The 72,089-nt window shown below is 35.7% G+C and overlaps 1 protein-coding gene across 2 annotated transcripts; it reads left to right on the top strand.

The window, feature by feature from the left end:
• The first annotated feature begins 22,423 nt into the window (after positions 1–22,423).
• LOC129217712 (uncharacterized) lies at positions 22,424–49,695 on the top strand. 2 transcript variants are annotated; one of them, XR_008580247.1, is made up of 2 exons: positions 22,424–22,527; positions 49,303–49,436. XR_008580247.1 is itself a non-coding variant. In XM_054852047.1 (2 exons), the coding sequence occupies exons 1-2, from the start codon at positions 43,344–43,346 to the stop codon at positions 49,690–49,692; spliced, it is 507 nt and encodes a 168-aa protein (XP_054708022.1). In that variant the 3' UTR covers positions 49,693–49,695. The 2 variants fall into 2 exon arrangements, 1 of the variants encoding a protein (XP_054708022.1); XM_054852047.1 differs by lacking the exon at positions 22,424–22,527 and adding an exon at positions 43,344–43,460 and having other exon boundaries at positions 49,303–49,695.
• The last annotated feature ends 22,394 nt before the right edge of the window (positions 49,696–72,089 follow it).

Raw genomic sequence — 72,089 nt, forward strand, 5'->3', positions numbered from 1 at the left:
TCCAATTAGCTGAAGAACGAAGATGGAATGAGGAAGTGTGAAAACAATGTTGTATACTGCAGAGAATTTTCAGTTGCTCATTTTGAAGCCATTTTAAAACTACTGAGAAGAAAGTTGTGGCAAGTGACAAGTGAAAAAAGTCATAATGTAGTGGAAGTAATCCTTGCAGCAAATCTTTTGCAGCACACCTTTGCGTTGAGTTAACTCAGAAACTTCTCTTTGAAAACCAGATATTGAATCACTTACGCGTTAGATAATAAATAACTCCCTCTAGCCTGTTAAATTTCCCGTAGAAGACATTTTTGCATATGTGATTATCTGTACATCAGTATTAGTACCTACTAGTGGTACTCGCACGGCTTTGCCCGTAATAGAAAAATTAAAAGGTCTTTTGGTTCGCCTGTATATTTACAAATAATGTGTGGTGAATTTTCTCGCCAGTTGGCTTGTACCCATGTTACGGTTCCACGTTATGATAATTTCGTATCTCACCAATTGGCTTGTACCCATGTTACGGTTCCACGTTATGATAATTTCGTATCTCACCAATTGGCTTGTGCCCATGTTACGGTTCCACGTTATGATAATTTGGTAATTTAATTGTATCTGTGAATTAAGTTGAATAAAGGTTCTTAACTAAAAATCTGCGATGCAACTCTGACTATGCAAAATGCAATGCTTCTAATATTTAAGAAAGGAAAAAAAGAAAGAAAAAAAAATTACAACGTAAATTTCTTTTCGGGTATAGGGGACATACACTACATGAAAAGAAGTATTGGGACACTTTCAAAAATTCACATTTTTACAGATTTCCCGAGAAATAAAAGACAATTTGCTTTTTTTTTCCCATAAAAGGTATACTCCAGCTGCCATTTTCCAACAAGAATTAAGTCTACAATTCATTTAGGGGACGAGCAATAAATTGAGGAAACAAAAACCAAAAAAAAAAAAAAAAGGTTTTTGATCATTTTTCATTGCAAATACCTGGGAATAAGCTATGAATTTTAGAAATAAGTCAAAAAACTATCAAGAGTTTATTTTCATATTTTTTGAAAGTATCTCTTATACTCATGGAGATATCAGCATTTCTTTCAAAAATGCTAAGTTTATTTTGAAGCTTTTTGGCTCATATCACGCAGAGTTTTCTATCAAGAATATTTGACAGCATATTAGAGAAACATAATAATAAAATTTGAAGTTAAAATATTGAAAATTTAGTGAAATATGAACGTTTAAAGCAATTAGTTTTTCACTGCGCATGCGCGATAGATAGCAATTTATATTTTTCATAATTCAAAACTCAGATATATCCTACAACTCATAAAAAAATTCCATTTCAATATCTCTAAAACGTAAAAAGTTAGCGATCTAATGAGCCGAATTTAATAATTCTAGGCTAGACGACGTTAGGGATCGTTCGCAAATAATCCGTTCTTATCATGAATTAGTCTGCAACGATAACAGAAAAGTGTTGCCAATTTGCGAACGGCCCCTTACCATTCGTCGCTTATCCAAGAATTATAGAAATTCAGCTTAGTAAATCGCTGATAACTTTTAAAATTTTAAAGATATTGAAGTGGAATTTTGTTGTAAGATGTAGGATATATATGAGCTTTCGATTATGAAAGTTATAAATTGCTATGTTTCGCGCATGCGCAATGAAAAATTAATTGCTTTAAACGTTCATATTTCATTAAATTTTGAATATTTTTACTTCAAATTTCGTTATTATGTTTCTCTAATTTGCTGTCAAATGTTCTGAAAGTTTAGTAACGTTTGATGGAACACTCTGCGTCATATGAGCCGAAAACCTTCAAAAAAATTTTACATTTTTGAAAGAAATGCCTATATATCCGTGGGTATAAGAGATACTTTCACGAAAACATAAAAATAAATTCTTGATGGTTTTTTAACTTATTACTGAAATTTACAGCATATTCCCAGCTATTTACAATGAAAAATAATCAAAAACGGTTTTTTGTTTCTTCAATTTGTTGCTGCTCCTCTAAATAAATAGTAGACTTAATTCTGATTGGAAAATGACTACCGGAGTATACCTTTTATGTGAAAAAATTTACAGACCAATTGGTTTTTACTTATCGAGAAATTCGTAAAAATGTGAATAATTGAAAGTGTCCCAATACTTTTTGTCATAAAGTTTAGGAGTGAGTAATATGCTCTGGTTTTGTGCCGAAAAATCAGAGAAAATTTGTAAAACAATCTCCTATGATAAAAAAGATCGGTTTTGATGATTTAAAAATTATTTTAGGGAGGAATGTCCCCCTGAGTTCCCAAACTAGCTCTAGATGTTCACGACTTTGAATTTTGCACCTTTCTAACCCCCCCCCCCCCCAGACGAGTGTTAACGCTCCATTCCCCTCAAAATAAAAAAATGGCTCTGAAATTGTCGAAAACGGGGGAAAAAAATGGAAGAAGCTCTTTTAAAATAGTGGAATGTATAGGGGAAACTGTGAGGGGAGGGGGCTTATTTTACATAAGAATCAGAAAGAATTATTTCAGAAGCATTTAAGGTTTTCTTTTTTTTGCCGCACAGTATTATTTACCGCATTAACATTTTGGCTAACAATCGACTGCGTATGTACACATATTTTTTTATAAATATAACAAATATATGTTCATAACGTTTTAAAATAGTTCATGTAAATCCGTCGAAATTCGAAACTGTTCACTTATCCAATAAAAACCGAAAAAAATATATTGTTTTGTTATTTAAACACATTGTTGCTTTAAACGTTTGTTAGTATTGTTGGTAGAAACATTGAAAGGGCACTGTTGGAAAGACAACCTATTGTTATATACTTTCAACAATGTGGCACTCGATCATTTACAATCAAACTTCTGAAAGTGTAGGAGTTAAAAAGTTATCACTGCGAGGGAAGAAGTTAAAATCAGAGGAAACTATCAAAATGGGTGAGTTGGAGAACCAGTGTGATTCATATGACGAAGATGATGGATGGGTAACTACAGAAGACGAAGCTTCCGATTTTTCAGACGAGGACAGAGAAATACTCCAAGAGATCATGGCGCTCAAAAAAGAAAGAAGTCGCCGCCTTGAAGAAAATAAAGAACACTGGTTTAAAGAATGGAAACAGTTACCCACCACCTCAAAATATAAACCCAAGGTAGAAACTTTTCCAGGACGAAAGCAATCAAGTACAACTCCAAAATATAAACCCAAACTTAAAACCATTCAAGAAGACAACGAAGAAGATGATTTGTCGAACGATCGCACAATTGATTTAAAACCTCGGAACGAAGATTGTTCATCCCGAAAACGAAAACTTGAAAACGAAGCCGATGAATACTTCGACGAACCAGATTGGGCTCATGAAATTTGGTTCCCAATGACTGATAACAAAGCAACTCCTGATGTAAAAAACAAAAAGAATGAAGATTTTTTCAATTCAATGCCTCCTACGTATTTGTCGAAAATGGGAAATATGTTTATGGAAGAATATACAAACAAAATGTTTCAAAACGACGTACAAGAACCTGACACATCCACATATTCATCCAACGAAAATGTTACATTTAACATAAAATACGCTGACCACATTTTTGAACCTGAGATCGCTTCAGAAATACAATCGCACGAATCACTAGAATCTCTTAGTCAAGAAAAAGGGTCGAAAAAACCTAAATGCACTAAAATCAAGAGAATTTTGTGTGCTGTGGCAAAAATATTAAAATGTACATGCTGTATTAAGAGTTCTGAAGAGCATTAAATCTGATGTTTTGATTGAAAAAATTATTTAGAACAAAAGTTCATCTTTTACATGTATAGTAGACTTATTTCCGAAGAGCAGTTTAATTTGAACGTGAAAATGTATAGTTTGCTTTTTTACGTGCATAGCTGATTGTTTTCGAAGAACAGTTCGATTTGAACGTGAGCATGTACAAGGTGCTTTTCACGTGCACAGCTGATTGATTTCGAAGAACAGTTCGATTTGAACGTGAGCATGTACAAGGTGCTTTTCACGTGCACAGCTGATTGATTTCGAAGAACAGTTCGATTTGAACGTGAGCATGTACAGATTGCTTTTCACGTGCATAGCTGACTGATTTCGAAGAACAGTTCGATTTGAACGTGAGCATGTTCAGATTGCTTTTCACGTGCACAGCTGACTGATTTCGAAGAACAGTTCGATTTGAACGTGAGCATGTACAGATTGCTCTTCACGTGCACAGCTGACTGATTTCGAAGAACAGTTCGATTTGAAAGTGAGTATGTACAAGGTCCTTTTCACGTGCATAGCTGACTGATTTCGAAGAACAGATTTGAACGTGAGCATGTACAGATTGCTTTTCACGTGTACAGCTGACTAATTTCGAAGAACAGTTCGATTTGAACGTGAGCATGTACAAGGTGCTTTTCACGTGCACAGCTGATTGATTTCGAAGAACAGTTCGATTTGAACGTGAGCATGTACAAGGTGCTTTTCACGTGCACAGCTGATTGATTTCGAAGAACAGTTCGATTTGAACGTGAGCATGTACAGATTGCTTTTCACGTGCATAGCTGACTGATTTCGAAGAACAGTTCGATTTGAACGTGAGCATGTTCAGATTGCTTTTCACATGCACAGCTGACTGATTTCGAAGAACAGTTCGATTTGAACGTGAGCATGTACAGATTGCTCTTCACGTGCACAGCTGACTGATTTCGAAGAACAGTTCGATTTGAAAGTGAGTATGTACAAGGTCCTTTTCACGTGCATAGCTGACTGATTTCGAAGAACAGATTTGAACGTGAGCATGTACAGATTGCTTTTCACGTGTACAGCTGACTAATTTCGAAGAACAGTTCGATTTGAACGTGAGCATGTTCAGATTGCTTTTCACGTGCACAGCTGACTGATTTCGAAGAAGAGTTCGATTTGAACGTGAGCATGTACAGATTGCTCTTCACGTGCACAGCTGACTGATTTCGAAGAACAGTTCGATTTGAACGTGAGCATGTACAGATTGCTCTTCACGTGCATAGCTGACTGATTTCGAAGAACAGTTCGATTTGAACGTGAGCATGTACAAGGTGCTTTTCACGTGCATAGCTGAATGATTTCGAAGAACAGTTCGATTTGAACGTGAGCATGTAGTTTTCTTTTTGCGTGCATAACTGACGGATTTCAAAGAACAATTCGATTTGAACATGAACTTGTACACTTTCTTTTCTACGTGCATGGTTGGTTGATTACGATGAACAGTTTTATTTTAACGTGTACATGTACAGTTTGATATTTACGTGTATGATTTACTGATTTTGAAGAAAAAAAATCTAAGTGCATATATACTTCACGGTTGATAGAATTTTTCGTGTGTTTGTTTCGAACTCAATTATTGTGGTATAAAAACTAAATTTTACCCTTTAACTGATTGGAAAATAAAGTTTACTATTTCATTTTTTGTGTCTTATTTACTGTTACTTATTCCGTACGGTTATAAGTAATTGTTTTCAACTAATAGCTTTTCTTGATTTGTCAATGGATTTTCTTAGAACCTAGGCCCGTTACTTCAAAGTTTTAAAGGGAGGGGGCAAGGGGTGTATATATATATATATACTTGATGCATTTTATAGGAAAAAGGCACCAAAATACATGCACAAAATGCATAATTACATGCCGTTTAAAAGTGCAGGGGTCAATTTACTCTTCCACCCCCTTTTGATGACGGCCAGTTAGAACCAGTTTATGGGTCATTCTCCAGAAAACATAACTTTTGAACGCAAATATTTTTCAATTCCGAAACTTTTTGTTTTCCTTTTTTTCATCCTTATATGAAAGTGTTACCAACTAGAAGTAACCATAAACAATGGCCCAGATAAGTTCCAATTATTTTACTCATAAATAAAAAAAATAAAAAATGCCTTGTTCACGGAAATGAAAAAAAAATATTAATTTGAATTTTGACATTTTGAATTCAAATTATGTTTTTCGCAATCACGAGTGTGTGTGTGTGTGTGTATGTAGGTGTGTGTGAGGGTATGTGTGTTTGTGTGTAAGGGGGTATGTGTATATGTGTAGGCATGTGTGTTTGTGTCTGCGTGCAGGTATGTGTATGTGTGTAGGCATGTGTGTTTGTGTCTGCGTGCAGGTATGTGTATGTGTGTAGGCATGTGTGTTTGTGTCTGCGTGCAGGTATGAGTGTGTGGGTAGTTGTGTGTCTGAGTGTTTGTATGGGGGTAGGGAATGTGTACGTGTGTGTATGCATATGTGTTTGTGCCTGTGTGCAGGCATGAGTGTGTGTGTAGATGTGTATATATGTGTAGGTGTCTGTATGTATGCGTGTGTGTGTTTGTGTATGTGTGTGTGGGTATGTGTGAATGTGTTTGTGTGGGCATGTGTGAATGTGTTTGTGTGGGCATGTGTGAATGTGTTTGTGTGTGTGAACGTGCGTGTATGTATGCGCGTGTGTGTAGGACATGGATGCAACCTGGAGACTGCTTTTGCTATAGGAGCAGCATCGTGAGGAGCCGGTCGACGGTGGCGCTGCAGAGGGTGCTGGTGGGAAAATAAAATGATAGCACATCAAAACAGTCAAATAAAAGCAATAAGCAATCGTGATTGCTCAAAAAAAAAAAAAGAGAAAAAAAAGAATTATTTACTTAATTTTAAAAATTGAGGCCAATTTAAGGTTAATGTAGCAATTTTGTTAATTGTTCAAACAATGAGCTATTTTAATGATTAGTGGGAATTTAATATTAAGCTCTCTTACATTAAAGTACGGCTTAATTAGTAGTTATTGCTTTAGTTCAAATGTGTATTAAAAATAGTATTTAGTAAATTTGAAAATATACTGGCAGTTTATAACTGTGGTAGAATGCCTAAGATTGATGTATTTAACCTCCATTATTTATTTTCATCTCACAAATAATGACACTGATATGGTCTGTCACGGAGGTGAGAAATTTTCCATTAATATAGGCCTAATGGATACATTTTTCAGGGAAATATGTTTTTTCTTCGCCGATACAATCTGCACATGTCGAGCATATGAAAACATGTTGACTTCTTTTTTTACATTAATTTACATCCCTGAACGGAGGTGAGAAGTCAGAATAACCACACTAAGTTTTACAGCAAAATCTCCTTGTTTTTCGTCAAAAATCTCACAACTTCAACTAAGGCTGAAAATACACAAGGGGGTCCCCTTGTATCATAGAAAATAAAATTTGATGTCGTTACTGCAACGTGTTAATGAGGAATGGCATTTTTAAGTTTGGTTAACGGAGATGAGCATTTGTATGACATGACTACTCATCCTAAAAAAACGAACTAAAATACAATATTAAAAAATAAAATATACTTAAACAATTAGTATTTGAGACACTTGTGAAAGGAATAATAAATAAACAAATATGTAGTTTTAATGAAACAAGTTATTAAGCAACATAATCTGAAGACTTATTACAACTTATCTGAAGAAAGATATCTTTGCAATGGAGAGGGTTCAAAGAAGGGTTACTAAATTAGTAAGTGGACTCTCAGATTTAGATTATGATACCAGACTTAATAGGCTTAACATGTATAGCCTGGAGCAAAGGAGAGTCAGAGGGGACATGATTCAGTTATTTAAATTTATCAAAATGAAAGATGTAAATGGATTAAATTTTTGCGGGGAAAGCAGGACGAGGGGTCATTGTTTTAAGCTATTTAAATGTCAGGCTAACTTGGAAATTAGGAAAAACTACTACTTTAGTAGGGTCGTGGGCACTTTGAATAGCTTACCGGAAGAGGCGGTAAAGAGCAAGGAGGGTGGATAGCTTTAAGAGGGCCATTGATCTTCATTGGGGACTAATTAATTGATTAGGACCAGCCTAGCTGGACCCAGAGCCTGTTGCTGGTCGTCACATTTGTATTTGTATAAACAGTCACACCAAGTGTGTGACATGCCACGGAGGTGAGAATTCACATGTTGTGTACCAAAAATATGCTAAAATAAAAATTATTATTAAAAAATTGTTGGCGGGTTTAAATAGATATATTATTGATGAAATTGAAAAGCATTGTTAAATGAATTGTTCCTTAAAGTTTTTCTGTAAAAGGCGTGTGACAGAAAGTTACACTTTTTGAAGAATGACACCTATATGTAATACTAGTGGTACCCGCACGGCTTTGCCCGTAGTAGAAAATGAAAAGGTCATTTAGTTCGCCTGTATATTTGCAAATAATGGATGATGAATTTCTCGCCAATTTGCTATATTCATTTGCTTGCCCATGTTTCGGTTCCACGTTACAATAATTCCCTAATTTATTCGCCCACGTTGTGATAATTTGCTCGGTAAAATTTTCTTAAAATTGGAATATAAAAAGAATAAAATCGAATTTTCGAAAAATAGCTTCGAGGTGCACACTCCCATGCTACAAACTAATTTTGTACCAAATTTCATGCAAATCGGTCGAACGGTCTAGGCGCTATGCGCGTCACAGAGATCCAGACACCCAGACAGACTTTCAGCTTTATTAGTAACTAGTGATACCCGCACGGCTTTGCCCGTAATAGAAAAATCAAAAGGTCTTTTGGTTCGCCTGTATATTTACAAATAATGTATGGTGAATTTTCCCGCCAGTTGGCTTGTACCCATCATACGGTTCCACGTTATGATAATTTCGTATCTCGCCCATTGGCTTGTGCCCATGTTACGGTTCCACGTTATGATAATTTCGTAATTTACTCGTCCATCTTATGATAGTTTTTTTTTCTTAAAATTGTAATAGAAAAAGAACCACATCGAATTTTTGAAAAATCGCTTCGAGGTGCACACCACCTTGCTACATATCAACTTTGTGCCAAATTTCATGAAAATCGGCCGAACGGTTTAGGCGCTATGCGCGTCACAGACATCCAGACATCCTCCGGATAGAGAGACTTTCAGCTTTATTATTAGTAAAGAAGAAGTTGTATTGCAGAGTTGAACATTTTAAAATATGTTTAATTTTCTCCTTAAAGCGGATTTCGCCCGAAGGTGTAGAAATGACCATTGGAGGGGGAGGGGGGCAGGTATTCAAACTAACGAAGGGAGGCGAAAGTGAACATTGCTTTAGTACCTTGGGATTTATAAAGTAATTTCAAAAACTGAAACCAAAAAACCTTAAACAATATTTTAAAAGTAACCATGCACAAGAAATACCATCAAATTAGAAGTAAAGAACAAAATATGGAATAGAAAGACAGGGTCATATTCTTTTTATTTTACTAATAATAAAACTGAAAGTCTCTCTGTCCGGAGGATGTCTGGATGTCTGTAGGATGTCTGTGACGCGCATAGCGCCTAGACCGTTCGACCGATTTTCATGAAATTTGGCACCAAGTTAGTATGTAGCATGGGGGTGTGCACCTCGAAGCGATGTTTCGAAAATTCGATGTGGTTCTTTTTCTATTACAATTTTAAGAAAAAAAATATAAGATGGACGAGTCAATTACGAAATTATCATAACGTGGAGCCGTAACACGGGCACAAGCCAATTGGCGAGATACGAAATTATCATAACATGGAACCGTAAGATGGGTACAAGCCAACTGGCGAGAGAATTCACCATACATTATTTGTAAATATACAGGCGAACCAAAAGACCTTTTGATTTATCTATTACGGGCAAAGTCGTGCGGGTATCACTAGTAAGATATAAAAAAGTTAAGATTTCTTCACCAAGGTGGAAAGATCTCCCATATATATGCGTTCATATACATATACCATGTTAATTTTGCAAAAGTACCAGCCCTAAGTTTTCAAATTTGAGCGCCTCTTTAACTGACCCTACGACTAATAAGAGACTACGACCAGTAAGAGAAAAAGCAAGAAAATGGCTGGGATATGTTTTTTTCTCTGCAACAGAACTGCCCTGGAGGAAAAATATCTTTTACAGACTTAATTTTTTTGCTACAATTTACACAAATATCAAATGAGAAGGCGATATTTTTCAAAAAACATAAATATCCGTTGAAAAACGAAGAAAGCCTTAAAACCTAACACGATATATACGCAATGAGATAAGCTGGAGCAGGGGGTGGCAATACGGTCTTAGAGAGCCATTAAGACCAAATAAGAGTCATCTTTCGTTCGACTGATGTGATGGGATTTTTATTTATTTTATTTATTTATTTATTTATTTTTTTTTTTTTTACGAGACAAACATTCATACTTACGTCGCTACTTCCAGAAAGAAATAATAGAACATTTAATGACCAAACCGAAATATATTTCTTAAAGTAATAACACGATACATAATTCAACGTCTTAGCGAATATTCTTTTCTCTAGCTAGTTCAAATAAGCCGCAAAAACCTTATTTCAGTGGATCATATAGCTCATCAAATAATAAAATTAAATTAATAAAAAGGAAATTAAAGCATGAAATCTTAGTGAGATTATCGGGATTAAATCGAAGTATCGAATTGTTTCCACTTTGATGAATATGAAAGTTTTTAACCTCATACAACTTTTGTGGCTTTTGTTAATAAGCGCCACCTCTCAATTAGTTTTGAATAATAATCATATCTGAAAATAATTGCTCTCAGCATTGAGCAGATTCGAAATTGTCAAGATGCTAAATGCATATGGGAATAGGGAAGTTGCAACCTAATAAATGTTCATATTTTGGCTATTGCATATTGTTAATTGACCCTCAAAACTAAAAAATTCACCATCGCCGAATTTTAAAACACCGTGGTTGATTTTTAATGAATTTTTAAAAATCCACGCGCAAAAGTGCGCTCTTCTGAAACGTCACGAGCCTACGTCACAGGGCGCGAATGGTCAGCCTTCCGCCGAAGATCCCTTGTTTTCGCTAGGGACATTTTGAGCGCGCTGATATTTTTATTTTTTAGAAATTCAATAATCCTTTTGAACACACTATGGAGGCCGGATTCGTTAAAGCACAATCTAAATAATCTTCCTCAAATAATATCAATGGGGAAATTCGAATATTTCCGAGAGGATGAGAGGTTTAATGTTCCAGAAACGCGAGGAGATAAGCCTTTTACGTTTCATCTTCGAAGTCGAATGCACGTTTTTTTTCTCCCATGACATGGGAACCGGTTCGCTAGCGTTTCTCTCCTATCGGACGTCACTTCCTATGCCATCTGACGTCACAGGCGCTTGAACTTTAAAAATTAATTAAAAAAAAACTACTTATCGTATCGCAAAAATTTTTTCACCTATGATGTTCATACATGTTACTCTATCATATAAAAATAAAATTGAAAAATCGAAAACTTCCCTATTCGTCCTTTTCTGCCACAGACAGAAGTATTCTAAGCTCCTTATTTCATGAACAAGTAGTTCTTTCTAGCAACCTCTAGAGCAGATAGCAGTATTGCAGTTAACTACGCTGGAACTCCAATTATCCGAATACCGACTATCCGAATCGCAGATTATCCGAATCGCTCTCATACCTTCAGGAAAAACAATGTCGGAAACTTACGTGCACTTCAAATCGAAAAATAATGTCTAAGCATGCTTTTGTTCCTCCTTCCGCAAAACTATGTAAGGGCATAGGCGGCCTAAATTTTAATAAAGAAATTAAAATCTCTCCGTCTATGAAAATAGTTTATTTTCCTCCATTTTCAACATGCATACACTGATTAATTAAAATAGACCTTTTTTACGAGACAAAATACAATTATCCGATTTCTTTTTTAATTTCGAATAGGGTGCGGCCCCAATTCATTCGGATGATTGGAATTCCACTCTGCTGTGGGAAGTTAAAGGGCAGTATCTACAGAAACAAGTTTTAGATATATTGGAAAAACGAGTTTTGGATTCCATAATAACAAAAGTGAAATTTTGGAATTTGACTTTTTTTTTAAGAGGAATCCATAGAAGCAATTAATGCAACAAAACCAAATTACAGCAGATGATAAAAATGAAAAATTAAAATTAAAAAAATTGCAGATACTGCCCCTTACCTTTCTACGGCAGTCAGGGGCGGATTCAGGGGAGGGTCAAAGGGTCAGCTGACCCCCCCTGTGACAAGATTTTTTTAATGATTATTATTCAAACTTTTGGATCCGAAAAAATAGTATCTGGAATTAATGTTTTCCCTTTTTTGCTTCGTTCTGTAAGGTTTTTCTTCCCAATACGTCGTAATCCAAAGGATATGACTGAGTTCGTTTACTGGGCTTCTGCTATTATGAGTTTTTTGTTCCTTTTCAAAAGAATAATCACATCTAATGAGCTTAAAGTTTTTTCAGAGCACTCTTCCACTTCAAACCACAATGTTTGTGTGCTATAAAATATTTATATAAATGCATCCAACTAGTATTTAATATGGTAACGTGACCAGCCTGTCTGCCAAAGAAATATGATTTTTAGTGAAAATTTGGGGGAATATGATCCATGACACAGGTTACGCCATTGAAAAATTTAGGGGTAGGGGGTAATTTGAAAGGGTTTTGATTTAATTTTTTCGTGGGTGGGGGTCGTAATCTATGAGGGGGTACGCCATCACCCTTGGAGGGGGTGGCACCCCTGTTTAACTGATTTTTTTACACGCTGACCATTGAAACTTGACCCCCTTTTCAAAAAATTCTGGATCTGCCCCTGACGGCAGTACTATATTCGATGCTATTAAAATACTCAGGAGCCGCAAGTATGGTACAAACTGAGTCACATGCGACTCGCAAACCACCGACTACCGACTCGCCGACTAAGAACCCTCCTGAGAGTCTTTGCTTCAAGGATACTCTGCAACGCGGAAGATCCTAACGTATAAAAGCGAGATAAAAAAACGATCAGAGATGAGATCGAAAGGTATATCGTAGGTGTTTTACGATCAAGTGCTGTGATGATAGCCACTAACTGTGATCGGAATGATTTTAGTGTTGTAATTAGTGCTAGACTACATGCTGTTCAGTGAATTGCATAAGTAATAACATGCTCATACCTATGTTGCTCAGTAGTTTAATTTGAAAATGTAAATGAACTTTTTACGCTATAGTTGAAACTTGACTGTTGTGGGAAAAGTTTACATTTTTATGACAGCTTGAACGAATTTCACGAGCAGTAAATAAAAATTGCAGAGACGTGTTTCGAGACTGCGATGAACATCATTTAGCATTTTGCGAATGTATTTTCATCCATAAGCTTATTTTTTGCTAAAAAAGCAGTTCTCTGTCTCCGCGAAACAGGTATCTGCAATGCTTATTCTTATATGTGTGCAGTTTTGGCGTTGCTATAATGTCTGGAGCTTCTCCTATTAGTTATGTACTCCACATGAACCCTGCTATTCATTGTTATAACTACGAAATATATGCATATAATGTAAATTAAAGGTTTTTAAAAAATATTTATGTATGACTCTGTTAAATTTTTGGAAGCGAGGGAAGAAATCATTGCACTTGCCTGAACGTTTTGAGAAAGTCTACAGGGTAGACTAACAGTAAGGTGTAGATCTCTTACACACAAGCTCGAGGGATCGAACCCCAGCCCCAGTCGGTGGATTTTTAACTTCAGAAAACATTCAGCATCCCTGTCAAATGAATACGCAGCATGTTAAAAGGTAAGTTAAGTTTTCATTTGGTTGGAAAGATCTCTGCTAAATCACTCCTAGTCCAATATCGCATTATAAAAGCCCAGATGCCTCTTGGAGGCAGGCCCAGTCAAAGTTTTCAATCTGGTGATAGAAGAGGCTATACGAAAAAATGGATTTAGCACCTTGGGAATGGATAACCCTGGGAATAAGGAGGAAGCAATACGCAGCAACATTCGAAAAAATAACCTTACAAGTACAAAGAAACCTTCATTAGTGATGAAAATGTATCACAACCAGTTCCCATTTGAAAGTCGCGATTTTTGATTTTTTTTGTTTGTTTTAATTCTCTTATAACTCATTGACACCATTGTGAATTCGTTGTTATAAGGAATCAGAAAATGTGCAGCAAATATATTTTAGCAACGGCAAATACCTTATTTTGCTTATGTCACAATATGAATATTATTTTCCGCTAATAGTTAATATTTTTGATGAGAAGAGTCGTTACGAAAGCAATTCAATATGCTATTTCACCGACACTGTTTAGTGATTGCATTGAGTAAAAGTTGAGTCAAACTTTTTTTTCCGCTGAAAGGCGACTTAACGCACACCTACGCATTTATTTTTCAAAATATTCCTTTGAGTACATTTTTACTTCCTTTTACCAAACAGGAAGTATTGTATTCGTGAAAATTTTTTTACCAAAAAATCGGCCTTAATTTCCATTTTGCTTACCCCCAAATGAATGTTGAGTTTTTTTTTTCAACTCGACCACACGTGGTTATGTGCCTAGGAACGTACAGATACCCAAAATGTCCATTTTGACGATCTCCGAGTTAATTACAACCAGTTTTCTCGTGACGTCTGTATGTACGTATGTATGTGCGTATGTATCTCGCATAACTCAAGAACGGAATGTCCTAGAAAGTTGAAATTTGGTACGTAGACTCCTAGTGGGGTCTAGATGTCCTTTTTGGTTGCATTCGGATGCTCCAAAGGGGGTCTTTTGCCCCTTTTTTGGGGGGAATCATTGTTAATTTCGATTTAAACTCAAGTGGTGTTATAATTTGGCGGACACTTGGCGATATTTTGCCAGTCTTTTGGTCGCCAAGTTTTGTCGCCAACTTGGCGACAAATTTGGCGATTTTTTTTATTAATTAATTTTTTTTTAATCCGGTTTTAATTTAGCCACTGTTGGTGATACTTAGAGAGTAAACTATTGAATCATATTAAAACTGCCAATAATGAGAAAATGACATTAAATTGGAGTAAAAGGAAGTCATGTGATGCACACATCAGCTCGTTTTTTTTTTTTTTTTAAATTCTCTTCGTTGATTTAATAAAAGTATATTCAATGCACAAATGGACAATTCATTGACACCATTGTGAATTCTTTGTTATAAGGCATCAGTAAATGTGTAGCAAATATATTTTAACAATAACAAATATCTTATTTTGTGAACATCGTAATATACATATCATTTTCCGCTAATAGTAAATATTTTTGATGAGAAGAGTCGTTACGAAAGCAATTCAATATGCTATTTCACCGACACTATTTAGTAATTGGCATTGAGTGAAAGTTGAGTCAAACTTTTTTTTTCCGCTGAAAGGCGACTTAACGCACATCTACGCATTTCCTTTTCAAAATATTGCTTTGAGCACCAGTTTTATTCCTAAATTTGGATCATAAGCTACTTAAAAAATGCATGTTGTCACAATTTTCAATATTTACTCAAGGAAATGACGCAGCTTATTTGAAACTTTCGAGCAGTATAAGCGATCGTGACTTTTTTCATTCCTGTAAAACATAACATAATCAAAATACATTTTGGCAAACGAAGCAGTTTTTCCTTAACAAATCCGATTTCAATAAATAATGTGAGCGTAAAAGGGAGGTCATCAAACAAAAAATGTTCTTTTAATGAGCAGCTGCATTATAAATTTTCTAGTTTTTCATTATCTTTCTATCGGTTAATTACATGTCGTGTAGCTCCGCTAAACACATTAGTTTCCTTTAAGTAATGCTTGCGCAGTGGCTTCTGCTGCGAAGTATTTTCTAATCTATTGGAAAATTTCCACAGAGCGTTTGTTGGCCCACCTGTGTTGTTCTTCAGCGGTTATTAATAGCTTTTTCATTTTTGTGTACAGTTGTGTTGATGTATGGTCTGTTTTAGACCACCTTACATTATTAAATGAAAAAAGATCAAATACACTTTGTGCTACAAAATGATTAAATTGAAAAACCAACGTAAAAAAGCGCAAATTTACACATAAATACAGCATATAGCTATTTCAAGGCTACAATTGAGCCTCTTCGTTAGTCAGAAACTCAGCACACAACCAGAAAGTCATGAGAGAATTGCACGTCAACCACGTGGACATCGGTATGTTTAGCAAACAGGTCAACCAATAGGAACTCACGACAGGAGACGACAACCAACCAATCTTTCTGGTTGTGTGCTGAGTTTTTGCACTGATAAAGTGGCTCCATTGTAGCCTTGAAATAGCTGTATGCTTTATTTCTGTGTAAATTTGCGCTTTATTTACGTTGGTTTTTCAATTTAATTTAATCATACACATCTTACATTACGCTCCGCGAAACCCCCAAGATTCCGTGAACATTAAGAGTTTCACGAAGAATGCCATCTTTTTTGTCCTAACGTTCAAAGAAGTCACTTATAAAATCTATAAATAATAATGACATGTAGAAATTCTAACAAGAAGTTCCGTTTTTGAACAATTCGGTTTTTACCTACATTTTATAGGCTCCGTGTGATACAATGTCGTGTATGAGGAGTTTGCTTTGAGCTTCTTCTTCTTCAACAAAAATAAAAATATAACATTTGAGGAAAAAAATATGTGATCATGCTAAAAGTCTAGACTTTTCTTACTAGTTATGGTACACAACTTTTCCGCATTCAGCTGTTCCGACCCTTTGAGCGTGCTTTTTGCATCACCTTAATTATTTTCAGGCTTTCTATCAATTCATTTACAAGTTCAATAAATGTCTGGATGAAGCTATATTTATTTGGAAAAATGTGCAAGTGTTTTGTTTCCTTAAAAAATATTACAAATATGAAACAGGTTATGTAGATTCCATATTCAACATTTCATTCCCTTATATTTTACTTGCTCTGATCAACATGCACGTAGAGACGGCGAGTGGGGCTTATAAGTGTGGAAGCAATTTTTTTTTGGAAGTTGAACACTACTTTAGGCTATCTTGAGTGACAAGGGGGGGGGGGGGGGGCTTCTGATGCTCTCTCGTGTAAATTTTTTGGAATAGTAATTTTAAAAACGCCGATTTAGTAGAGTTTAGTCAACGTTTGGGGAACCGAGAGAAGTTTCCAGGGTTGTCCCCGAATGTTTTTTTTTACATAAAAATCGAATCAATAATAATAATAATAAAAACGAAGAAGTTTGGACCGTCTTTGGTAATGTAAGGGTAAGGAAGGCTCTTCCCGGAAGAAAAATCTTAAACTAATGTCTTATTATTATATATGTCATATATAATATATCACATATATATATATATGTCATATATATGTGATATATTATATATGACAATATCACATATATATATATATATATATATATATATATATATATATATATATATATATATGTCTTATTATTATAAATTAAGGCCATCTTTAGCAAACTTAGAGCAAGGCGTTTGGGGGTCTCTCATAGAATGTTTAAAACGTTTTAAAAACGTAAACGTTATTTCAGACTTCTCTTTTATTGACTTGTGGAACGAAAGGGTTCGGAGGTTCCTTATTATTATTATTATTTTATTTCGAACTGATGAAATCCTAAGAACTCAGTCTTGAACTTCCGTTGAGAACTTCAGAAAAAGGTCTCTGGATTTTTTTTTTCTTAATTGGAGTCTTAAAAACGCAGTTTTACGCTATCTAGGGGGATTCACTTCCTGAATTTTCCTTAAACTGGAACCTTTATGACATAAATTTAGGTAATCTTTGAATTTAAAGGACAGAGAGAGAGTGCGCTCGGGAATTTTCTCCCGGAAATTTTTTAAAATTGAAGAAATTGAGAATTTAAACATTATAATTGTGACATCAATGTTCGGGAATTCTCACCCAAAATGTTTTGAAATTAAAATCTTATTGCTGAGGCAATCTTTGATGATGAAAGGAGTAGGGGGGCGATCGCCCCTCCCCCCTCCCGAATCGCCGTCACTGAATGCAGTATAAACCAGGCAAAGATCACCCATTAAAATGCCTTACGAGTTCAATTTTCCAAGTGCACATTTACGAAAAGGCAAATGTCCACCGTCTTTAAAATAAATGAATTCCGAAAACGAAATTGTTGACGTAGAAAACTTACAAACCGTCTGAAGAAAACGTGACAAAGGTTTACCCGAGTGTGAATAAACAGATTGGAAAATTTCGCTGGTGCAAAAATAAAAATGCTGAATTTTCAAACACCCCTTCATTAAACGTTGAAATGCACAACCACGGATTCTGGACGCGAGACATTTGTGCGTGATCATAGTCTTAGTGATTATTTATGCAAGTGACGCGCTATTTTCGATCGGGAAGATGGGGTTGGCGAAAATATCGCAACGCCATTACGTGGATAATGGTGGCAACTAACCACCTGTCTCGGTATGAATGGAAAGAAAACAAAGCGTCCGGATCACGATTTTGGGAGATGTGTTGTTGATCTTCCCCAACACCTGCTTATAGTTTCTCATAGGGCGTGATCGCGGTCTTTTAAGTGGGTGTTTAAGAACTATTTTAGGAAATGCTATTTCTTGTAAAAACGCCTCCGAACGCATCAAGAAATTTGTTTAAAAAAATTAAGAGGAAAACTTGGGCCTAGTCAGAAAGGGAAGAGGCAGAGATTTAGCGAAAGCGGTTGGAGGGGGTTGAAACTATAGATTCTGAAATCTAAAGAGCTAAATTTCCGCTTCCAAAACCTGGCAACAAAACTTCACATTTTCCTGCCTGTGCAAAGGATTACACGAGAATATTTTTTTTAAATGTAAATCTGACAATTTTATATTCTTCAAGAAAAGTAGAAAAAAATAAAAGAAGATGAAAGTATTTTCTGATTCAATGTTACTTTTTTTTTCCCTTATTTCATCAACTTCAGTGACTAAAAGTTGCACTTTTGCCTGAAGGAAACACTTCCATAATGAATTTAAAAAAAAAAAAAAAAAAAAAAAAAAAAAAAAAAAAAAAAAAAAAAAAAAAAAACACGCACACACATTGAAACACAAAGGATAACAAAAAAAGGCCTCTTAATAAATATTGTAACGGATTCGGTGCGACTTCCACTTTCTTGAAATGAAAACACAGTTCTTGATAAAAACACAGGAAATTTATTTACACTATGTACAGGAAAGATCTTCAACAACTGCTAAATTATTCATCAGCAATTAAGCAATTATCACACAACACCGTAAACTCAACGTTTACACACGAATTTACTTCCAAATACGAAAACAACACAGCGAAATGCCTCGCTATAAACAGAGCAAAATGCTCTCAGTTCGAAATATCAATCGAAACTAACTGTTTATCCATCGCTAACGGCTTAAATACACCGAAAAGAAATCTCTCAAATATTCCAGAAATTGCTACGACGTTCTACAACTACACTTCCGTTGATAAAATCAGTGAATGAAATAAGAAAAAAAAGAATAGGGGGTTGTATACTTGAGCCATATGTTAAGGGGTTGTATATTCATTACGGGAAACTATTTACAGGTTACGTTCCTACAATAATTACTATTTACAGAATTTGTAACAATATTAATACAACGAGCAAAAATTATAGTTTGTATTCACATATATATAATAGCCTCTTCACTGATCGAGTAACGCTCCTGACGTCACAAACAATGAAACTCAAGAGCCATATCATGATAATGTGATAATATTTTTTGGTAGTGTTCGACATGCAGGGAAAATGCTTTATTTTAACAAGACTGAACCGGATCCAGTCACTAAACTGTTTTACTGGTAAGACTGGTGTCATTTCAGGGGAATGAAGAAACGTAGAAGTGGTCAACAATGAACGCTATCTACTGGAGTTTAGGGTTCATCTACTGGAGTTAGGGTTACAATTTCAACTATCAAACGATCTCCAAGCAGGCAATGGCTTCGTTCAAATGTAGAAGCGATTTTCACCCGTCATACCTTGACGGGCGATTTTATAGTTTTTACGGGGTCACAGTAGCTTTCAAGCAATTTCTTTTAATTTATATAAATTTTATATTTCTTTGAAACCATAACATGCATACTTATTTCGTAATTTATTTTCAAAATTTAAAAATATAGCTTACTTTTTTTGAAAATTCAAAAAATTGAGGAAAATTTCAACTTTTTAAAATTTCTAAGACTTTTTTATTTTTGCACTAGTTTAAAAAACGTTTTTTGCAAAACGATCACTGTAATCATCTCTAAAAATCTGTGCATTCATTTGCTTATGAGTTCATTCGAAAATTTTCTGTGATTAATTTTGTAAAAAATCAAAGTTTTTTCTTTTTAAAAAAAATTTGGTTTTTAAAGGTTTAACATGCTCTAAACATTAGAATAATTTATAAAATGCTTATCCAATGCACAGTTTTGTCAAATATGTTATCCCAATTGCAAAAAGTATTATTTTAAACCTGTATCTTTAATAGAAAAAAATCCTTAGGGATTCTAATGACATGAAAACACAAAAAAAAAAAAAAAAAAAAAAAAACAACATCTAGAAAAAGCAATTTGAAGTTTTTCTTTTGTATAAGAACACATAGGGAGCATGGCCTAAAACCACTCATAACTTTTTAAATATTTGAACTAAAGCATTAAAACTTTTTCCCTGTGTTCAGAATAGTTTCTTGTTTTGAAATAAGCAATAAATTTTTTTTTGGATCGTTTCATCATTTTTGAGGTACTGTAACCCCGTAAATAAAAGTGTATCAAATAGGGAGAAAGGGGAAGCAAGAGTAGAGGCTCTAGTGCTCTGCAAACCCGTCCTCTCGTCCAAGGCACCTCATCAAATTTTTTGTAGTGATGCTGGGGGGGGGGGAAGTAAATTTTTGAGCCGTTTTCGAGTGTTGCCACACGCAAGAGAGATTTATAACCTTCTTTCTACTCCATGGATCGTGACGGAAGGGTACGTTCTTGTATGGTACGTACTTCAAATTGACTGTACAGAAGACCCATTCAACTATTGTATCCTCTTGAAGTTTAAGTTTCTTCAATTATATTAATTTATTATGTTTGTAGATTTATTCTATTATTTGAAGTATTAACAAAATTTGTTAAATTGGTCAATTATTGGTTGCTTTAATTTGAACAATTTAATTCTATTTATAAGTTTGTAAAATTTGAGTTTGCAACACATTCAATTAGAATTAAGATTTCAGTTATTATTTGAACTTTTATGTGTACAGTGTACAAGTGGGGTGTGTTGCAAATTATGTTAATTAGTTCAGATGACGCTGCTACGCAGCTATGTAAGAAAGCTTGCTTCGTCTTTTTTTGGTTGTTGTTATAGTTTTGATGTTATCCAGACGGGGGGAGTGTTTTGGCTAAAATAAAATATGGTTAAACCGATGAATGTCTGGTTTCTTGGAGATAGAACTTCATCGTAAAATGATCGACAAAAGGTCGTTTTTTTTAAGCCAGCTTGCCAAACCTAGGATCTCAATGTATTATGTACAAGTAAGATATTAGGACCAGCCCCCAAACAAGAGAAAATTTGGATGTTATGATCACCCCCTCCTTCCCAGGAGAACATTACCTATCCTCTAGTGAAAGGAGTTATCAAAATACACTTAAACAAGATCCTTCCTTTTTTTTTGTGTATGTGTTTTCCAGGTACTTGTAATTTATTTATAGCTTAGCTACATGGAGTTCGGTGATTTAACAGAACTTCGGCTCCTCATTTTATGTGTTCTGGCCAAGAGTGCAGCGAAAGGGGATTTTGGTGTTAAACCCTCTTAGTTCTTAACAATATTGCGAATCCAAGTATGTTGAAAACTAACTAGAATATTTCTAAGTACGACAAGTTTAAACAACAAATGCAGTTTTCTTTTTTAGCAAATGATGAAATTTTATTGCTTAGAATGCAAACTAATGGAGAAGCAGAATATTGTGGGGAAGATCCAAAATTATGCTATCGATCACTGTAAAACTAAATCAGACCCTCTAAGGCAACCCAGTTGAGTTAATTTTTGAACGGGCGGTTATTAGGATGTGTAATTAGGTAGAAAAGAGAAGGAATCGTCCGGTATCAACTCACCAGTTACACCAGGCACATGTGCCGATTAAGGAAGTTATGACGTTCCCTCTCCCCCAACTGAGAAAAATCTCTTTGAGAAATAGTGTAGATGATTTGTGAGACCACGTGGACGTTTTTCTGGCGTGCATTATTATAAACACTCGATTAGTTGTTAAAAGAAAAAGCTTGACATTTACACTTCTTTCATGTCAAATTCATTTGCGTTAAAATTTTTAAAATGTTACACCACGAGCAGTTAGTTCATCCCATAAATACTACTAACAGCAATGTTTAGAAAATGAAGCAGTTACGAAGTTTAATTCGTTAAAAATAGATGATCTTCGAAAAAATGTCGACAATGATGTGCAACAAATTTCCTTACGTAATTCACTAATTAGGAAAAGGAATAAACTGTGATGAACTAAGCAATGAATGTTTATAACCAGATTATAAACCATAGTGCCCTTTTCATCTTATCAAAAATTGGATTATGTAAAATGTTATTTTATGTTCGAAATTCAATTTTAATGCACCTTTAAAGCACACAGGAACATCAGCGTGATTTACTTTGCATGAAAACAAGGAGGAACTTAATTCATCCGAAGAAAATGAAAGTCTCTAAAATAACAGAGCCACAAGGAATGTTCTATATTTGATCAGAAGGTCTTCGTCAAAAGTTATAAATGCTTCCTCAAAGTAATCTGTCAGTGATGCTCCTGAAATAAAGAAACAATAAAACGCAAGATAATTTGAACAACGCTCTAAGAACTGGTGCTGCGGAAAACTTATGAATGGTATTTATTTCATGGTCTTTTCCATAAAACTATTTTTTTCTTCCAACTAAAGTAAAACATTGTCAGATGTTTAAACATCGTAAACTGTTATGCAAGTATATAAATGGTATGAAGCAGAACAAAGTTCAGAAACGATAAAATGGCACTTATGACATTAAACCATCTTTCCACGAGCAATAAATGAAATATTTTTTCAAAGGTCACCTGCACAGCTGTTCCAGAAACTTGGCAATGGAATATATTTCAGTTTCTGCAGTATGATAATGGAGGAAGTTTCGGTTTCTTGGCAGTTAACGCGGGTTTAATTATGCTAAAGAAAAGATTTGTTTATTTTTTTTTCTATTTACTGTATTTACTCACGCAAAAACGTGCTAATAGAATGTTTCCGTTTTGCTAACATTTAATGCAGATTTTATAATGCCGAAGGAAATGTTTAATTATTCTTTTTACTGTTTTTACTTCCTTTTACAAAATAGAAAGTATTGTATTCGTGAAAAAATTTTCACTCAAAAATCGGCCTTCATTTCCATTTTTCTCAGCCTCGAATGAATCTTGAGTTTTTTTTTTTTTTTTTCAACCCGACTACACATGGATATATGCCTAGGAACCTATAGACACCAGAAATATCCATTTTGACGATCCCCGAGTTAGTTACAACGAGTTTTCTCGCGACGTCTGTATGTACGTATGTGCGTATGTATGTCGCATAACTCAAAAACAGTATGTCCTAGAAAGTTGAAATTTGGTACGTAGTGGGTTTAGTTGTGCACCTCCCCTTTTGGTTGCATTCGAATGTTCCTAAGGGGGTCTTTTGCCCCTTTTTGGGAGGAAATCAAAATTAATTTCGACGTAAACTCAAGTGATGTTATAATTTGTCGGACACTTGGCAGTATATCGCCATTCTTTTGGTTGCCAAGTTTTGTCACCAACTTGGCGACAAATTTGGCGATTTTTTTTTTAAAATTTGGTTTTAATTTGGCCACTGTTGGTGATATTTAGAGACTAAACTATTGAATCACATTAAAATTGCCAATAATGGGGAAATGACATTTAGTTGGAGTAAAAACAAGTCATGTGATGCATCAGCTCGTTTCCATAAAAAGTGCGTTAATAGAATATGTTTCGCTTTTAGCCTACTTTCCCGTAAAAGTAGAAGAAAATGAATAAAGAGAATAAAAAGCGGCTTAATTCATCGTAAAAATATAAAGTAGTACCTTCTTTAAGGGAGACCTTTATTTAAGGGACACTTTTTCTGGTCTCAGTCCTTTTAAATAGGGACCTCCATGCATTTGCCTGTCATTAAGGGATACTCTATTTAAGGTGCGGTCACAGAGAAAAATTACAGGAAAATTATGTATATGGGTCACTCTTCAAAAAGTGTAACTTTTCTGTCATTCGCCTTTTACAGTAAAAAATTTAAAGAACAATTTATTTAACAATGCTTTTCAGTTTCATCAAATATGTATCTGTTTAAACCTGCCATCGTTTTTTTAATAAAAATTTTTACTTTAGTATATTTTTGGTTCACAATATGTGAATTCTCACCTCCGTGGCATGTCACACACCTTGCGGGACTGTTTTTGTTGCTTAATAACTTGTTTAAGTAAAAGTATATGCTTATTTATTATTACTTTCACAAGTGTCCCAAATACTAATTGTTTTACTCCTCTTAATTTTTTAATATTGTGTTTTAGTTCGTTTTTTTAGGATAAGTAGTTATGTCGCACGAAAAACTCTCACCTCCGTTACCTAAACACAAAATGCCATTCCTCACTAACACGTGGCAGCAATGACATCAAATTTTATTTTCCATGATACAAGAGAACCCCCTTGTTTATTATCAGCCATAGTTGATGTTGTAAGTTTTTTGTCGAAAAACAAGGAGATACATTTTTTTAAAACTAAGTGTGGTTATTATAACTTCTTCCTCATCCCTTGACTTTCAGAGATGTTAGTTAAGGTACAAGAACATGTTTTCGTATGCTTAACATATGCAGATTGTAGCAACGAAGAAAAAATATATTTCCTTGAAAAAATGTATCCATTAGGCCTATATTTATGGAAAATTCCTCACCTTCGTGACGGACCATGTCAATGTCGTTATTTCTGAGGTGAAAATAAATGATGGAGGGGAATTGCGTCAAACTTAGGCATTCTACCAAAATTATAAATTGCCACTATTTTTGCAAATTTACTAAATACCATTTTTTAACACACATTTGAACTAAAAGGATAACTAAAAATTGAGCCGTACTTTTATTGAGAGAGCTTAGTATTAGATTGACATCAATTATTAAAATAAGTCATTGTTTGCACAATTAACTAAATTATTACCTTGATATTAAACTCACCTCGATTTTTAAACATAAAAAGAATTTTTTTGAGCAATCACGATTGCTTATTGCTTTCACTTGGCTGTTTCTGGCGTTCCTATGATTTTATTTTCCCACCAGCACCCTCCGCAGCATCACCGTCGACCGGCTCCTCACGATGCTGTTCCTCTAGCGAAAGCCGTCTCCAGGTTTCGTCAATATCCTACACTTACACGCATACATACACGCACCTACACACATATACATATATACACCTACACACACATACATACACGCACCTACACACATATGCATATATACACCTACACACATACATACACCTACACACATACATACACCTACACACATACATACACACAAACACACTCACCTACACACTCACATACATACAAGTACCCACACACTCATGCCTGCACACAAACACATATGCCTACACACACATACACCCCACCCCCACACACATCTACACACATACACACAACTACCCACACACTCATGCCTGCACACAGACACAAACACACATGCCTACACACATACACCCTACACACAAACACACATACCCCCTACACACAATCCCCCCCACACACACGCCTTTATATGCACACACACTCGTGATTGCGAAAAACATAATTTGAATTCAAAATGACAAAATTCAAATTATTATTTTTATTTTTATTTTTTTTTATTTCCGTAAACAGGCATTTTTTAAATTTTTTTATTTATGAGTAAAATAATTGGAACTTAGCTGGGCCATAGTTTATGGTTACTTCTAGTAGGTAACACTTTCATGTAAGAATAAAAAAAAGAAAGAAAAAAAAAGGTTTTGAAACTGAAAAACATTTGAGTTCAAAAGTTACATTTTTTGGAGAATGACTAATAAATGTATTAGAAGTATCGAATTTATACGAATTCAAGGTTTCCTTTTTGTCCAAAAATTAACCGGTAATAGTTTGTCTTGACATTAAAAGGCAAATAAAAGTATTATAAAATTCTTGTTGAGGCATACATTCATGCTTTTCCCTCTCATCATACCCTTCAAATGGGCTAAGCCCCGACAGACTGTGTGCCGCCCATGACAAGCTTTGTATAGAAAATTACATGTCTTCAAACAAATCCATGTAACATATTAATTCAAAATTGTAATCAATGAAAATCAGTTAAAAAACTTTGATAGTACAAAGTTTTTGACGCAATATTAATACATTTTTTTCAAGTTTGAATAAATCAAAATTTTATTTAGTATACACAGTCGAACCTCCATATATCGAAGTAAGAAATTGCCGGGAAAAAAATCGATGTATAGAAACGATTTTATTTTATCAAAAAAATCTCCTAAAACATTTAAATTAAAGTTAATTTTCGTGCATGAAACCTAATTTCTAATTTATACGAGCATCGGATGAAACGAAAGTTAATAACTGAAAAATTAACAGAAATTACATTTTTGTGCCTTCATACATCTTCATTCTTCGGCAGTCCAACTTGATTCGCAACATGAGGGGATTTTCGTTTCGACAATGCAATCGAGAGAAAAGTAAAAAATCAATCTACTTAACTTGAATGATTTTTACTGAAGCTAAAAAGGCTGGGAATGATAATCAACAGACAAAAGGGATAACTTGAAACTGATTTTATAATGTTACTTGTAACAACTAAGATTGGAAATAAACTTGAGGGAATTTAAGAGCTCCAGAACGGAACAACGACCTATCTACACCCCCCCCCCCCCTCAACCATAGATTCCTCATGAGTTTCGTAGCAACCTTTAGTGAACATAGTTTTGTCTCCTAACCTTCATCTTTCATGAGACAAAATCTACGAATGTCTGGAAATTTTTTTCGATACATATTTTTTTTTTTTTTTTGACACATAGAAACAATTTTTCTATGTAATGAACATTGAAATTTGCTGGGATTTCGATACATAGAAAATTTTGATATGTGGAAGTTCGGTATATGGAGGCTCAACTGTATTAAATCAAACAATTTCAATAATTATTCTTAAAATGTTATTAGTTTACGTTTATAGTGAAATTATACTGAGCTTACACAGCATGCATGAATTCATCTACCTCCAAAAAAAGGGACATCTCTCCTTAAGGGACAAGTTGTCCGTCACTTATTCAGAGTTTCTGCTGTATCTAAGAACAAAATGAAGTCGGAAATAAATAAGTAAAATGAAGATTTAAAAATCGAAAATTGGTAAGTAAGGTTTTAAGCTGAGGAACTTGTGTGATACAACTTGATTCTTTTACATACCTCAAATTAAAACTATTATGCGAAACAAGAAAACTTTCTTCACTTAGAACGAAACGTATATTATCAGAAAGAAAATAATGAGATGTAGCAGTAAAGTTTGTCTGAGGAATAACAGCGAAACAAAATATAAAATAAAATAAATAGAATCATTCAATCTATTTTATTTCATACTAGTGGTACCCGCACGGCTTTGCCCGTAATATAAAAATTAAAAGGTCTTTTGGTTCGCCTGTACATTTCCAAATAATGTATGGTGAATTTTCTCGCCAATTGGCTTGTACTCATGTTACGGTTCCACGTTATGATAATTTCGTATCTCGCCAATTGGCTTGTGCCTATGTTATGGTTCCACGTTATGATAATTTCGTAATTTACTCGTCCATCTTATGATAGTTTTGTTCTTAAAATTGGAATAGAAAAAGAACCACATCGAATTTTCGAAAAATCGCTACTAGGTGCACTCCCCCATGCTACAAACTAACTTTGTGCCAAATTACATAAAATCGGCCGAACGGTCTAGGCGCTATGCGCGTCACAGAGATCCTCCGGATATCCAGACAGAGAAACTTTCAGCTTTATTATTAGTAAATAAAAGACTTTGTTTCGACTATATTTTTTTTTATTATCGTTTGCCAAATTCAGCTTATGTTCAATCCTAATGTCATATTTTTACAATGTATTGAAACGAAATCATTTTTATCTTTTTGTTTTTAGAACACTGCTGAGAAAAATAAAATTTTTTAAAGTTAAAAGTTGGTGTTTTACGAGTAAACCAAACTTTCGAGTCGAACCAGACACAATTTTTCATATCAGTTTCTGAAAAACAAAGTAAAAGCCTTTTTAGAGTTAATATCATCCGTTTTTTAACAGAGTAACAACAAAAATAAAATTCAATCTTTTAAAATTTGTTTTATATCAAAACCGTGCAGTGTTAAACTAAGTTTTGTACCGTGTAATATCGAATTCGTGTTACAATTGTCCCAAATTCTGTACCGTGTAATATCGAAAGTGCGTAGTAGAAGTACCGTGTTATACGAGGGATGACCGCACTTAATTTGAACTTGAATGAAATCTGGATATTATTCCTCACATATATAATAGCCGATGATCGAGTAACGCGCGTGTTTCAACAATGAAACTCTCGCCACGGCATGATCATTCGATAATATGTTGTGGTGATGTTTAACATGCAGGGAAATGCTTTAGTATTACAAGGCTGAACTCGATCCGGCAAGAACCCCTATAACTGGAGAGGCCGACGCATCCGCCATTTTAGAGCAAGCGTACAACAGGGAAAGCTACCTTTATTGGCACTCATTCGCCAAACAGGGAACGAGGGAGTCGGAGAGTGAAGGTGAACATTGGCGAAATTTTGGAAACAGTTGGCGTCGTTTCCAGGCTGCATGTCACTTCGCGGGCTATTAATTATCCATTTCTTTTTTCTTTCTGCATCTGCTGGAAATCTGAACCGCTGAAATCCTTTTTTTGGAGCTGTTTGCGCACTTTACAGCCGAACAACCACCCATTTGACTCAATTTAAGACATGCTAAAGAAATGTAAAAATCAGCAGCAATGTTCTCGCTACGAAGCACTGGATCAAGTTTGCTCCAAAATGGCGGATGCGTCGGCTCCTCCACTATAGGAGCCTCAGATCCGGCTACTTAACTGTTTTACTTGTAAGACTCATTTCACGGGAATCAAGAAACGAAAAAGTGGTCAACAATGAACGACACCTACTGGAGTTTAGGGTTCAACTATCAAACTATCACCAAACAGGCCATAGCTTCGTTAAAATATAGAGAAGCAATTTTCACCCGTCATACCTTGACGGGCGACTCATTGTTTTAGAATACTTACATATTATTAACCAAAGTATTTCATAAATAAAATAATAGTTTAAAAACTAAAAAAACACGCTTTCGTAGCAAAATGAACTAAAAAGTAAAAAATAATCTTTGGATGATAGTTGTTGACCAATCACTTAATTTTAATGTAATACAAAAAGCATGGGGTGCTGTCTATTTACTTTTTTGCATGGACAACAAATGGACGAAATTCAAGACAACTGATAAGAAGCCCCCCCCCCCCCCACGCGTTTTTGTATTACATTAAAATTAAGTGATTGGTCAACTACTATCATCCAAAGATTATTTTTTACTTTTTTGGTTCATTTTGCTACGAAAGCGTGTTTTTTAGTTTTTAAACTATCATTTTATTTTCTTCTTTTTAGTTTAACTTGTTTTACGAAAAAATATTGGTGTATGTGTGCGGAAATCATATCTACATTACTTTGAAAAGTTAAGATGCATTTGAATAAAAGTTTTGTTCAACAATGGTCTGATCAGCAATGAATTTTCAATTGAAGGCTCACCTAAATTTTGGCATGAAATGAGTTAAAAACAATTATATTTCATGTTCTAATTACCTTGGAACATTGGAACAAATTTTGTCTCATGCAGAAAAATGAAAGGTTTTTGTAGATATTTTAAAATACTTTTTGCGAGCATTTTTTAATGTATTTTTTTTTTTAATTTTTCCTTTTTTATATAGTTGGATTTATGCCAAAATATTGATTAAAATTGGAGGCAACTGACAATTAAAAGAGTTAATTAATTAAGTTCATTATAGAATATTGCATAGTCATCGGGTCTGAGGTCGCGTGCCAAATTTCAAAAGAATCCGATCGCAGGAAGTGGGCGAAATTTGAGCTGCAAGATTCTGTTACAAGATACATACATACATACATACAGGTGAAGCTAATAAAAGCGTGTCAATAAAAGATTTTCCGTTCCGTATAGAATTTCTATAAGAATATCAGATAAGAAATATCGTTGCTCTCTTTTTTCGACAAAATTTGCTTTTCCATTGCGGCAGAAAAATGTGCGGTGATTTTCTTTTCATTGAAAAAAAAGAAAAAATTATATTTCTTCGAAAAATACCGATTTCTTCTAAACAACCACTGCACGGAAATCACGCAAAACCTGCATTTGCGTTCGCAAAAAGCGGACTTTATGACACAGACTGCCCCATACTTCAGAATAAACGATCAGGATTTTCTTTTTACGTTAAATATTCAAAGCTCATTTTTTGATTGTATTAGGATTTAAAATGTGTACAAATGCGTTCGTGCACGAGAGGACTTCGTTAAAAAACTTCTTTTAACCACATTTTTGTATCTCCAGATGAAATCGCAATTGTACCATTTGTTTACAATTTCAAAAAAGTGCATTTTGACACATAGTCAGATACGGAAAATGTGGTTTTAAGATGGAAAAACACCAATCAATAGTTGATTCACAATACTGGAAGAATGATTGAATGTGCAATAAACTGTTTCATGTGGCGTACTTCAGTTATGTTAGTTTAAGAAAGGTTAACTTAGTTCACATATGTTACCAATCTTTACTAATAATAAAGCTGAAAGTCTCTCTGTCCGGAGGATGTCTGGATCTCTCTGACGCGCATAGCGCCTAGACCGTACAGCCGATTTTCATGAAATTTGGCACAAAGTTAGTTTGTAGCATGGGGGTGTGCACCTCGAAGCGATTTTTAGAAAATTCGACGTGGTTCTTTTTCTATTCCAATTTTAAGAACAAAAATATCATAAGTTGGACGAGTCAATTACGAAATTATCATAACGTGGAACCGTAACGTGGGTACAAGCCAATTGGCGAAAAAATTCACCATACATTATTTGTAAATATACATGCGAACCAAAAGACCTTTTAATTTTCTATTACGGGCAAAGCCGTGCGGGTACCACTAGTCTATATGTATATAAATGAATGTTTGTCTGTATGTCATCCATGAACTCAAAAACTAACCGGCAGATTTGGCTGAAACTTTCACCGTTTGTTATTTTTGGTACTGGGAATGTTTATAGACCAGTTGCAAAAAAATCCGATCGATAGTTCCTTTTTTATTCCAATTTAAGCCACAATCCGTTGGATAGATACGAATAAAATGATCGGCTGCAGAAATGAATTCGCGTGAAAGATCTCATTGATAAGAAGTTAGCATTTTTCTTGAGTTTGAACAAATAAATTCTTTCTTTATTGTTTTATGGCTTTTCACGCAACGGGGGGATTTAAAACTTTTTCTATTTGATATTTTTAGCGATGGATTGATCTTGCAAACTGCGTGAGTACAGAATTTGAGTAGAGTCACTTGATACCTGGACCGATTATTATGAAAATTGCTATATATATGTATTTTTCCACGGAGAAGGTGCATAATATGCTCATTGAAGCCACTCGCCACCAGGTGGCACTGCAGAGTAGCCACTTCTGCCCCGTTCAACCGATTGTCATGAAAATCAGTATAATGATGTATTTTTTTGTTGGCGTAGCAACGCGCGTCGGATACAGCTAGTAACTAATAAATCATTACATAAACAATGGAGCTTCAAAAATAAATAAATAAATAAAGGAAAGAAAATAAAACAAATCTGCGAAACTTGTGTCAATATACAGGTTTACGTTCCAGACAACAGTTCATATTCAATTAAATTGTCGTTATGTCGAATGTTGCGCTGTGAGAAACTTTCTACTGTGGTATTCTTTATCTTCCTTTGACTGCTGACTTGAAAGTAATTTTTTGCGATTCAGACAGAACAAATTTTTTGTGATGCAAAGAGAAATTTCGAACTTACAGATGTTTCTTTAATTTGCTCTGAACAGATCACCCGAAGACAAGAATCCTCTGAGAATCACCTCGACACGATTAAAATGGGTTGTACAGTCGAACATGTTTATCTCGAACCTGCCTATCTCGAAAACCTCTCTATGTCGAAGCTTTTCATTTTCCCTGCACATAACGTTTTAATTCGAGACAAACATGGGGGAAAATATTGAATGATATTTTTTGAAAACCTGTATATCTCGAATTTCGACTAAAGTGCCTTTCTTGAATTCGATCCCCCAACGATCTTTATTAACTGGAATTTGGAGACAAAAAGCATTTTTATTAATATTGACAGTCACATAATCCTCCAGAATTAAAACTTTATGTACAAGAAGCAAGTTTTCCAGCAATTATATCCATTCGGAAACTGAGAGGAAAGGGACATTGTTGATTAGTAAAATTGCTTCCAAAGTTTTACTTTCGAGTCATTGCTCCAATAACTTATTTTTAGAACATTTTTCAAAACCTCTGTATCTCGAAACCTCCGTATCTCGAATTTTTCTTCTCTCCCATAAAATTTGAGATAGACAGGTTCGACCTGGTTTCCCTGCTTCCGAAACAGCAACAAAATACGCTGTCGCTTTGCCTATTACGTCACTAGTTACTGATTTCCTGCTCCGTAGTGTAATCAACAGTACATGATACTTTTGAATATAGATAGGTGAAAATGATTTTTATTGTTGAAAAAACTGCCTGCTTATGAACAAGCGTTAGACTTGACAAAGACTAGTTGAATGAACATTATAGGAAGGACCATGGATAAAACCATAAAGGTGGTTGGGAAGATTTCGTCTTTGTTGCCTTCAGAGTGAAAGGTACAACTGTGGAATTCGGATTTCACACTAAATTACGGTACAGTTGGAAAAGTGAAGCAGAGCCCTAAAATTGCCAGTCCAGCTAGTACAAGGCAACAACAGCCGCAAAGGGTTGAAAATTGCTGAATGCATAAATCTAAAACTTCTTGGGGTTAAATTTCTAAAAATTTTATATTCAACTAACTGCATAGCTGCATGACACGCTCATTGATTTCGATATGGAATTTATATTCATGATGGTCATGTATTTGAAATCAAATAATCGGAACTAAATAATTAAGTAATCGAATGCCCTCGTATGGAATTCAACTTTGAGCTGCGAGCCGTTCAATCATTTCGCAACAGCAATAAAAGGTGACGAATGCAATAGACTTGCTATGAACATCGCATTGCTAGGATCTGTCTATATAGTATGACGTCACAACGCAATGAACTAATCAGGAAACAGACATTTTTAATGATGTAATAAATGACAGGCAATTGGTGAACCAGCATACGAATAATCAATTAACGACAAAAATTATTAATTAGCGACACAAGTTGTGTCTATCTTATGATAATCTGTACACGATAGTTTGAGATTCAACTGACTTCAAAATTTTGATCATAATCATCATGCGCAACTGTCAGCCCTCGCGAAATCGAAATGTTAAACATCACCATCACGCACTGGAAGCAAAAATCGAAACTAACTCAGAGTTTGTTATTTGTATTGACGTGCGAGGCAACAAGCTACGGCATGCTTCTTAATCTCTGTCGAGACAATTCTCCTCTGCAGTCAGATCACGAAGTCCGGCGTGACGCCAGAGTGGCCGCAACAGTCCTTGATGGGAATCGGAAGCATGGTTCAGTGGTCGGGGAATGACTAAAGCCTTCCACACTCGAACATTCTTCCCGCATTTCTTTGCTCGGAATGCTCAACCCCTTTCGAAGATGATACCGAATTCGAGTGTCGGATCAAGGAAGCCAACGAAATAAACTTCTATTGGAGGGAGAGACCCGGTTTAGAAATTTTAGGACAGGAGGCTACACATATATGCCGGGGCCTCTTTGAATTGTACAATCAACGAAAGTTGTCTAGAGTTGCAACTGCACATATTTTTGTCATTACATATGCAAAGCTGAAGGCTGTAGATCCAAGCTGTAAACAAGTGGTTTTTAATCTTTCCCTGAACTCATAGAAGGGCAACTATTTCACATGGGACTCAAATCTGAACTAAAATGCACATTTATTTAAAAGTTTTTTTTTTTATTGATAATAATGCTGAATTACTCTAAAAGTATTTTTCTTGACTTTAAAAAAATATTGATCAAACATTTTTGTGGTCCCCAGAACCGGGGAGCAGATCCTTCATTTCACATTTATCTTGGTAAATCAGGATTTGTAAACGATGAAAACGAAACTTTAACGTGAGACAGAACTTGAAGAAAAAAAAAAAAAGGATGCAAGCAGAAGTGATGACGTGATTATAGTATTAATTATTTAGATACTTAGTCACTAATTTGGGACCGAAAATGAGTCAAATCAAGCAAAATGATGATATTTTCCATATTTGGTGAAATTTCCATAAAGCTCCAAGCCAATGTTGAGAATTCCATCGATCACCTATGTAAATCTTGCTTATTCGGATATTTAGAAGTACGGCAGAATTTATTTCATAAAAAATTATTTTTACTTCATTTAGTATGTAACGATGGGTTGATCGTCGTTTAAATATCAAAATTTACCTTATAATTCACAACAATTTTAAATTTTATTTTATCATTCTTTTCAAATTTTACAACTATTCTTAGAAACTTTGCTTTCCTTTTAGATCCACATTTGAGTTAATATTTTTCGAGATTCAAGTACTTCCCTTGGAGGCCTCCATGACTCTGTGATAGAAGCTTCGCTTCCTATGTCGCAAGTTGTGGATTTGATCCCTCCCCCCCCCACACACACACCGTTGCCCTGGGTGTTATTTCTTCACTTTGCGCCACAAATCTTTCTTAGGTTCTCCTGTCTGTTATAAAAACAAATAATTCCAACCTCTCTCGAGGCAATAGCACCCAATCTCTCCGCAGTGTTACCAATGGAAACAACAATATGTCCCTTATTTTTGAAATCGGAAGTAAAGTTAGCCAACTTAAAAGTTGCTTGGTGCTTATTAATTATATATTTTTTGCCTCAACACCAACTACTTGCATTTAAATCTCAACAAACGTTCAATTTTTACCATTTTCTGTCAGCACTTCAAGACGAAAAATTTTTGATCAAAGCGCAAAAAAGAAGAGACAGACCTCAGATAACTTCCACAAGGCAGACGATAGTTAAGATGATGGATTTCTCAAGAAAAAAATTCTTTCCCTCGTCGAGTTCTTTTCGAACAAGAAAGCAAAAAATCGATCTGACCTCCCACTCACGTGACGCCCGTTTATTTTCTTTAGCACCGCGTTTTATGCCCCCGACACCGATCGGAATGACAGAAACGATAATAAAATGGACGTTTCAGCCGTGCGGACATGTGTTCAATGGCTGGAAGAGGGAATTAAGTGTGGTTGTACACGGGACTTCATTTGCACGGAAGTTCAGCTGCACTTGTTCTTTTTTAGTGAAGTGTTCCGTATGCAATTCAGATTAATTTTGGACTAGAATCAAAAGTACCGTCGCTAAAAAGCAAAACATTTGAATTTTCTATTACTGAACGTCTTCTACACTCAGAGCCTGATTACCGCAGGGGCATGTGGGGCACAGGCCCCTCCTTTTAGATTTCAGGGGGCCCAAAATCCCCTTAATTTATCATGCTAATTAAAAATAAATAATTTCACTCAGAATCTAGAGTACAATGATGTCATTGATAGTTTTGCAAATGTTAAAACAAGGAAAAAATTTATTTGTTGATAAAAATTCCGCGAGTCAGAAAACTACTCCAAATTTAGTCTGTATTTACTATTAAAAGTTATATCATAGATAATTTTGGTATTTACAGTTTACTGCAACGGTTAAAGTTTAAACACATTTTATATATTTATCGTATGCTACTTTACTTCTTCTACTTTTTAAAGTATGTATTATAATGTGGTACTACCAAATTTAGTATGGTTGTGTAAAAACGCAAGTATCGAAATATTTTATTGATTCAACATATAAAAAACATATAAAACAATAAGTTCCGTCTAGTACTATACGAGCCTACTTTCCCATATGCCCATACTACTTTCCAGTACCTGATCATTATTCTCAAAAATAGCTAAAATCGCAAATTGTTTCAAACATATTTTTTTAATATTTTAAGCTAATTTCTAGGAATAAAATATTCCTGTAAAAAAAAATAATAAAGCGAATACACTTGTTTCCTTTAAAAAAAATTAACAGCTTTCAAAATGAAAAAATAATTAAAATTAATAAGCTCATTAAAATAAATACATCGTATCAAAAAAAATCGTTCCTTTTTCCCCTGCTGCCAAAAATAATTTTTAAAATGAATTAAGGCACTTACCTAAATAAATAAAAACAATAAAATGTCAACTTAAAGAAATACTTTTCATTATCAAAAAAAAAAAAAAATCGTCTGCGCATATCTTTATGTAGAAACAAAAAAAGGTTTGTTCGAATCGGACTATTCATTCAAAAGTTATTAGGGGGGGGGGCAGACAGACAGACATTTTCCTCCATCTTAATACCCTACTTTCCTATTTTTATTTTTTCGATATTTATTTAATTATTTTACTTATTTTTGACTTTTTTTTGGTTTTTCGCGATATTTTAAAGATGCATTAAGCCTTCTTTCATGCTTTTTCTTCTTTTTCTGACTTTTACTGGGAAAGTAGGCTAAAAAGCAGGGGGGGGGGCACAAAATGAATCTCGTGTCCAGTGTATTCAAAAACCTTAGTCGGGCCTTAGGAGGGCCCTGCAATAGAAATGGGCCCCATGTCCAATGTCAGGATGATCGGACTCTGTCTACATTGGAAAAGTTAGAAGGGGTTCCTTGTAACTTCAAGCATAGGCGCTCATTTGAGGGGTGGGGGCAAGTGGGGACTCAAGCCCTGCCCCTTAAGGAATTAGAACTTCCCTGCTTTTAGTACTTTTTTTCTTGCAAAAATGAAAAAATATTTCTTCCCTAACCATTAATGAAAAAGTTATTAAAAATGTCAAATTTTAAGAGCTTTAACCTGTACTAAAATTGGTTTCCATGGGGAAAATATTTGAGCCCCACCCCCTCAAAACACGTGTATGCAACATGTTTCGAACTTTATCCTTTTGAGGTTGTTCTTCGCAAATTTTACTTTTAGCATGAAGCAATAGATGAAAACAGGTCAGAATGGCTCGTCAATGCGTTGTCATAGCGGCGCATGTGCAAAGGCCGCAAATTTCAACTTTCCTTGTAGTTTGAAACGGTGGTTGTGTGACAATTTGTCATTTCTTTCAATTTTCTGTTCACTGAGTGAACGGGTCGCAACTTTAATTCTTACATTTGCATAAGAATTTTCTTACATCAATTGCCAAAAGTAGTTTCTTTCAATACAGTTGTGAAAAATCTGTTATTTTGGTTTGTCAGCTGGTTAGACATGTTTACCACTTTTCATTTAAACCCCTAAAAAACCCTAAAGCAGATCCATGAAAAGCATTAAAAAAAATTAATTTGAATTTTGGCTTCTTGAATTCAAATTATGTTTTTCGCAATCACGAGTGTGTGTGTATGTAGGCGTGTGTGTTTGTGTGTGTGGGGGAGTATGTGTGTTTGTGTGTAGGGGGTATGTGTGTGCGTAGGCATGTGTGTTTGTGTCTGTGTGCAGGCATGAGTGTTGGTAGTTGTGTGTATGAGTGTTTGTGTGGGTGGGATATGTATTTGTGTGTAGGCATATGTATTTGTGTCTGTGTGCAGGTATGAATGTGTGGGTAGTTGTGTGCATGTGTGTGTATGTGTTTGTGTCTGTGTCTGTGTGCAGGCATGAATGTGTGGGTAGTTGTGTGTATGTGTGTGTGTATGTGTGTGTGTGTATGTATGTGTGTGTAGGTGTCTGTATGTGTAAGTGTGTATGTGTAGGTGTATGTGTGTGTATGTGTTTGTGTGTGTATGCGTGCGTGTAGTTGTGTATGAGTGTTTGTGTGCGTGGGGGCGGGGTATGTATGTAAGCATATGTGTTTGTGTGCAGGCATGAATGTGTTGGTAGTTGTGTGCATGTGTGTGTATTTGTAGGTGTCTGTATGTGTGTGTAGGTGTCTATGTGTGTATGTTGTTGTGTATGTGTGTAGGTGTATTTACGTGTATGTGTGTAGGTGTATGTAAGTGTATGTGTGTAGGTGTATGTAAGTGTATGTGTGTGTGTATGTGTGTATGTGTGCGTGCGTGTGTGTGTTTGTAGTTGTGTATGTATGCGCGTGTGTGAAGGATATAGATGCAACTTGGAGGCGGCTTTCGCTATAGGAGCAGCACCGTGAGGAGCCGGTCGACGGTGATGCTGCAGAGGATGCTGGCGGGAAAATAAAACCAGCGTAACATCAAAAACAGTCAAGTGAGAACAATAAGCAATCGTGATTGCTCGAAAAAAAAAAAAAAAACAGTCTTTATTGTCGACGATATACGAATTTCTCAAAATGAAGTGCTTAGTTGTTTGTTAACTTGTCATACTACCTTAGCAATGAAAAAAAAAAATTCTTTCTCGATATTAATCAGGATTTTTGGAAAAAAACGAACATGTCGCAGACTACCAACTGGTAGCCGTTACGCCACAAAACAATTACGGAATAACCACTTACGATCTTGAACATCCTCGACAAAGACCACGCACCCAGAGAACAAAAACGGTGAAGAGAGAATGGTTCTTTTTTGGTGTGCTCAAGCGTCACTAATCGCCAAGCCCACTTTCACCGCCGGGGTGTGTCTCTGGCGGACGATTAATCCGGGCCGGGCTCATCACCATCATCATCAGGGCTTCCTTCTTTGTGTGCCCTCGCTCAATGGGGCGAAAACGAAAGTGGGGCGCCCTTTTGTGCCTCGCAGATGACGAAGATTACGGGCCTTTGACGAGTGAGGCGGCTCCGGAGTTACGCATAATGGGAGATGTTCGGTGTCCGGATTTGAGCGGGAATGACATAATGCTCGCCTAATGCAGGAATTGTACTCCTGGAGAGGTTTTCAGTAGGAAGCGACGCAGATCTATTAGATCCTGTTGTCGTACCGAAACATCAATTGAAATACATATTCAAACCGCTGTTTTGTTTAACTCTAGTCTCTCTGGTCAGTCGCTTTTCCCGAATAGTGCATCTGTTGCCGTCAAAAGCCGCCTTCACATGGCGTTCTTGTAATTTGCTTATAACCCCCTTATAACTACATTCCTTTTTTTTTTTTTTTTTGAGCAATCACGATTGCTTATTGTTCTCATTTGACCGTTTTTGGTGTCCGTGCCTTTTTCAACTTGGACCAGAAGCCTTTGCAGCACCACCGCCCACCGTCCTCTGCTGGTGGCGCGGCGCGGCTGCTGCAGTTTTGAGCTATCTGTTTCTCCTGGTCGGAGGCGTCCATGTCCTACTCACACGCACGTTCACACATACATACACACACACGACTTCACACACATACACACACACACCTACGTGCATACACACAGGTCTACGCACACACACAACTATGCACAAGTAACCGCCCAGGAGGAGAGGCAGATTTGGGGGGGACAGGAGCCGTTTCTAGAAACAATAACTCCAATGAGTAGGATCCTGTCTCAGTTCGTGATTGCGAAACACATAATTTGAATTCAAAAATTCAGAATTCAAATTAATTTTCTTTCTTTTTTTTTGAGCAATCACGATTGCTTATTGCTTTCATTTGACTGTTTTGATGTGCTATCATTTTATTTTCCCGCCAGCACCCTCTGCAGCATCACCGTCGACCGGCTCCGCACGATGCTGCTCCTCTAGCGAAAACCGTCTCCAGGTTGCGTCAATATCTGCACTTACACGCACGTACAAACAAACACATACACACACATACATACAGACACCTACACATACACACCTACACACAACTACCCACACACTCATGCCTGCACACAGACACAATCACATATGCCTACACACACATACACATTCCCCCCCCTACCACAAACACTCATACACACAACTACCCACACACTCATACCTGCACACAGACACAAACACACGCCTACATACACACACTCGTGATTGCGAAAAACATAATTTGAATTCCAGGCGTCAAAATTCAAATTAATTTTTATTTTATTTATTTATTTATTTATTTATTTTTTTTTTTGATCATTCACGAACTGCTTATTGTCCTCACTTTACAGTAGTTGATGTCCTATCATTTTTCAGAGTTATTCATAAATCATTTACTGAAGAACAGATGAAATTCATTTTATATATTGATGATGCAAATTTGGGAAACTTTTGCCACACGTACGTCGTCTCCCATAAATTTGGACAAATGCCGGTTGTACCCCCCGGTAATACCCAGATCTAGTTGTGTCCTGCTTTCAACTGGAGTTTTCCGGGGTTCTACTCAGAATGGAGTTTACAAAATTGCTTACGCCGGAGTGTAAGATCACTTTCTGAGAAATCACCGATTTTTGCATGTGAGCGGAGACATTTGCTATCCCCCTTTCTTCGATCAGCAGAGGAGATGCGCGGGCCATTAAAGTGCCTGATGAAAGCGGCTATATTTCTCCTTAACTCCAGCATTAGTTCTTCGGAACATTTTCCCCGAAAGAGCTTCCTTGGATACGTTTTCACCCTTACATTTTCTTCAACAACTTAAGGGGTCACATTACTTTTCAAACTTTTTTTTTTAAATTTAAGTAAATTTTATATTTCTTTGAAACCATAAATATGCAAACTTATTTCTTAATCAAGGTTTTTTTTTTTCAAAATTTTAAAATATTGCCTACTTTTTTAAAAATTCAAAAAATTGAGGAATATTTCAATTTTTCAAAATCCCTAAGACTTTTTTATTTTTGCACTAATTTAAGAAAAGTTTTTTGCTGAACGATCACTTTAATCATCTCTAAAAATCAGTGCATTCATTTGCTTATGAGTTTATTACAAAATTTTCTGTGATTAATTATGTAAAAAATCAAAGTTTTTTTTTTTAAAAAATTGGTTTTTAAAGGTTTGACATGCTCTAAACATTAGAGTAATTTATAAAATGCTTATCCCATGCACAGTTTTGTCAAATAGGTTATCCCAATTGCAAAAAGTATTACTTTAAAGATGTATCTTTAATAGAAAAAAATCCTTAGGGATTCTAATGACATGAAAACACAAAAAAGCCATCATCGAGAAAAAGCAGTTTAAAGTTTTTCTTTTGCATAAGAACACATAGCGAGCATGGCCTAAAACCACTCATAACTTTTTAAATATTTGAACTAAAGCAATGAAACTTTTCCCCTGTGTTCAGAATAGATTTAGATTTTAGTTTTGAAATAAGCGATAAAAATTTTTTGGATCGTTTCGTCATTTTTTGAGGTACTGTAACCCCTTAATACCTTTTATCGTGAAGCCTTAGGGTTGCCATGAAAAAAGATGTAGGTTCTTACTATGAAGACTGTCCAACTGAGATCAACTATCATCCAGCGAATAAGAAACCTTTATGACAAAATTACTTCTAGAGATAGAAGCAGTCTGCATTCACTCTCCTCCACTAGTTCAAGCATTAGAGCAGACATCTGATATCATCTGGCGGGAAGCTTTTCAAAGTGAAGTGGTTGCTTGGTGAGCAAAAAGCTTCCCGCCAAACAAGATAAACAATTTCAAAGATCTATTCATATCTCTGAGGAGTTGAAGGTGGGAGGAGGTTCGAATGGAAGTAGCTGTGATGAAAAAGGAGAAGAGGGAGGATGATAGTTTGGCAGATACTTAGCGGGTAAACTAGATATCATAACTTTTTAAGGCTGAGGGTTTTTGGGCTTAGGAAGCAGGTTTCCTTTTTTGTGCGGAAAAGTTAAAGGTTTTCTTGGCGGGGAAATTTTTACAACAGGCTTGTTTTTGATGAGATTTTATCTACTGGAATATCTGCATCCAGTATCTGAGATTGGATCCTATTATGAGATGATTATGTTAACAGCGATTGAAATGTATTAACAAGTTCAGTGATATGCTGAATTGCGACATTTCGCTATTCCGACTTGTTAACAAACTTTGCGAATGAGCAGGTAACTATTCGCAACTCCAACAAACTATAGGGGGCACTGCAGCCACCGTCTAATGGCGGATGAAAAAGGTAAAACAAACGTAGCGTAGAAAATGCTAATAAGTCTAGTAATTTTTGTTTGTGGGCATGACTTGTTTATTTTATTCTTTTTAAAACAATTTTCAAAGTTTTGTGGATATTCTGGCCCATGTAAAAAGAAATGAGAATTCAAGAAGCATTACTAAACATTAGAAATTAATACAAATTTCGTAGTTGTAAGCAGCCATTTCCACGATGTTGAATTCGAAATTTATCAATTCTTGATGAAACTACATTTTTACTGTAGCCATATGAACACTAAAAATATTTCATGTAAATAAATTTTTTGTTTATCAGTGTTATCAAAAGAGTAAGATGAAAGTTCTTTGTTTTGTTTGGCTAGCGCTAATTGTTTTACATTTGTAGCTGAGTTTTTTCTCAAATTTCCGAATCGGTTAATTTAAATTTTTTCGGTTTCGAATGTTTCTAATTTCTGAATTATGATTTATTTCTGTCATGCATCAACAATAAAATTCTCACGGATACATGGCGGTAGTTTTCTTTTTAATTGATCTTCCATTATTTCTTTAAACTTACCGAATTCTGTAATCTTTCTACCATTTTAATCCACAAAGGATAAATAAAATTGGTTTACAACTGACATGCAAAATCTTGCCAAGTGTTCTTTGCACGCCCAATACTAAAACTATAACCCTAAACTAAAATCGCACTATTTTGGCGATTAAAAATTCTCCGTTTTAAACATTTTTCATTCCGTTCTACGATAATATATTCAAGAAAATATTCTGCAAACTATCCTTCTTTTGAGCTTAAGATTTAAAACAAAAAACATATTCTTACAAATTCACAAAAAACAATAGAAAAATTTACCTGGCATAAAGTTATCCTCTTCCAAAAAAAAAAAAAAAAGAATGCTTCGAATATACTTGCAAATGCGAAGTTTATTAATCCAGAATCGTGGAACGCAATGTGGCAATGTTTTAGTTTTTTCGGCAGTTTTGTAAATCACCGCTAGGTAGTGTTTTCGAGCGCTGGAGTTGCGAATTCCAATCTGCGAGTTACTAAAGATCGTGAAAAGAAAATGTTTGATCGCCTTTCATGTTACGATTTAAAAATGTTAAGTTAGTAAATCAACATTTATAAAAATATATTCTAAAAATGTAACAATGTCTATTTCACTAAATTTCTCAAAAGTGGATGATGATTTACCAACAAGAGGGGAAAAAAAAACTTGATCTAAATGTCGACGCTATCACAACTTCGCGTGATACAAATTGATGGCAATAGAAACTGAATCACTATCGATTACACGGTCTTGTGGATCTTTTGAATCAATGGGCGTTTCCATGACAACGAGTCACTTTTTTTATTTACTTTATTATTATTTATACTCCAGCCTCAGCAGCGGTCACGATTTCTTATTTCGAGCTCTTAAGATTCTTTTTCATCAACGAACAAAAAAATTGTTTTCCTCGCTTTCGAATTCTCCTAAATTCAACGCAAGATTTAGAGACTCTCAGCGTTTAAATTGCGCGGGTGAAAATGGCACAAAAAATATCCTCCGGTAACATCGCTTTTCGGCTGAGACGTGGTCAACCAGATTTGTTGGGTAAACCATCGGCAGAAACTGGAAAATCCGTCTACCGAGCAGATTTCAAGGTAAAATATTATTCTTATAGCAACTATTGGTATTGCAACGTTGATCACAAATTGTAATATAATCTCCAAGACCATGAATTTTACTAAATTTTCAAAAGGCATTAAAAAACCGGGGGAGTTCTTATAACGTGGAACATGCAAAATTGGCGAAAAAATGTCGGTGTCCCCCCCAGTTTCGATAAAATTTCTTTCAGTGTTTTTCAGTTTCAATTATACATTATTAGAGGATATTTCGATAGTTGGAACCTGGCGATCTTTCTTCATTGGTGTCAATTTTTGGTGGAAACATTTTTATTTTGGCAACCCTGCTGATTTATAGTAGCCCTAGGGGATAGTTCGATAATTGGGAATTTTGGCGCGGTCGTCTTATTTTTGGCGTAAATAATTTTATTTTGGTAACCCTGCTGATTTATAGTAACCCTATGTAAATAGATGTTTCCTTTCTCTTTGTTTAGATTTGCAATGAAAAATACCTCTCGTGCAGATGCTGGAGCCAAAAATTGACGCCAATGAAGAAAGATCGCCAGATTCCCAATTATCGAAATCTTCCCTAACCCTATGTTAATAGATGTTTCCGGTCTCTTTGTTTAGATTTGCAAAGAAAAATAACTCTCGCGCAGGCACTGGAGCCAAAAATTGACGCCGATGAAGAAAGATCACCAGATTCCCAATTATCGAAATCTACCCGATAAACCAAAATCTCCTATTGCAGATATTGCTGCTGCTTTTTACGCTCCTCTTGCTTTAGTTTTACATTTTAAAGAAATTTTTATTGTTATTTAATAACTTGATGCGTTTATTTGTTGGATTATTTTTCGTTTTAATGAAAATTTCAGTCTTATTTGAAGCATTAAATTTTTAATTTTAGTGTTATTGAGTTTGGAAAAGTTTGACAAACAAATGAACACTTTGTATTGACTAGTCTGGCAAAAATTTTGAAAATACACGCCAAATATTGCACGTTATGATAGTTTCCCCGAAGTACATGTGCATGATTTCTTTGGTACACCTAGGGTAATTATCTTAACATTAAACTCGCCAAATAAGCGGAAAAATTCCCCGTTGCTGAAATATTTCTTTAATTTCACATTGTATCATTTTTTCAGGTTACTTATTGACTTAGTCAAACTATTTAATGTTTTTATGGCTTAATTTAATCATTTGGTGGATTGTTTCCTTTCTAATGCAACTTTTAGTTCTGTTGGTCCTTTTCTGTTGAAAAGAGCGTCACTCAGTTGGCGACTTTTTTAATTTTCTCCTTGTCAACAATAGAAAAACTTGTTAAAGCTATTCTACAAGAATATGACGAACATTGAGTTTAGAAGTTGAAGGCATTGAATGTCCACAATTACGAAACTTTTAGTTGGCTTGTTTACATCCGCCAAGTGACGTAACTTTAACGGAAAAGCACCGTCTTGGCGAATGTTTCGATAATTGGGAATCTGGCAATAATTCTTCATTGGCATCAATTTTTTGGTCCTAGTGCCTGCGCGAGATATATTTTTCTTTGCAAATCTAAACAAAGAGACCGGGAACATCTATTCACATAGGGTTGCTGTAATCAGCAGGGTTACAAAAAAATATAAAAAATTACGCCAAAAGCAAGACGACCGCGCCACATTCCCAATTATCGAAATATCCCCCATTCTTGCGCAACAAACTTCTAAAAACACTCTCATCTGCATTTTTTTTTTATTTGAATACAGACACCTACACATACACACACTTACACACAACCACCCACACACTCATGCCTACACACAACTACCCACACACTCATGCCTGCACACAGACAAAAACACATATGCCTACACACACGTACACATTCCCCATCACACAAACACTCATACACACAACTACCCACACACTCATACCTGCACACAAACACAAACACTCATGCCTACATACACACACACTCGTGATTGCGAAAAACATAATTTGAATTCAAGAGGTCAAAATTCAATTTTTTTTTTTTGTATACATTTTGAATTTTTCTTGATAGACTTCGCCATTTACTAAAATTTGGCTGGTCGCCCGATGAGTATGTCTAGTCTAACCAGAAATGAGATGAACTTATTTTGGGACTATAACGGTTGTAAAATGAGTGGAACATGAACTTCCTTCTTCTCCCTCTTCGAAGACCAGACCGTATGATTAAATTAGTGGGTTCAAAAGTCCTGTGATCAGTCGCGAGCTGCAGCCATAAGTGCATTGGAATTATGATAACTGCTATGGACCCTTCAGAACTGTGATGAAAGACGATAGAGATAGAAGTTTTGTCTCATTATATAACATGCCGACCAATGCAATTAGATGAAGGCTTTTATTCCAAAATATACGTTTGCGTTATTACTCAATATAGTTTTTATTGTGTACTGTTTTGAAAATAATAAGAAATACCTTAAACCGAAAGTAAATGCTAAAAATTTGCTGAAAGTCGCAGAGAAACGCTGATAACTACCTGGACATCTGACCCTTTCAGCCCTAGAACCCTAGAACAGTTACTAAGCCCAAGCATTTTACTGAGTAGTAATAAGGAAGTTGCAATCTATTAAATGTTCATGCTTTGACTATAGGATATTGTTAATTGACCCTCAAAACTAAAACATTCACCATCGCCGAATTTTAAAACACCGTGATTGGTTTTTAATGAATTTTTAAAAATCCACGCGCAAAAGTGCGCTCTTCCGAAACGTCACGAGCTTACGTCACAGGGCACTCATGGGCAGCCTTCCGTCGAAGCTCCCTTGTTTTAGCTACGGACATTTTAAGCGAGCTGATATTTTTATTTCTTAGAAATTCAATAATCCTTTTGAACACACTATGGAGACCGGATTCGTTAAAGCACAATCTAATAATCTTCCTCAAGTAACATCAATGATGGTATTCGAATATTTCCGAAAGGTTTAATGTTCAAGAGACGCGAGGAGTTTAATGCGAGGAGGTAAGCCTTCGAAGCCAACCGCCAAGTTTTGTCTTCGAAGCCAACTGCATTTCCTTCGGCTTCTCCCGCGGCGGAAGAGCGCATGACGTCACTTCCTGTGCCATTTGACGTCACAATCGCTTAAACTTTAAAAATTAATTAAAAAAAATTACTTATCGTATCGCAAAATTTTTTTCACCTATGATGTTCATACATGTTACTCTATCACAGCGGTTCCCAACCTTTTCCCAGTTGCGAACCCCTTCCAAACTCCGAAAGAAGTTGGCGAACCCCTTGGGTGTTAGGTAATAAGTAACAAGCAAAAAAAAAAAAAAAAAAAACGCGCGCGCACACAAATACACATAGACAATAAAATTTGTGATTTTTTTTTTTTTTTTTTTAGCTTGATGCTGCTGCATAGTTTATAGCAAGAACGATAACATAATTGCAAAACATAGAATTACAAATATTGCTATATGAACTAAAATGATCGCTAAAAAATGAATGTAAAACAAATTCACCAAAAAATAAACACAATGACTATTCTGTGTTGAGCTTCAATCAAATTTGAAATAATTATGAAAATGGGATATTTATGGAACATAGAGGCTCTAAGTTTGGGTGAAATTTTTCTGACCCTAGGGTACATTTTTCTCTATTGTCACTAAATCAGAAATCAATTAAAGATGATCTTTGAAATACCTATCAGGGAACTCTCATCAGATTCACTAAATGAACTTTTTTTCTTACAGTAAAATGAGAAAGATCTAGGTTTAAGTCTTCTTGAAAAGGACTTCGAGCCTAGGTGCTTGATAAAGATTTACTGCTTACAATAAGTGTTTGATTATTGAAGAAGTTTCTTGCAACTATGTTGTAAGTGCGGAGTAAACTGCGTCTAATTTTTACACAAAAAAGATAATTTTTAACAAAATCAAATATTTTTAAGCTCACTCACTACAAGAGACATTTTCTGCACAAATTTCATAAATTCTTTATTTACCTATAGCACAAATTAAGTTGCATGGTTAAATTCCGTTGTTTTTTTTTTACTGTGTAAATTTCACACTGCCAAACTTTCATCCACGAAAATTTTCAATAGTTATTAATTTTTTATACTTCCTTTGGTATTTTTGCGTTGCTAGCCATTCTTTTCCTTTTTGACAATAAAGTGTAATGTGAAAATTATAGCAACAATCAACAACGTGACCACACTTCTATACATTTTTGACTCAACACAAGATAAGAGCCATAGCTCTTCGTCGGACTCAAATGCTAAAGAAACTAAATATCAAAATATTTTAGACGCTTGTATGTGCTCCATGCTCCATATAATTTTTCATCGAATTTAATCTATTCTTTCCGATCAAAAACTTCTGAGGAAACAAACGCTTTCAAATTCTTTCATCTGAGGACATTGTATTCATAAGTAGAGCTTTTTCAGTATGGCTTCAGAGCTATCACCTACCATTGTCAATGAAAACGCTAAAACCGGCACTTTGCAATGACAGACTAATTTATTTAAATGTAAAATGTGTCAGGAAGTATGCAAATATTTTCAAGCTAAGAGTATCAAATGTGCAAGAGACAAATGGATAAAAAAATGAGTAAAATTTGCTTGAAGCCGCTTGAGCATAAAACTTCATCAGAAACAGTCATGTTAAAACTCTGCCATTACAATATTTTTTTCGCGAACCCCCTAAAAACCTCTCGCGAACCCCCAGGGGTTCGCGAACCACCGGTTGGGAACCGCTGCTCTATCATATAAAAATAAAATTGAAAAATCGAAAAATTCCCTATTGCTAATCGTTACTAAGCATTGAATACTACCAAATATTGTAACTAGAGCAATGACTAAGTTTGCGAAAAAGAGAGTAGTATGCATAGCTGAAAGGGCCTACTGGTTAGAAACTAAAAAGGGAAATTTTTAGACTGACCCTAGAAATCGCTTCCATAACCACACGGTACTGTCTGACCATCGATTACATGGAAAGGCTAATATCTGGTTTATAGGCGGAAATGGACCTATCTATTAGTTTATAGGGGTGTTAGTCAGTTTGTTACAGATGTGCACTTTTGCCTCTCTATTACTAAGCTTTAGTTTTGTAAAAACGAAATTTTGCTCTCAGCAACATTTTTTTAACCTAAAGTATCCGATCTATATTCTCACGGCAAAAAGTGATTTGTTTATTCACAACAAAGTTTTGAGCTTACCATTTTGCTTTTACCTTTCTGAACGAAATGAAAATATTTTCTTTCCTTTTTGTTGTTTCCATGGTAACTATTTCTGTTTTCCCTTATTTTATTTTAGACTAGTGATACCCGCACGGCTTTGCCCGTAATAGAAAAATCAAAATATCTTTTGGTTCGTCTGTATATTTACAAATAATGTATGGTGAATTTTCTCGCCAGTTGGCTTGTACCCATCTTACGGTTCCACGTTATGATCATTTCGTATCTCGCCAATTGGCTTGTGCCCATGTTACGGTTCCACGTTATGATCATTTCGTAATTGACTCGTCCATCTCATGATAGTTTTGTTCTTAAAATTGGAATAGAAAAAGAACAAAATCGAATTTTCGAAAAATCGCTTCGAGGTGCACACCCCCATGCTACATACTAACTTTGTGCCAAATTTCATGAAAATCGGCCGAACGGTCTAGGCGCTATGCGCGTCACACACATCCTACAGACATCCAGACATCCTCCGGACTGAGAGACTTTCAGCTTTATCATTAGTAAAGAGAATGCAATAAATGAATAAGGCACTAGCGACATTATATCACGCGTGCATCAAAATCCCATCGTTATTTTCCCTTCTCCCCTGCTGGATTCATTCAGATGGAATCGTCTTTGCTTGGCAGATTGCCAAATTACATACAATCCGCAGTCAAACAGTAACCACATTTTTTTCTTTTTCAGGAGCCGCCATTGCCTCCCCCACCCACCAGGGGCAAGCGAAGAGAGCTCCTGGAGAGATTTCTGTTCGAAAAGATCTCCGCAGATATCGCGGCCCGAGAATTCCGGCCCCGCAGCCCGCCCTCCTACCGGACCTGTACGCAGGACCACTTCGACGTTGCCGGATTCGACCCGGATGCCGGACTCCGGCCTTCGTTCGAGCACGCTCTCTACTCCGAGCCGCAGCTCACTTTCTGGTCGGATAACCGGAGGGTCTCGCACGGCGTGACGGTGCCGGACTGTCCGACCGGACTGTTCCACCGGTCGGCCGGATTCAGCAAGGGTGTCGTGGAGCGATGGGGTGGAGGGGAAGACTGGGGTGAAGCCCCTCCCACCTGCACAGAGTCGTGTTGACTGGATTCGGGCGATTATTTAAGACAGTGAGTAAATATTTGGTGTAGAAATTAACGACATATAAGTGAACTCTACTATCGACCAATAAAGTGTTTGTTAAAATTGATTATGTTCTTGTTGTTACTTATGTCACTGAGAACACCTAAATCCTATTCACATAGTCACTGGGTACACCTAAATAGTATTCACATAGGAGTATGGATTTAAGACAAAAGAGAGACTTTTGAGAAACTGAATTGCGTAGACGTTCGACTTCGGTCATGATAAATGGTAAAATGTTATCTGACCAAAAAATGCGGCATATATTTAAGTTATAAAAAGTACACTCAATAGCTCATTTAGTCATTTATATGTTAACGGAAAATTGACGTCAATTTAATTTTAATATGTTGGTGGTCCGGTTACTTGAAGGCGGAAATAGCGTTTTCATATGTTGGTTTCAGCTACTGATTGGAGTGTTCTTGGGTCCGTCTTCAACTATTCGCTCTCATTTGTCAAATGCTGATTTCTTCCCTTTTAACGTAAAATAATCATGAGTTTTTGTAAGTACGAAATTAGTTCGGATATGAAAATAGGTTAAGAGACTTACCGACCAGTATGGTTATAGCCACTTCTACTTCTGTGATTCGAGTAGGATTTAGAACGAGATTCGAGCTAAACTAAGCTCCCAATTGTCATTTTAGGTACACCTGTAACAACAGCCTTTATAATGATATTTGCCTAGGCAATGTTAAAGCAAATAACTAACTAATGATTTTATTTTTACTTTTTTCGGGAAAAAATGCGGTAGTGAAATGTTAAGTCCACCGATTTTATATGGGCGATAATAATAAATATACGGTTAGTTATTCGGTCACATAATTGCAGAAAACAATAACATTTATTCTCTTATGTTTGCTATGCATGCAGAGTACGTCATAGTATCCAATATAAAATACAGATTCTTCTCAATGGTAGATTATATAACATTAAGATTAGGATTGTATTTCGTCAAAGTAGAATGTGATAATGATGCCAAACTATCAGGTGTACTCATCTCCACGTTTGCTTGGCAGGATAAATTTAAGAGACTGTTCCAAAACAGAAAAAAGAAGGTGTATAAAATCGGAAGCATTTGTGTCGAAAAGGACAACAATAACACTAGTCGACTATCTTATAGATTCGTGAAAAAGTTTTAAATAAAGAGAGGAAAAAATCCAACCGAAAACGAAAGTTGTTTTGTAAAATCTGTGTTTGATTTGTAAACTATCTTGCTTAATGGCTGAACATCAATATTTATTTTCTTCGGTTTGATTTAGAATGTGCTTACAACCCCCTGAAACACTTGTTAGAGATCAGGCATTCAATTGAGTATGATTTCTTTCGCGGAAAATGGGACACTTCTTTAATAAGTTACAAAGCGGTTGACAACATTATTTAAAAAAAAAAAAAAAAAAACTCTACAAAGCGTTGTAGAAGGATTCCGTTGAAAGCTATTCGGAAGGGGTAAATCTCCCGTTCTGAAGTACTTTAGAATGCGATAAAATTCACCGACTTTCAACTAAAGCGAAGAAACTATGCAGTTAACCCTCATCCCTCTGCATCTGGTTCTACAGCTCAAGAGCGCCGCCCCAGAACTTTTATCAGGAGGCAGCAGAAGCATCGCTATCCTCCTGACCTGCAGAACCATTCTCCAACAATGGAACACGGAGAATGCCAGGAAGCTCCATGCAGACGATATATCGGGCGGAGAGGTCAACCGAGGGGGTGCTGTGATATCTCCTCCGGAGGAATTTGGTCATCGCATTAAATGGTTTTGAATGCTCAGTGGGCACGAATAAAGATGGAAATTCTCCAGTGTGATTTAACAGAGGTCTTCATTATGATTGCTGTTTAGCGGCTGGGAAAATATATTGGAGAGGGATTTCTCAAACTTTCGAAACAGGTGTATGCAATATGTAGATATTTGTGCTTTAATAGGGAAGTTCCCGATTTTTCAATTTTATTTTTATATGATAGAGTAATATGTATGAACATCATAGGTGAAAATTTTTTTGCGATACGATAAGTAGTTTTTCTTAAATTAATTTTTAAAGTTCAAGCGCTTGTGACGTCAAATGTCATAGGAAGTGACGTCATGCGCTCTTCCGATACGGGAGAAGCCGAAGCATGTGCATTCGACTTCGAAGACGAAACGTAAAAGGCTTATCTCCTCGCATTTCTGGAACATTAAATCTCTCATCCTTTCGGAAATATTCGAATATCATCATTGAAGTTACTTGAGGAAATTTATTTAGATTGTGCTTTAACGAATCCGGCCTCCATAGTGTGTTCAAAAGGAGTATTGAATTTCTAAAAAGTAAAAATATCAGCGCGCTCAAAATGTCCCTAGCGAAAACAAGGGATCTTCGGCGGAAGGCTGCCCATTAGTGCCCTGTCACGTAAGCTCGTGATGTTTCAGAAAAGAGCACTTTAGCGTGTGGATTTTTAAAAATTCATTAAAAATCAATCACGGTGTTTTAAAATTCGGCGATGGGGAATTTTTTAGTTTTGAGGGTCAATTAACAATATGCAATAGTCAAAATATGAACATTTAAAAGGTTGCAACTTCCCTATTAAGCTGGATTGATAAGACACTCTTCGTGGGATGAGGAAAACTTACAAAAGCAGAAGGAAGAGAAGGAGAGAGAAAAAGTTGATAACAGAAAGAAAGAAGGAGCTGAACAATAAAGAAAGAATAAGAAATTTTGAATTTTTACATCTTGAATTCAAATTATATATTTTTTGCAATCAAGACTTGCTACAGGTCCCAAATCGTTGGGTTTCTTGTTTCTACAAATGACTCCTATCGCAATCGTAATTACGAATAACATAATTTGAAAGCTCATGATGCAAAATTCAAATTGATGCCAGGGGCTGAATGTTTGATGGTGTGTGCATTCTCTGCTGTAAAACATATTATTCATCATTTCTTTAAGCAGATCATTGAAAAGTGCAAATATCTCATTCAACATTTTCTTTCTGCTCCAAATTTATATCATTCTCAAATATTGCTATCGATGGAAAAATATTTGAATCATTGGACGTAACTATTACTCATACAGAAAAAAAGTTAATAAAAACAAATCCTGCAAAACATTTTCCAAAATTTCATTAATAACATCTCACAGCAAAATTAGATATAATAGAAACGCTTAGTTTCGTTAATAGGAGAAAAATAACGTTTCTCTTTTACTTTTTCGATTATATATTAAATATTTTTAGGTATGTGTTATAAGCAGAACTTTGATCATAACTTTATACTTACTATCGAATCTACAACAACGATTGCTTCGAAATGCAATCACAGTGTTAAGTGAAATCCAACAATGAAAATAGATTTATTCTCTGCCTTATTTAGATATTTTGGTAGATTGTACTTACTACCAAATCTACAGCAACGAATGCTTTGAAATTTTATTAGAGAGTTAAGTCCAACAATGGAAAAAGATTTATTCTCTGCTTTATTTTGATATTTATTTTATCTTGTAAGAACAAGTTTTTAAATTGTTATTTCAATCCTTTTTCAAAGATCTTTAGTGTCCTCGGAAAAATTAAATGTTTTGTGTAATTAGATAATTTACTTGATTTTTTCATTTGAAAGTTGGCTACTATGAATATTTACATCATAAATAAATTTCTTACAATAAAACTTTTAGTCACACTGTGAGTCATAGACGAAACTAGCCATAAATAATTAAGGACAGGACTTGATACCAAACCAAAAATAAAGAAAAAATAATTTGAATTTTGACATCTTGAATTCAAATTATGTTTTTCGCTATCACGAGTGTGTTTGTGTATGTAGGCGTGTGTGCTTATGTGTGGGGGGTATGTGTGTGTGTGTGTGTAGGGAGTATGTGTATGTGTGTAGGCATGTGTGTTTGTGTCTGTGTGCAGGCATGAGTGTGTGGGTAGTTGTGTCTATGAGTGTTTGTGTGCGTGGGGGCGGGGTATGTGTATGTGTGTAGGCATATGTGTTTATGTCTGTGTGCATGCATGAATATGTGGGTAGTTGTGTGTGTATGTGTAGGTGTCTGTATGTATGCGTGTGTGTATGTGTAGGTATCTGTATGTATGCGTGCGTGTGTGTATGTGTGTAAGTGTGTGTGTGTGTAGGATATGAACGCAACCTGGAGACTGTTTTCGCTATAGGAGCAGCATCGTGAGGAGCCGGTCCACGGTGATGCTGCAGAGGGTGCTGGCGGGAAAATAAAATGATATCACATCAAAACAGTCAAATAAAAGCAATAAGCAATCGTGATTGACAAAAAAAAAAAAAGGCAGCCCTATCGTCTTGAAGATTTATATCCACATGCAAATAGTCTTAAATCATTACTGTGTAAAAATTGACCCATGGCATTTAAAGAATTGCAGGAAGAACTTCAATGAACTCCCATACAAACTTAGCCCTCTTTGGTGGGTATGATTAAGTACCCGTAACTGGTATGAGCCTACAGATTTATTGACGACAATAAATCTGTAGGCTCATAAAAATTAAAAATTGAATTCTGAACCAATGAGGCTCGGGTATGGCAGCAGAATTTCTATGGGCAGTGCCAATTAGTATTCTTCGCCTAACGCGCACGAACCTGTGAGTCACCTCTTCGTCGGTATGCAGCGCGAATCTTCATTTGCGATGCTGACCGATGATAGGTCGGTGAGATGAATGCGCCTGTGAGGCGTCACATCTAGCCTCGAGCACTGGTTCTGTCGATTAAGAGGGTAATCGCATATAGGAATCGCAAATGAACTGGATCTTATGGATTTATGCCGCTTCGAAGGTGCCGAAGTATTTTCAACAGTAGCCTTACTGAAACAATAGTTACCGAAATTGTTCAGCATGCTAATAAATGCGAAGACTGTCATTTACTACTTATCTACATGGTCACCACTGTTACTCAGACTTTATTCATTGGGAACACCAACTTTTTCATGCTTTGTTCATAGAAAGATGTTTTCTAACAGTCACACTGTTGAAAGTTCACGTAAATATTTGGGTAAATGTGTATTACTGTAATATGGGTAGCTAACAGTACAGAGAGAATTGTACAATCAGTTTTACTGGAAAAAAAAAACGGTTGAACCAACTGGTACATCACGTGAGGCATATTGTGAAGCACATAATTCGCTTTCCCCCCTTTCCTCCAGAGTCCCATCCAGTATATGGGTTAGGGCGTCTTTCTGCACCCTATGACTTGGCAGGTTCGAATCCCGCTACTTGTGTGTTGTCTTTTTTAATCTGATCAACTACACACAGTGTTCTTGCTTTGTTTACAATGAAACTTTACGGTGAAATAGGATTTTACGAAAAAAAGCGCTGGTACCATGAATGCAAATACTTTTTACCTTAAAATCTAAGATTTTTGGGCAACCACGATTGCTTATTGTTCTCACTCGACTGTTTTGATGTCCTATCATTTTATTTTCCCACCGCCACCTTCCGCACCATCACTGTCGATCGGCTCCTCACGATGCTGCTCCTCTAGCGAAAGCCGTCTCCAGGTTGCATCCATGTCCTACACACACGCGCATACATACACAACTACACACACACACACACACACACACACACACACACACACACACACACGCACGCACACACACACACATACACCTACACACACATACACACAAATACCCACATATTCATGCCTGCACACGGACACAAACACATATGCCTACACACACACACACACATACCCCTCCAAACACACATTCATATACACAACTACCCACACACTTATGCCAGCACACAGACACAAACACACAAGCCTGCACACACGCCTACATACACACACTCGTGATTGCGAAAAACATAATTTGAATTCAAGATGTCAAAATTCAATTTTTTTTTTTGCAGTGCATTGTTGCACGCAGATTTCTGCATCTTCATCTGAGTCAAAGTAAAGCGCCGCTGAAACCACGTCTCACGCTCAAGAGAACAAATAGAAATCCAAAGGTGCTAAATAACGATACATGTTCAACACAATGATTATTAAAGTAAGGTAAAGTTCTTTTTGTTTAAGCTTCGGCTTAATCTTGGTCCAATTGAATTCTTTCTTTCTGGGTTCGTACCTAAGAGAAAGCGCTTGGCCTTTGCTTGCATTCCTATTGTTTCCTGATCGGTTTATTACTTTGTCATTGGTGTTTGGCTAATCCGCTGTTTTTATCTTTTAAGCTGCATGCTTATCTGCTCTTGGCTTTTGTCGGATGTCTTTTCATCCATAAGCTCATTATTTTTTGCATTGAAAAAGGCGTTCCCTGTAACGCCGAAACACGTGTCTGCTGTAATTTACAAATTTGTGCTTCTTCTAACGTTGTTTTTGCCTTACTTTACTGTTCAGCACAAAGGTATTTATTCATCTTACAATGATTATTATTTAATTAATTTAAATGCCATTTTACCACCAAACAACAATACCAAGCAAACAATAATTTAAACGCCGTGACGGTATTTCTTGACGGAGGAAGGTTCATTTCTGCATATTGTCATGTAATGATGAAGTCATTATTCAACCCTCAATGGCGCCCGAACTCAAGAATAACTTTTTGGAAGATGATAGAAGGGTAAACACGCACCAAAGTTTACGATAAGCTAAGGTAAATAAAGGGTGTGCTTGTCAATTGCTCAAGAATGTTTTTATGGATAAATCCTTTTCAGAAAAATGAGATGTGTTTGCGACCCTGTCTGCCACATCAACCATTAATATTTCATCGATAGGCGACCCAAAACGCTGAGAGAAAAAGATATATAAACTTGTTTGGGCGTGGACTAGTAAACGAAATTGGCTTCCTCGAAAGACTGATAGCTTAAATGTTTGGAGAGGGTACAGCCTAGACAGATAATGGAATATCAGCCTTGGATGGAGATATTTATATCTTTATCTCCTTCATCATGACATCATTCGGAGTAAATTGTCCTGCAGAATGAAATGGATATCAGGGATATTTTCTTATTCGCTGGTTAGACAATTTTATAGCCCTCCCCCCTCCCTGTTTGTCCTTCCTCAACTTCGAACACATATCGATTTCAAGAGAGCTTTTTGCACGTGATTCAATTTTGCAAATGTTTCAATTTTTGCAAATGATTCATATGTATCTATGCGTAAAATCCAAAAAGTTTCTGGGGTTTTAATCTTCGACATCCACGTTTGTAATTCTAAAGTAAACAAAAGTTACACGTCACCGCTACTAAATCAACTACGATAAAATACTCGTCTGGTCAGAGCTAATTCTGTATTAGCTACCAGTTTGTTTGGCACTCTAAGCTTTCTTAAGAAGTTTTCCGCCTCAAGCTCAGTCACACCTATGTCGGGCTGATGAGTGATAATAAGCACGAAAACTGCAGTCCTCGGCTGAAATTGACTGAGCTGGAGGTGTATTTCATGTGTACGATAAAATAGTTTGAAGCCAGTTCTTTACCTAATGTCAGTAGAAGGGTTTTACAAAGCATGTTGTGCGACTTGAACAACGAAACAGCACGAGTATAAAATATTCTCATTACCGAATCTTCTAACTTTGTATTTTAATTTTATGCTATGCATAAAAAAAATAAATACTAATCCTTAATGTACCAAGTTGAAGTTTTTATTTACTGACTTTCCAAACTGGAATGAAAATAAAAATTTCATCGCAGTTCATGTTGACTCTTTGTTGAAGAACCATCCTCGTTTCGCACTTCCCATCGAGTAAGGGCATTTCACAAAATAAACAATTCCTAATCAGCATCAACACTTTCTCCATCTTGCAGATAGCAGGCTTTTCGAGTACTTTGTCAACAAATCTGAAATCGATAATGATGTGTGGTGTGTAAGTGGAGGCCTTGACAACACTGATAACAGGTCTGATTGAAATACTGACACATTTAGTTTTCGAGATCACGATAGTAACGAGCTTCATCAAAACCTACTTTTTTGTAGGTAGATGAGAGGATGATATTACGGAGTAGGAGTGAGCAGAAAAGGATTTCAGTATTTTGCTTCGGTTTGGACACAATTTTATATGGGCATAATAACTACTACTTAAAAAAAAAAAATTTGAATTTTGACATCTTGAATTCAAATTATGTTTTTCGCAATCATGAGTGTGTGTATATAGGCATGTGTTTTTGTGTGTGAGGGTATGTGTCTGTGTGTAGGGGTTATGCGTATGTGTGTGTAGGCATGTGTGTTTGTGTCTGTGTGCAGGCATAAGTGTGTGGGTAGTTGTGTGAATGAATGTGTGTGGGGGGGGGGTATGTGTATGTGGGCATGTGTGTTTGTGTCTGTGTGCAGGCATGAATGTGTGGGTAGTTGTGTGTATGTGTGTGTATATTTTTGTGTGTGTATGGTTTTGTGTGTGTATGTGTGGGTGTCTGTATGTATGCGTGTGTGTATGTGTTTGTGTGTGTGTATGTGTTTGTGTATGTGTGTTGGTGTATGTGTGTAGGTGTGTGTATGTGCATGTGTGTGTATGTGTTTCTGTGTGTGTGCGTGTGTAGTTGTGTATGTATGCGCGTGTGTGTAGGATATGGATGCAACATGGAGACGGCTTTCGCTGTAGGAGCAGCATCGTGAGGAGCCCGTCGACGGTGATGGTGCGGAGGGTGGCGGTGGGAAAAATCAAAAGACGCCAAAACCAGTCAAGTGAGAACAATAAGCAATCGTGATTGCTCAAAAACTCCCATGAGAGAGGGCAGTGAGAGTTACCGATTGTTGTTATTGTGTCATTCGGTACAGAATAAAAGGTATTTATTTGATTCAAGAGTTTTTAAGAGGGAGTTTTCCAACATTTCAATCTACTGGTATACATGTAACTTGAAAATCAATTTTAATCATAGCATACACAGAAAAAAACTGTAGTTTCTTTTACTGAGGTCATGTTTCAGCTGACAAGGTTTTATCCATTAGTTAAAACAGTGATGCCCAACGTACGGCCTACAAGCCACATCCGGCCCGCGACGCCTATCCATGTGGCCCGTTGTTTTGTTCTAATGCTACAAATCGAAAAGCCCGATTAGTGAAAACGACAGAAAATTGGAGCCAAATATTCAAAAATGGATTTCTGAAAAATAGATGCATTTAATAAAATAAGTGTCTAGTAATGATAACAACAATCATTGGTTAGTAATTTTTTTCCTTTTCTATACTTTCCTATGTTACTAAGAAAATGATGAAAAATTTAAAATTTTTTGTGTGTTTTGGCCCATGGAAATGATTTCAATATGAGGTGCGGCCCTCAGGCAAAAAAAAAAAAAAAAAAAGGTTGGGCACTCCTGAGTTAAAAGATTCATTTTCTAAGATGGCGTGTTGCGCTTTATGGAACGTCAGGACTGTCGCAATCAAGGGCGGATCCAGAAAACGTTCGAGGAGGGGGCGATTGATTTCTATTTCTCGCCTTTATATAAATTCCCAAACCTCTGCTCCTAATATCATACAAGATAGTATAAAACTCCTTTTTTTAGAACATTAATTTGTAAAAAATTTCAGAGAAATGTATTAAACCCCTTTCCTTAGTGTAGTGTCATCAAAAATGTCCTACAATTGCCGTTTTTGGACTTCAATTTCGCACCATTTCCAGGAGAACTCCCCAAAGCCCTATCTAATATTATCTAAGATAGTGAAAAATTGAGTTTTTGGTATTTCAACTTCAAAAAGTTTCCGATGGATATTCCTAAAATATTTTGAGAATAGATTACTATTGTTTTTTGCAAAAGTTTCAATTCAATAAAAACTCTGGAGCAGAGCTCTCTTTCGCTTAACCTTATTGAAGTTTATTCAAAGTTGCGTATTTGAAATATTAATTTCGGAAATATTTCGTGAGAGAATTCCTGTATCTCAGCTCAAGGAGGGGGCGATCGCCCCCATCGCCCCTCCCTTGTATCCGTCCTTGGTCGCAATCGCCGACATGGCTCTTCTTTCAAGGTCCTGGCGTGGTTGTCTAACGTCAACCATACGTTTGAGTAAAAAAATATATCTTTACCTATATGCTATTATCTCCAGAAAAAGAAGTCAAATAGAGGCAAGAACGCTGGATGATCTTGTATAACAAGCTACAACTCTTATTAAAAAAACGAGCTGATGTGTGCATCACATGACTTCCTTTTACTCCAATTTAATGTCATTTCCCCATTACTGGCAATTTTAATGCGATTCAACAGTTTACTCTCTAAATATCATCAACAGTGGCCAAATTGTAACCAGATTTTAAAAAAAGGCCAAATTTGTTGCCAAGTTGGTGACAAAACTTGGCGACCAAAAGACTGGCGATATATCGCCAAGTGTCCGACAAATTTTAACATCACTTGAGTATACATCGAAATTAACAATGATTCCCCCCCCCAGGGGAGGCAAAAGACCACTTTAGAAACACCGGAATGCAACCGAAAAAGGAGGTGCACAATTAGATCCCACTAGGAGTCTACGTACCAAATTTCAACTTTCTAGGACATACCGTTCTTGAGTTATGCGACACACATACGCACATACATCCGCACATACATACATACGTACATACGGATGTCACGAGAAAAGTCGTTGTAATCAACTCTTGGAATGTCAAAATGGATATTTCGGGTGTTTATATGTTTTTATCAGCGTGTGATCGGGTTGGAAAAAAAAAAAAAAAAACTCAACATTAATTCGGGGGTGAGCAAAATGGAAATTAAGGCCGAATTTTGAGTGAAAATTTTTTCGCGAATACAGTACTTCCTTTTTTGGAAAAGGAGGTAATTAAAGGATGAATTGAGAGAGTGTGAAGTAGGAAGAACCAGAAATTACACAACAAAATAAACCTTACGTTTGAAATTTTTTCAATAGTTTAAACCACCTATGTCATATTACTCAACTATTCAATATTACCCTCCATTTATCATGTTTCTTAAATTTTTTTTTGAGCAATCACGATTGCTTATTGCTTTCATTTGACCGTTTTTGATGTCCTATCATTTTATTTTCCCACCGACACCCTCCGCACCATCACCGTCGACCGGCTCCTCACGATGCTGCTCCTAGAGCGAAAGCCGTCCCCAGGTTGCATCCATGTCCTACACACACATACACAACTACACACATGCACACACACATACACACACACATACACATACACACAAACACAAACACACACAGACACCTACACATACACACAACTACCCACACATTCATGCCTGCACACAGACACAAACACATATGCCTACACACATACATACCCACCCCCCCCCCACACACACATCCATACACACGACTACCCACTCATGCCTGCGCACAGACACAAACACACATACCTACACACACATACACATACCCCCTACACACAAACACACATACCCCCCACACACAAACACACACGCCTACATACACACACTCGTGATTTCGAAAAACATAATTTGAATTCAAGATGTCAAAATTCAAATTATTTTTTTTTTTTTTTTGCATGACTACAAAATAAGTAGTGCTTTATTTTGCAAGAGACCGACAAGAGTTATACTATGCTTCTTCTGTGATTTTTATCCAAAAGTCAGTTAAATTATTTCGACTTAACCGAAAAGTAATTCGTGTTCCCATTTATGTATAACTAGTGGTTCCCGCACGGGTTTGCCCGTAATAGAAAAATTAAAAGATCTTTTGGTTCGCTTGTATATTTACAAATAATGTAAAGTGAATTTTCTCGCCAATTGGCTTGTACCCATGTTACGGTTCCACGTTATGATGTTATGATTGTACCCATGTTACGGTTCCACGTTATGATAATTTCGTGTCTCGCCAATTGGCTTGTGCCCACGTTGCGGTTCCGCGTTATGATAATTTCGTAATTTACTCGTCCATCTTATGATAATTTTGTTCTTAAAATTGGAATAGAAAAAGAACCACATCGAATTTTTGAAAAATCGCTTCAAGGTGCACACTCCCATGCTACAAACTAATTCTGTGCCAAATTTCATGAAAATCGGCCGAACGGTCTAGGCGCTATGCGCGTCACAGAGATCCAGACATCCTACAGACATTCTCCGGACAGAGACTTTCAGCTTTATTATTAGTAAAGATAAAGACAAGTGCACACAAGCCATTTGTAAAAATGCACTCAAAAAAGTATGAATGGAGTTAGTAAATAACAATTTTATGAGTAGTTTGTTGTCCAAAGAGAAAGAAAAAAAAACAGCAAGCTAAAAAAAATCTTTTGAAGATTTTCCAGGAAAAAAGCCGGCCTGAATAAATGTTTAAACATAACTACAGTTTGATGAGGAAAACAAAATAATTAAAAACGGAACAGTCCCTCGAAGCTCACTGAAAATGAAGAATCTTATCGGGATAGAAACTTCCACACGAACTACTCATTCTTCGCAGAGAACTTTCCGATGGGGACTTAAATGTTTGATGCGGAGGCTTTTTAACTGCCAGCCGCAGATAGAAAATAAAAAAAACAACAGCCGCATCTTTTTGTTTTACACTTTCGGTGTTTTTTTTCTTCCTCTAGGAAGGAATGGTTTCATGTCAGATTGCATTCTTTAAAAAAAAAAAAAAAGGAAACATCTTTATTTTTTTACGTTTCCGAAATCACAGTTCCGCTTACTTTTTCTTTCGTTTTCTTCTTTGTTTTTGTTTTAAAGTAAAGCAACTTTTGTTATCTAATAGAACAAGTGTATTTCCTGAAGCGAATTTCTTTTTGAGAATCTAAAAATAGAGGGGAAAATTAAACTACAGGCGTTCAAGTGGTTTCAGAACGTGACAGCTAGTTTTCCGCTAAATTAATTTTTTAAAAAAAACCATGAAATAAAAATTCTTAAATAAATAAACGTATAAGATAGGTGGCGCAATGTGAAATAGTTAAGATAAATTACATTTTTCAAAATGAAATAAATTCAAATTTTTGCTTTAACTTAAAAAGAGATAAAGAAATTTTTTTTCTTTAATAAATAAAGAAAAAAATGTGTGTTAAAATAGAACTTACATTGAAATGTTATTTTGCATTTTTGGCAGTAAATTTGTACCTTCAAATACAAGCGGATAGTTTAATTTTGCCCCATATATGGGACAAAGGCATAATTAAAATATTTTTCTAATAAAATGTTTTTGATTTGATGCTTATTTATTTTATTTATTATTATTATTATTTTTTTTTGAATGACTGAATAAATAAATGAATAGCAAAACTAATAAATAAGTGATTACATGGAGAAATTAGTGAACGAATAAACAAAGAAGTAAATAAATGTGCAATATCAATAAACGAATAAACCAGTAAACATGTAAATAAATTCATAAATAGAAGAGCACATAAATTAAATAATACGCTCCACCTTTCCCTCTCCTTTTTTGCCTCACATGCACTTAGCAAACTGTTCTACACTTCTAAAACAAAAAACCTTGACTAATAATTATTAAACACTGCATTGAACATCAAAAGGTCTCAATTAATATTCGAGATTTTATGAACAAGTGCCTTATTTTAAAACGCAGTAGAGTCCCAAAAAGTCGGCGCCTTCGAAACATTCTAAATCCTGGTGCCGCTACCTAGAAGGGAGAAAAATCCCCCACACGCAGATTGGTAGCAGAGCCTGATTACCGCAGGGTCATGTGGGGCACAGGCCCCTCCTCTTAGATTTCAGGGGGGCCCGAATCCCCTTCATTTATCATGCTAATTAAATATAAATAATGATTTCACTCAGAATCTAGAGTACAATGATATTGTAACGGATTCGGTGAGACTTCCAACTTTCTTGAAAGGACGACACAGTTCTTGATAAAAACACAGGAAATTTATTTACACTATGTACAGGAAAGAGCGTCAACATCTGATAAATTAATCATCAGCAATTAAACAAGGATCACTCAACACCGTAAACTCAACGGTTACACACGTATTTACTTCCAAATACGAAAAACAACACAGCGAAATGCCTCGCAATAAACAGAGCTAATACACTCTCAGTTCGAATTCTCAATCGAAACTAAACTTTTTATCACGCGGGACGCTTTTATAAACATCGAAAGGAATCTCTCAAATATTCCACAAGATTCCAAACGCTTCTCGAAAATAGTAGACCGTTATCAAATTTTATCAATGAACAAAAAAAAGGGGGGGGGGGTGTATACTTTAGCCGAATGTATAGGGGTTGTATATTCATTACGGGAAACTATTTACAGGTTACGTTCCTACAATAATTACTATTTACAGAATGTGTAACAATGTCATTAAAAGTTTTGCAAATGCCAAAACAAGGAAAAAATCTATTTATTGATAAAAAATTCCGCTTCAGATTTGATCTCTTTGCAAATCAGCAAACCACTGCAAATTTAGTCTGTATTTACTATTAAAAGTTATATCACAGATAATTTTGGTATTTATGGTTTACTGCAACGGGCAAAGTTTAACTACATTTTATATATTTATCGTCTACTACTATATCTCTTCTTCTTCTTCATCTTTCTTTATCTTTATCTTTACTAATAATAAAGCTGAAAGTCTCTCTGTCTGGATGTCTGGATGTCTAGATGTCTGTGACGCGCATAGCGCCTAGACCGTTCGGCCGATTTTCATGAAATTTGGCACAAGTTAGTTTGTAGCATGGGAGTGTGCACCTCGAAGCGATTTTTCGAAAATTCGATGTGGTTCTTTTTTTATTCCAATTTTAAGAAAAAAACTATCATAAATTACGAAATTATCCTAACGTGGAACCGTAACATGGGCACAAGCCAATTGGCGAGATACGAAATTATCATAACGTGGAACTGTAACGTCGGTACAAGCCAATTGGCGAGAAAATTCACCATACATTATTATTTGTAAATATACAGGCAAACCAAAAGACCTTTAATTTTTCTATTACGGGCGAAGCCGTGCGGGTGCAACTAGTTTTAAATGTATGTATTATATTGTGGTACTACCAAATTTAGTATGGTTGTGTAAAAAGGCGAGTATCGAAATATTTTATTGGTTCAACATATAAAAAAAGCGGAAAGAGGGGGGGGGACACAAAATGAATTCGTTCCCAGTGTCTTCAAAAATCTTAGTCAGGCCCTAGGGGGGCCCTGAAATGTCCAATGTCAGGATGATCGGGCTCTGATTGGTAGTGTGCATCTGTCATAGCCTAGGGCATTTTCAAACTCCATCACCCTATAGGTCCGCATTAGGCCGAGATTTCCGGACTCTACTGTAGTCAAAATTATTTTTAATATGCGACAAAGTGTGTGCTCATCGACGTTGTGCTCGTATGCAAACTAACCCAGCACAAGTGCAAAGCTAAGAACTTGGGAAAATATGAAAACAATGGCGAGCATTTGGCGAGAAAACTCATCGACACATCAAGGGGGGTCGTTCCCATAACCACCACTAGACTCAGATCCATAACCCCAGTCAAGAAAAATATGAAAATCTCCGCAATTCTTCGCTCCCCGTTGCGTGGGCTCATCTGAGTGCGCGCTTTCGAACCACGCTGAAAAGAACATTTTCTGGGTCGACGGAACGGATGGTAAATAAAGACAGCGTTCGATGGAAGAGACAAGAAGAATAATAGGGACTCTGCACGTGGGGAGTCATGCATGGAAAAAGGTCACGCCCGAGAACGATTTTTCTCTACTTTCGCCTAAAAAGATTCCACCGGGGAGTCTCTCAGTGTTCTTCGGTGGGAACATCTTTCGTTCCGCGATTTGCATTTTAACACTCAACTAAATTTACAACAGTTTAAAATATCAATATGTGATTGCATTAACAATAAAGGGGTGAAGTTAACTTCAAAATCCATCGCACAGGAGTTCATCTTTTCTTTTAGAAGCTCTTTTTTATCCTTCAAGAAACAATAACAGATCTCTTCCCACTTAGTGCCATGTGAACAAACTCGTTCAAGGTTTAAATAGAACATTTGTAGGTGAAAGAGGGGCACATGTGAACATGGTATTTTTTTCTGGGGTTACATCAAGCAAAATATCTTGAAAAATTCTCAAGAAATGAAGGTACCAGTCCTACCTCTTGGCCAAACTTTTAGAGTAATGAGCCACTCTATGTTTCTGTAGCAACAACTTCTTTGTTTTAGCAGGTATTGTATAGAATTTTATTAGTGTCTTCTTCGTATGAAAACTTATTTTAAATTACCTACTTAAAACCTTATTATGGCGCAAACCATATCTTCGCCTCAGAACAACAATAAGATATCTTAGTGTTATTTCTGGGATAAGATATCTTACTGTTGCTCTGAGTCAAAGTATGAACATTCAGGTAAATTTATGTAAATTTTTAATTTTTTTTATTAAACTAAGAATCCTCCTTTTTCACAAGTTAGTTCTAAGGTAGATGATGGGGTATTTGTAAAGACAGCATCTAAAGGCACTTGTGAACAGTTCTCATATCCCTTCCGGAATATTAGCATTAGTGTAGTACATTATAAGTGTTTACAAAATGTGTAAATATTTACAATTTTTTTCTGTAGTCAGATTGCATAGTTATTGTAACTTATTATTAGTATCATAAAATATTTATTTATGTTTATTATTATTATTGCATTTAATTCTTTTGCTATTAAATAGTTGGTTTAAAATTTAGTGTTAGATAATACTTAAAGGAAATAAAAATGCACAAAATATTTAAATTTACTTAATAAACTGAAATTTAAAATCAATATAAAATACATAATCAAACTCTGTTTGAAGCTTAAGATAAATATATAATTAGAATAATCTTTACATCATAAAAAATATGTACTATGTAGTCTCTTAAGTTTCTTTTTTTTTTTTTTTTGAGCAATCAGGATTGCTTATTGTTCTCACTTGACTGTTTTGATGTGCTATCATTTTATTTTCCCGCCAGCACCCTCTGCAGCATCACCGTCGACCGGCTCCTCACGATGCTGCTCCTATAGCGAAAACCGTCTCCAGGTTGCATCCAAATGCTACACACACGCGCATATCTACACAACTGCACACACACACACAAATACATACACCTACACACACAAACACATACACACACACCTACACACACAAACACATACACACACACAAACACATACATACACACACGCATACATACAGACACCTACACACAACTACCCACACACTCACACTCATGCCCGCACACAGACACAAACACATATGCCTATACACACATACACAACTACACACACACAAATACATACACCTACACACACATATACACAAACACATACACACAAACACATACATACACACACACGCATACATACAGACACCTACACATACATACAGACACCTACACATACACACACCTACACACAACTACCCACACACTCATCACACTCATGCCTGCACACAGACACAAACACATATGCCTATACAAACATACACATTCCCCACCACACACAAACACTCATACACACAACTACCCACACACTCATACCTGCACACAGACACAAACGCACATGCCTACACACACATACCCCCCTACACACAAACACACATACCTCCACATACACACACATGCCTACATGCACACACACTCGTGATTGCGAAAAACATAATTTGAATTCAAGAAGTCAAAATTCAATTTTTTTTTTTTTGCACGGGTCAACTCGGTGAACAGGCTACGAGACTTGGAATTTTGGCAGTGAACCCCTTTAATGCAATTAGTAAATACGTATATGTGTCATACTAAAGACATTTTCTTTAAAATATGCTGCTTGTCTTGCATTTTTAAATCGTGTTCATATGTGCCTCAGTCCTGTTCACATATCCCCCCTCCCCTATACTCACTTTTTGAATCAAAACTTAAGTATTCTAAATTGTTCAAAGACGATTTCCTATGAAGCATAAACACTGAAATAAAGAAAGGATAACTAGTATTTAGAGTTACTCCGAGAAACGTGTACTTCTTGAGAAACATTATTGAATCCAAAGTGGATATTTGGCTCACACAAAATACTTTACAGATAAATGGAGACTTTCGAAAACTGGACTAAAAAATCTTCCAAATTTATTCGTAAAGAAAACGGTAAATATTTTAAGCGTATATTTGGAAACAAACGAGATATATTTTCGCATGCGAGATAACTGTAGAAGTTCCGAATAGTGCCGTCTGACACCGACGGGCGAGTTCGAATCGAATCCTGCGGGGTTTTCTTAGAAGAGAAAGGAGGCGATATGTTTTCGACAAGACGTTTAGAGAGCTCTTTATATGCAGCAAGCGGCCCTTTTCTACCCCGCCCCTACCACCCACCTTTTTTCTTAAGATTCTTTCGAAATTTCTATTCATTTTTCTCGTTTCTCATGAGGATAAAATAAAATTTAAAGGAATCTACGGCCTCCAGTTTTCTTTTCTTTTTTTTTTTAAATATTTTTTAAACGGGTTTGCTTTTTTTCGCTTTTTATTAAAAATTCATACGCAAATGCTAAAGGCAGAAACGCCTCAATAAGCAACAAAGAGGTCTTTAAAATTGCCTTTTTTGCTTATTTTTCTGCTTAGACAGCGAAATTATTTACGTTCAAGCTTCTGATCTCTCTTTTCTCTTATAAGCAATTTCCTCATCTTAAAACCGACTTGTTGATCATGGCGGGCTACGTGGTTTTAAGAATTTGTAGAGCCGCTTACTCTTTGGTGTGAGTTTGCAATAAAGATGCTTGTATAACTCACTGAACATTTATTACAACACACGAAAAAATAACATTTACAACATGAATTCAGAATAAATATAACTCAGGAATGATCGAGATATTTAGGAAAGAATAGAATGTAACGCAGCAACTCTGCTTTTGACTTATCGCTACTACGGGATCTTTTGTTCTATCAAGAAAAATAAATTTAAACGTTGCCACTCACGCGAGCACTGAAAATAATAATAATTAAATCAAAGTCTTAGGCTCAGCTGCAGCTGCAGACGATAAGCACTACCACCGACATTGAAGGCAATCCAGGTAATACGAGTCGTTTAAACGGATGAACATTGAAAGTACACGATATTTGTTTGTTTTTTGAAAACTTATTTTTTATTTCGGTAAATATTATCAACATTCATTATTACGTCACGGTTTAACGCTACATACTGCAACATCATAGTTAAAAAACAATCCAAATTTAGGGAAAACGCTTAAAAGTGCCCATAATTAGTAATTTATATTACTAAACACTAGTAATTTATATTACATTCACACATATGATATTTCTAGTTACTACCTGCGATTTCTTTCTTACGAATCTCAGGTAAGTAAGTGATGAGATTTGAAATTATAAGTTGAGTGAAATGTTTGCAGTGGTTCGATTCTCTTAATTCATTCATCGTTCACCTACTTAAAACAATGATGATTTAGGATACAGCGCTATTATTTTTTTTAAAACGAGCTGATGTGTGCATCACATGACTTCCTTTTACTCCAAGTTAATGTCATTTCCCCATTATTGGCAAGTTTAATGTGGTTCAATAGTTTACTTTCTAAATATCACCAACAGTGGTAAAAATGAAAAAAAAAAAAAAAAAAAAAAATCACCAACTTTCTCGCCAGGTTGGCGACAAAACTTGGCGAACAAAAGACTGTCGATATATCGCCAAGTGTCCGACAAATTATAACACACTTGAGTTTACATCAAAATTAACAATGATTTCCCAACAAAAAATAGCAAAAGACCCCTTTAGAAACACCCGAATGCAACCATAAGGAGAGGTGCACAACTAGACCCCCCCCCCAGGAGTCTACGTACCAAATTTCAACTTTCTAGGACGTACCGTTCTTGAGTTATGCGACATACATACGCACAGATAGACGTCACGAGAAAACTCGTTGTAACTAACTCGGGAATCGTCAAAATGGATATTTCGCGAATCTATACGTTCTTAGGCAGTTATCTACGTGCGGTCGAGTCGAAAAAAAAAAAAAAAAACTCAACATTCATTCGAGGGTGAGTAAAATGGAAATTAAGGTCGATTTTTGAGTGAAAATTTTTTCTCGAAAAAAACACTTCCTTTTTTTGTAAAAGGAAGTTAAAAAAAAAAGCTTTTCTCTTAGCATTTACTAAAACGTGCTGCTGCTTTAAGCAAAAGTTTCGGGTGTCTGTACGGTCCTTGACATATATCCACGTGTGGTCGGGTTGAAAAAAAAAAAAAAAAAAAAACTCAACATTCATTTGGGGGTGAGCAAAATGGAAATTAAGGCCGATTTTTGAGTGAAATTTTTTTCGCGAATACAATACTTCCTTTTTTGTAAAAGGAAGTAAAAACTGTTAAATGGAAGAAATAGCGAAAAAAAAAACCAAACAATTAATTGAAAATTTAGAAGTCTAAACCGAAAGGACCAATAAGAACGTGTATCTCGTCAAGAACAAAAGCTTTCTCTCAGGTACGCGAAAAAACAAAAATAAAAGCGAGGATCATTTCAATTAGTTTGTGGGGAAAAAAGCAAAGAATCTCACTGGAAGAAAGGCAAAACTAAAACTGTTCAAGCAGAAAGACAGTTCTGAATTAACTTTCAACAACAAACTGAAGAATATATTTTTGTTGGAAAAATAACCTGTATCGCAAAGTAATTCAAAATTTTAATCGGAAATAAACTGCACATTTTCTCGCAGACGATGACACTCTGAGCCTCGTCAACTAAAAGTGACAGGGCAAGTTGCAGCCCTCCAGGTATATACAGCTTTTAGAGCGCTAAAAAAAGGAAGGTGATACGTTTCTGACAAGGCATTTAGTACGCTATTTATATGCAGCAAGTAACCATTTTCTTCGAAGATCTGTTTAAAAAATAGAGTCATCGAATATTCTCTCCTTTTCTTTAAAGTTCTCATGGGAATGGAATGCGAGTATTCCTTTCTGTTTCCTCGTATCTCTTTGAAAGAAGTTATTTTCTTGACTGCTTTTCGTTTTCTTTCGTTTCAACGAGACAATTCAAAAAACGAAAGAAGAAGAAAATGCTTGGCAAATGAAAAGATAGAGCAGTAATGTTCTACTGAGATAGTGTGTTTTTATTTTCCCTTCCAGTGTTTGCATACTGGGAGAAATGATTACCAGACGATTGCGCCTAACTATTTTCCGTCATCTAGTTATCAAATGGTCCAGGCAAAGAGAGAAAGAAAAAAAAAGGGGGGGGGGGGCTTTCTTTTTTCCTCCAATAAGCCACTGTTCTTAAATTTTATTTCCTCACATGAAAGATAAAACCTTATGCACATTTGAAGTTCATTTTTAAAAAAAATGTTACTACAGCCAACGCTCTTTAGAACGACCCCCTATTACTGCGACCCTTCCGTTATAGCGTCCGATGCTAGAAGCCCCGGTCCTTATTCCATAGATGCAATGTTATTTTAACGTCCATTACAGCGTCCAAACTGAACCGCTAATTTCAATATAATGTCCAAAACTAAATTTCTCTTCTTTTTTTTTACTTTATCCCGAGGACTAACAATCCGAAAACTAATATTTAAGCATTTTATGTTTTTAAATTTAAAATATTTCAATTGAACTTAATTACAGGTTGGTAGGATGAAATAAAAATAATGATGAAACCTGCACGCAATGAGTGGAAATTATGAGTTTTACTTTTTGGGGAAAATCAAGAAAGTGGAAAGCTTCTATAGTACAATGTAATAAGAGAAGATATACCTGGAAAACATCTTAAATAAGAAAAATTAAAAACTGTAATATTTATCTAATATTTTAAATAACTGATTTTCAATGAATTTTGTCGTTAAACGTACTATTTTTAAGTTATATGAGTAATTTATGGATAGTACGAGCATTTCAGCATAAAATTTAAAACGAGAAAGAAGCTAGCAAAATATTTTTTTTTAAATATAAATATTTTATTATTTTGTTAGCTTCTTGATTATCTTTTGAGATGAAGCATAACTTTGAAATATATTTCTGTGTTAAAAAAAAAAATGGTTAAATAACATGCAGTACATTATAACGACCTCTCGTTACAGCGAACGATTTCGTTTGGACGACAGGGGTCGTTATAACAAGCGTTGATTGCATCTAATACAGCGGAACCTCGTTTACCCGGTCTCCAATTTTCCGGATCAAATTAGCTAATTTAAAAAAAATCTACATTCACTGAAATAATTATTCTAAACTATGATAGCTAGAACAGAACTTACAAATGCACCAAATATTCGCTCTTTATTTTGATTAAATGTATAACTTATGCATAGGTTTTGCAAAATAAATTATAATAATTTAAAAACCAACTTGGCGTATTTGGCCAACCCAACTGAAGCTCTGCTATTAACGTTAAAGTATTTGCGAGTAACAATTCTATGTAATTTTGTTATAAAGCAACATTTTTTCTTCTGCAACAGAAGATAAGTCTGCTTATTTACAAATGTGTTTTGCTCATCATTTTATACTACTCGGATTATTCGGATTTTTGCCTTTTCGGATTGGTCTTTGATCCTAGTTAGTCCGGATAACGAGGTTATACTGAACTGAACAAGAAGTTCCGTCTAGAACT

The sequence above is a fragment of the Uloborus diversus genome, chromosome 2 (genome assembly GCF_026930045.1).
Source record: "Uloborus diversus isolate 005 chromosome 2, Udiv.v.3.1, whole genome shotgun sequence".
Lineage (NCBI taxonomy): Eukaryota > Metazoa > Arthropoda > Arachnida > Araneae > Uloboridae > Uloborus > Uloborus diversus.

What these genes read in the sequence shown, in the direction of transcription:
- LOC129217712 (XM_054852047.1), top strand. Translation starts at nt 43,344, where the DNA reads ATGGCACAAAAAATATCCTCCGGTAACATCGCTTTTCGGCTGAGACGT. An exon ending in TCTACCGAGCAGATTTCAAG is followed by an intron (nt 43,461 to 49,302) that starts GTAAAATATTAT and finishes TTTCTTTTTCAG; the next exon opens with GAGCCGCCATTGCCTCCCCC.